This window comes from Malus sylvestris, chromosome 5 (genome assembly GCF_916048215.2).
Source record: "Malus sylvestris chromosome 5, drMalSylv7.2, whole genome shotgun sequence".
NCBI lineage: Eukaryota > Viridiplantae > Streptophyta > Magnoliopsida > Rosales > Rosaceae > Malus > Malus sylvestris.
Window position 1 is genome coordinate 37,911,891 of NC_062264.1, and position 52,488 is coordinate 37,964,378.

Consider the following 52,488-nt stretch of genomic DNA (forward strand, 5'->3'; position numbering starts at 1 on the left):
CTCCACACAATTTTTTTCTCACAACGAATAGCATGTACGTTCGGTTCACCCTAGTTTTTATTGACATCTCACTAAAAAAATTTAGTTTTAATTTTTTTTAAAGAACACCACTTTTGTTACCAAATTACCCATAAACATCACATTCGGTTCACCCCAATGAAAAGATACTTTGTTTTTAAAGCTCAAAACAAATTAAATAATATGTCTATTATTTTTAAAAATAATAAAATATGTATTAAAATATTATTAAGTCAAAATTGAAACTAAAAACTGCAAGTCTCGAGTTTGAAACCCGCTGCTGGTGTGGAAGCCAGATTTGTGGTCAGGTGGAGGCTTAAATGACTTTGTGAATTTTCTTGGCGCCCAGAACAGGTGGATAACCATGACTTGCCATCAGTTGTCCTTCTTTAAAAAAAAATTGAAAATTGATTATATAGGGTATTTAGTATCCTAATGAGTACAAAGTCTTATCCTAGAATTTTTGCCAACTGAGAAAATGGCGTACTTTCATGGGGTAAATTACCAAGTTTGACCTCTTTCTTGGTGAGTATTTGTTGCAGGGTGTATGGAAATAGTATGCTAGAGATTTTCCCGTGTATTGGAAACAAATTTCGATACATCTAGTGTAATAATACAACTGATTAGAAATTTAAAAAAAAAATTCAACTAATTATATTATAACACTTGGTGTACTGAAATGTATTTTCAGCATACTGGAAAAATTTCTCAATAGTATGCACACTTTTGTCTCTTTCCCTGCACTGCACACCATTGTACACCCCACGGGTCCATGTGTCAATGGATGCATGGTGTAAATAATGTCTCACTCGTTGGTTGCCTCTTCTCCTCTACAAGTTTACGAACATCACCATCTTCCAATCTCAAACCCGAGAACGATGATGCTCACAGTTTGATGAAATATAGATAATGTGTTTGGATATTGGCTTTTGCAATTTTTTCCATTAATCTAGTCATTCGTTCAGTCTACAATTCGGTTGGACTTGCCGAGGAGGTGTGATCAAATGAATGTTCAGGATGAACTTTAGTCTTTATCAGCTTCGACCGATGAACTGCCCCTATCATATCTTGGTTTACAAAAGGAAGCCTCACTCATATCATGAATTTCCTATTCGAATTGCTGAGTTGGGAGCCGTATATAGATACGAATTATCTGGAAGCTTGCATGGTCTTTTTCGTGTAAGAGGTTTTACTCAGGTATGGTGTTAGTATTTGCAAACTGTTAGTCTAATCCTAGGTGTATGAAGTGTTTTTTTTTTTTTTTTTTTTTTAACTTTGGGACCTGTTGCAGGATGATGCCCACATATTTTGTAACTGTGAGGTCAATCTCTCTACGAGGCCAGAGAAAGCTGTTGGAGATGATGATATATGGGTGAAACCGTGAAAGCAACATCTGCCCTTAGAGATGCTTTGGATGATAAAGGTTGGAGCTATCAAATTGATGAAGGTGGTGGTGCCTTTTATGGTCCAAAGATTGATCTTAAGTTGAGGATGCCCTTGGAAGGAAGTGGCAGCGCTCAACTATACAGGTTAATCCTGAACTCATGACGGGATAATTCTAATGTGTGCTTTGTTTTTTAATTGGTAGTCTCTCCGTCTAATTCTGTGTCACTTTGTAAAATGTTCATTGGAGATTTGAGCATCTTTTTTGAATTGAGCGAATTACATGGATTTGTTTGATAGACTAAAGCCACTTATTATTGTTATTTTAAATTGTTTGATCTTTTGGATTTGTTTGAAGAAATTTCATGACTATTGTCTGTTGCTAAAAGACAGGAAAGGTAAAAGGTAATGGAATAAATCTATTCTCAAAATCTAAAACTAATATTCCCAATGTGTTTGAATTCTCTTCTTTTCATTGTCATTATTTGGCTTCCTTCTTTCATTGTTTGTTCATTATACAACTGTTTTACTTACCATTAAAATCCAACTGATATAGTTTGATATTACAGATATGAATTCCAGGAATCAGTTAAACAGTTTATAATCTAATCAAATTAACGAGAAAAACATATGTTCCCATGCATGTAGAAACTCTGTGGAGATAAAATGACATTTGCAAATGAGGCAGAGCACCAACGAAGTGATTATGGTGCATGTGTTGTGTGGTCTAATATAGGAAGTACATTAGTTGTACGAGTGATAATTGTATGGCACAGAATGTTGGGCGGTGAAGTATCAACACGTACACAAAATGAGTGTAGCGGAGATGAGGATGCTTCGTTGGATATGTGGGCACACGAGAAAGGATAAGATTAGGAATGAGGATATCCGAGGTAAAGTAGGAGTAGCCGAAATTGAAGGAAAGATGAGAGAAAATCGGTTACGGTGGTTTGGACATGTGCAAAGAAGGCCTACTGACACTCCGATTAGAAGATGCGACTATGGGACAGAGGTTCAGGGCCGAAGGGGTAGAGGAAGACCTAGGAAAACTTTGGAAGAGACTCTAAGAAAAGACTTAGAGTACTTGGATCTAACGAAGGACATGACACAGGACCGAGCACAATGGCGTTCTAAGATTCATATAGCCGATCCCACTCAGTGACTTGGATTTTCCAAGTCTCCAACCGAGAAGTTTTCCTCACTCAGGAAATTAAGGGAACACTACCTCAACCTACATGTTCCACTTACAAAGCTTCAACAAAAGAAAATTCAAAGAATTTAGCGAAGAAGGTTTTGGTGTATTTAACACAATACGTTGAAATGAAGGAAAACTTATTTATTGATATCCCCGATAAGCTACAAATATGTACATATACATGAGTCAAAATAAACAAACAAGAGGGAGCCTTCACAAAGGTTGCTTAGGAGAAGTCTCAGCAGTCGGTAGAGCCCCAGAAAGAGAAGGCACCGGAAGGGGATCATTCGGAGCCTCAGTACTGGACAGAACCCTAGAAGGAGGAGGCATCAGAGGTTGATCATTTGGAGCTTCATTACGCGGTACAGCCCAAGAAGACGAAGGCAATAAATGCCTTTGGAACAAACCCACAAATCTCCGATGATCAAGTAAAACCTGACCATCAGATTCCTTCATCTGGTCAAGCTTCCTCTTCATGTTTGTAGCATAGTCATGTGCGAGCCGGTGCAACTGTTTATTCTCATGCTTGAGCCCTCTAATCTCCTGTTTGAGACTCATCACTTCAGCCGCCAATGATTCAACTTGGCGGGTTCGAGCAAATAAGCGTTTGGCCATATTAGACACAGAACCTGCACACTGAACACTGAGAGCCAGAGAATCCTTAACAGCTAACTCATCAGACCGTTTGGAAAGTAGTCTGTTATCTTTGGGAGTGAGAAGGTTCCTGGCCACCACCGCAGCGGTCATATCATTCTTCATCACGGAATCCCCAACGGTAAGAGGACTAGTAGGGGAGACGAATGATGGGCGCCATATGTTGTCTGGAGAAGGCGGGGCTGCCTCTTCAACAAGGTTCAAGTCAAAACGACGGTCGGAGGGGCCAGACATTTTCAAAGGTGTTGAAGAGAGAAGAGGTCGGACAAATCAATATCTTAGAAGTGTAAGAATGGAGCTTCTTCTGGTGGAGATTCAAGTGTGCTTTGGAACTTAATGCCAGCCCCTATAAAAATCGGCACTCGATGAAGCTTCAGAAATCGAAGAGGCGCCTGCTCAGAAATCGAAGAGGCGTTTGCTTTCTCAAAAGTTGGGCTGCTCAGAGACCACGAGGGTCGATCTCAGAAATCGAAGAGGCATCTGCTTTCTCAAAAGCTAGGCTGCTCAGAGACCACGAGGGCCGATCTCAGAAATCGAAGAGGCACCTACTTTTCCAACCTTGTCAGCACTTGTCACACGCACACTCAGCTTTGCGGAAATTATGGGCATTCTGTCGAAGACTTCTGGTGAAGTAGAAAGCACATGATTCTTACTGTTCAATCACCCACTTCCCACACGCAACAGTAGCTCATGGGTACCACAGATAACTTTGCTAAAGTTCTCTGCCAAAGTTGAGCACGTGAAGCTTGCAGCTCCCACTACATCGCTCTGACCAAGAAGGGTAAAAGAATAGCAAAGAAACAGCACTAACAAAGTTTAGACACATAAATTTTGAAGGTCTAGCTACCATATTATTACCCACAAGGGTAAAGGAACAGTACCACTGCTGGATAATTGAAAAGTTCTTGTGTGTCAACCTCTGTGTTTCGTGGCAAGGTAGACTAGCAAACATGCCCAACCTTTACTCACATTCGAGAAAACACTCCCAACAAGATTGTTTGCTCCAAAATCGAAGAGGCACCGTCCTCCGAATCTCGAGAGCCAGACTCCCAACATGACTACTTTCTCAAAAATCAAAGAGAGGGTAAAGGAACAGTACCATTGCGGGATAATTGGAAAGTCCCTGTGTGTCAACCTCTGTGCTTCGTGGCAAGGTAGACTAGCAAACATGCCCAACCTTTACTCACATTCGAGAAAACACTCCCAACAAGATTGCTTGCTCCAAAATCGAAGAGGCACCGTCCTCCGAATCTCGAGAGCCAGACTCCCAACATGATTACTTTCTTAAAAATCGAAGAGACACCGCTCTCCGAATCTCGAGAGCCAGACCCCCAACATGATTGCTTTCTCAAAAATCGAAGAGGCATGCAACACTTTCCCAACTGCAAGAGCCGGATCTCTTTGGATAAAGCTGTCTGTAATCTTCACACGCAACATCAGCTTTCCAGATACCACAGACCACTTTTTCAAAGTGCTCTGACATAGTTAAAACATGTGAAGCTGGCAGCTCCTACTACCGTGCTATGACCAAGCAGGGTAAAGGAATAACATTACTACTTGTTGTTAAGGAGACTCCTATATATGTCGACCTCCATCCCCAACGGACAGACAGACCTGCAAAAATGCTCAACCCTTCCTCATATCTGAGAGGGCACTCCCAACGAAGCCTTTCGAAATATTCAGCTTTCTTTCCCCCCGATAATACCTCTGCAAACAAGCTATACTAGAGCAAGAATATCTCATATCATCAGGGTTAAAAGCAAGAGTATCCCATATCATGCTTTTTCCCTGTCTTTTCCTTTGGCCTTGTTCTTACCTGCAAGACAAGGAGAAAGAGAGCAATCAGTCAGCACTTGGAATCAAAAGTATCCCATAGCACACGTGCCGATACATCCATTACTCTGTCAAAGCAAAAGTATCCCATATCAGCAGGGTCGAACGTACTCTAGATTTGATGGACTTGTTTTGACCCTCAAATTCTTCAGTCGGCCTTATACTCTGGAGGAAACCAGAAAACCCTCCAGCTCAGTTCAAGAATAAGCCTGTGGAAAGTTACTTCTTCAAAAGCAAAAGTATCCCATATCATCTCTTCTCATTTTTCTTCTCTTTATCCTTCATGCTGCCTGCAAGATAGGGAGAATGTGAACAATCAGCCGGAGCTCTGATTGCTTACCTTGTCTGTCACCTCTTTCAGCAGATCCCCTAGCTCGGCGACTTGGGGGACTCCTACTACATGGTTTGTATCGCGCTTGACCAAGTTTGAAACTACAAGTAAGCTTCAAGTGAAATTGATACATTACCTTGTGCATCTCCACCAGTTAAAGATACCACCCCTGGATAGAGGAAGAGTACTTCCAAAGAAGATGCCACATCTACCTATGAAACAGATAAGGCAAGTCAAGACGATACCACACTCCGATACTTAGAAGTTTCGTGATTACGAGATCATTCTCCCACAATATTTCCTAATGTCATTTGTACTAAATCATTCACCTGTACTCACTAAAGGAGAGATTGAACCTATGTACTCGTGTAAACCTTTCACAATTAATGAGAACTCCTCTATTCCGTGGATGTAGCCAATCTGGGTGAACCACGTACATCTTGTGTTTGCTTTCCTATCTCTATCCATTTATATACTTATCCACACTAATGACCGGAGCAATCTAGCGAAGATCACAAAAAGCGACCGTTTTCGCTATCTAGGATCTATCGTGCAAGAGAACGGAGAATTAGATGGAGATCTCAACCATAGAATACAAGTTGGATGGATGAAGTGTAAGAGTGCATCGTGTTGTGTGACCGTCGTAGGCTACTGAAACTCAAGGGAAAATTTTATAGGACGGCAATAAGGCCAGCGATGTTGTATGGCACAGAATGTTGGGCGGTGAAGCATCAACACGTACACAAAATGGGTGTGGCGGAGATGAGGATGTTTCGTGGGATGTGTGGGCACATGAGAAAGGATAAGATGGGGAATGAGGATATCCGAGGTAAAGTAGGAGTAGCCGAAATTGAAGGAAAGATGAGAGAAAATCGGTTCCGGTGATTTGGACATGTGCAAAGAAGGCCTACTGACGCTCCGGTTCGAAGATGTGACTACGGGACAGAGGTTCCGGGCCGAAGGGGTAGAGGAAGACCTAGGAAAACTTTGGAAGAGACTCTAAGAAAAGACTTAGAGAACTTGGATCTAACGGAGGACATGACACAAAACCGAGCGCAATGGCGTTCTAGGATTCATATAGCCGACCCCACTTAGTGGGAAAAGGCTTTGTTGTTGTTGTTGTTGTAAATAGTTGGTCTGCTTCTCTATATTTTCTCATTGCCTCCAAGCAAAAGGTCAGTTTTCATTTTTGTCATTAAAATGTTCTTAGATTCTGGTTATATGTGTTTGGTTTTTTGCTATTGTATCTTTTGAAGTTTGCTTATTTGTATATTTGTTTGCATCTGGTTTTGCTTGGTTGGTCTATAGGTGGCTTGGTTGTATCTTCCCCCTTCCTTTTTATCAATTTATTGCTTGGCAATGTTAATTTGTAACTGCAATACGCAAAAAAACTAGGACTAGCAAGAGAGTGGATGATACAAGAAAGACATAATATCCTGCTTTAACTGGTGCACAATTGTGTAATGACAATATTTATCATGCTAACAATGTGGAAATCAACCTGCCTTATTAGCTTTTACTGCCCTCATGTAAATTTGTAATCAGTGATTGATTTCTGTTCTTTTATGCACAGTTTTGAGTTTGTCGTATTGTGTTGATTGATGCTATTGGGGCTGGAGAATGTTAAAATCCCATGTCAGAAGCTTAACTAAATGAAATACAAAAAGAAATGAATGTTGGCAATGTTAATTAGTAGTGAGCCGCTAGACCGCCTCTAGAATGACGGCTGGCTAGCGCCACCAATTTTCTCTTTTGTGTTTCCATCTAATTTGGTGTATATCTTTGGCACATGGATCCGGGAGATGCCGATTGCTAGCAGATGGAACAATTGCTTCTTGGGCTCTTCTAACCAACCGACATTCAGTACCATGTAAGGAATTATGATGGTTTCGATTCTTCTGTACTTTTCCTTTTAAGTTTAGTGTTGTAGTACTAAGTTTTCTGGATGTCACATTGAGTCATGTGACCATCGTATTCTCTCTCGCAGCTCACAACGACGAAATCGCTCAGGGCTTCGTTGATTTCTGTCAACTCCGACCTCGACCAGCATCGGGTAAGCTATCGACCACCCCCTCTCCATCTTCTTTTTCTTCTTCCGCTTCTCCCTGTGCATTCCAGTTTGACTGTCTGTGATCGAAAGGGTCAGTTTATCTAAATTCAGCAATTGACTCTCAAACTCTGAATCTGATTTCATCTCCTTCTGCTGTTCCCCTCCATTCCCCTCTTCTCTCTCTTTCTTCTGTAAATTTAATCAACTAATTCGATTATTCATTTTTTTGATAGAACATCTGCGGCTCCACGAAAGATTCGGTTTTTGCCTGATCATTGTCAAACGCTGTAGCAACTGTAAGTTTGTCAAAATTTATAATCATGGTTATTGATTGCTGGAATTTTGATCGTAGTGGTCCAGATTTACTTGCTCATGATCTTTTTATTGCTTTACTGTGAAAAATGGATAATTTACTGCAAAATATGCTTAATTTAATGGAGATTTGCTAGGTTTTTAATACAATTAGGTTAATTGGATAATGGATTTGGAGATTTTCTCTAAAGGATTATAATTTATATAGAATTTATAAGTTTTATCTCTTTCGGGTTACTTTATGTTTGGAATTAGTTGGATTTAGCATTCTTCACAAGTTCTGATAATTGTTTAGTTTCTAAGTTTTGTTCCTTGCATGGTTGATTTTCTTTGATAATTGTTGAGTCGCTTCTATATTTGCTTGGTACTTAGGATCTAAAGAATTTTGCCTTTTGAAAAGCAGCTGCAGGGAAAGTATGAGGTACCCTTTTCTTCTTTATGTTTTTTTTTTTTTTTTTTTTTTTTGTAATTTCTAATTTTTATGCATGACATGAAATATTGTGGGAATCAAATGTATGATTGTCACCAAATATATATATCTTTTGTGGAATATTATTGGTGATAAAGGTAAGTCTATGCATAGGTAGTTATCCTTATTCTGTTCAAATTTCTCTCTAATTTTCTTTACTCTTCCTTATCTGTTATGTTGTATGTGAAAATCTGAAATGATAGCATTTGTTAATCTGTGTTTTGGGTTGCGATTTCCATATTTTACTTCCAAGTTCTAAGTCATTTATCTGACCTGAAAAAAATATTCGGTCCTACTCCTAGGCTAACATTTATTGGTTTTATTTTTATTCCTTATAGAAATTCACCCATGAGCGGTAGGTCTCGGGTTCGAGACTTGGGAACAGCCTCTCCATAAAATGGGGGTTAGGCTAGCCGACATTCACCTCTCCCAGACCCTGCATAAAGCGGGAGCCTTGTGCACTGGGTACGACCTTTTTTTTTTTATAGAAATTCAAACATCATCCTCCAATCAAAACACCGCTGGAAGGTGGGACTGTTCCCTATAAGTATGCTGTCAGCACTGAATGAAATGTTTATTGAAGAGTTAATGTATGAGGCTTTAAGAACAGGGTTTCTCATAGCTCGAGTTCTCGTTGTTGTCAATCATATGATTTCATGTAAGATGTAGTTAAAGCACACTACAAGCAGAAATAGACAATCTGTTGCTTATTGAACTACCCTAGTTATAAGTTTTGACTCAAAAAAATATTTGATGATGACATGCTGAATTGAATATTGGCTAAAATTATATTGAAATTTGCAGGCTGAAGCAGATATCGTTAAAAGAGCTCTAAGTCACCCTCTGAAATTAATTGCCAAAAGTGATGTTGTAAATGGAAGCATTGTCAGTGAGAAGGCAATTGAAAGATACGAGGATAAACAAAAATACCTACCAATTGAAAGGATAAATTCAATTGAAAATATTTGGTTCATCAATTATTATAGTTTTTCATTAAATTTTTCATGATTTTATACAGTTTTTCGTTTAAATTTGTGGATTCTGAAACACTTTTATGAGTGTTAAAATCTTATTGTATGTATAAAATTTGTTTGGAATTTGGCGGTTTCTTCAATTTCATCACCACCCATTCTCACAACTTCATCTAAAGTGTTTTGCATGTATAAGATTCATGTTCATGGAGGTCATTTCAAACAGATTTCAAGCTGAGCTGCAGAAATTTGATTCAAATTGGTGGATTTGGGTAAGAAACTAAGAAACCATAATCTTTTCTTTCGGTTTTAAGAATTGAATTTGATGGTTAAGTTTATGTTTCAAGATTATCTTCCTTTCTCCTAAATACTGATTTTTATGAGATTACATTTGGCAAGTCTGAAAACGAATTAGAAATACTGAGTTTTATGAGATCTATTTGGCAAGATTATCTTCCGTTCTCCTAAATACTGAGTTTTATGAGATCTATTTGGCAAGTCTGAAAGCGGATTGCGTATGTTTATATCTTCCTTTCTCCTAAATACTGAGTTTTATGAGATCACACCGTCTTACGTTTATTGTATAATCTTATGCAGTTAGAAGAATTATCATCTTTTTCCTTTCAGATTTCAACATATTTGGAAATACTTCAAATTTTTTGTAGTGCAGTTTGTAGTTAACATGATTACGTAAGTTCTGTTTCTTTAGTAAATTTTTATGCAGGAAAGAAAGTCATTTCTCAGTTTGTAGTTAACATGATTACATAAGTTCTGCTTATCTTATCGAACTCATTCACTCATGTGATCCTCTGTTCATTCATGATTGTGTTAAATTTATTCAGGTTAAATGTGTCTTATTCTTGCAGTTACGCATGAAACAGTTGTTCCCGCCGCAATGCGCGGGCATATTTTCTAGTTGATACTATTAGTCAAGACTCAAAAGTTGGATCTTAATTCGTTGACTGGTATGCAATCTACGAATTTTTCTAGATGCTAGCAATCTACGAATTTTTCTAGAAGTTGTTTACGTACATGCAAAATTATTTCAATCGTCCCGATTCAGACGTTACTAGCAAATATATAGACTGAGAGAAAGCAAGTCAAATTACCTCAGTCGTCCTAATTAAGACGTTACTAGCAAATATATAGACTGAGAGAAAGCAAGTCAAAATTATCTCAGTTGTCCCGATTAAGACGTTACTAGCAAATATATAGACCGAGAGAAAGCAAGTCAAATTACCTCAGTCGTCCTAATTAAGATGATACTAGCAAATATATAGACCAAGAGAAAGCAAGTCAAAATTATCTCAGTCGTTTCGATTAAGACGTTACTAGCAAATATATAGACTGACAGAAAGCAAGTCAAAATTACCTCAGTCGTCCTAATTAAGACTTGCAAATATATAGACTGAAAGAAAGCAAGTTGTCTACATCCATATAAAAGTATGTCAATCCCAATTAAGACGTTACCATTGAATATAAGGAAAACTAATGAAAAGGGCTTGAAAACTTTGAGTTTTAATGATAAGGACAAAATAAAGGGTAAAGTGAATAGTACCAGGATTGACTTTTTAGTGTAAAAATGTGGTTTTTCGTTAAAGTGAACAGTACCAGGAGCTTTTCGTTAAAGTTCCCTTGAATATATTAACTGAGAGAAATCGAGTTGTTTACCTACAAGCAAAAGTATCTCATTCCAATTAAGATGTTACTGGCAAATATATGGACCAAGAGAAAGCAAGTTTATATACATACAAAAGTACTTTAGTCGTCCCAATTAAGACGTTAGTAGCAAATATATGGACCGAGAGAAAGCATGTTGTTTACATATTTACAAAATTATCTTAGTCCCAATTAAGACGTAAGAAATTTCATAACAACTGGCTATATAGATGAGAAAATTATGTAGTACGCTACTAATAATTACTTATTTCAATGTACCTTTCCATGTTCTTGTTAAAGAAAGAAGAAAGTGACTATTAATTTTAAAACAATAGAATATTATATTGGCATTCTAAATTTTTTATTTTGCACTCTAAATTCTCATTCTGTTAGATGCCATGGCTGATCTGCCATAGCTAATCCATATCCATGGACCCCAGCCACCCCATATCCTCCTTCCACCAGATCCCCCCACACCCCCGCTTCAGAGGATTTTTGTGTGAAGCTTGTGACACCAAAAAACACAATTCATTGAGCCCTTGGCTTTATATATAAAGATTATATATGTATACGTTGTCAATACATGCAATGCATGATTCAGCCAGTCGAAATATAATTGTTGGTCGTTTAAGTTCCCGCCGTCGAGGAGAGCAAGTTCTGCACATGTACAATATGAAGATGAAGTTGATGATGAGGATACTATTACTCTGCTTCCTCTGCTGCTTCTGGTTTCAGCTGTCCTTTGCTCAAATTGCTACCACTGATCCATCTGAAGGTTCTCTCTCTCTCTCTCTCTCTCTCTCTCTCTCTCTCTCCCCCCTCCCCCTACACACACACACTTTGCCACATTTAAGTGTTTTTGACCAGGAACTGGGCTTTTTTCCCTCAACAAAATGACATTTTAAGTGTTTTTTGACTATGAAATGAAGTTTCAAGGAACTTATTTGTAAAGCCCCTTTTCTTCCCATATACAAAACATCCAAAAATTAATGGTAATTTTCCTTTGTAATAATCAATTTGATCCAAAAATTAATGGTAAGTGGTAACACAAGTCAAATTATGGTGTGATATAATCTAATACACCCAAGGACTGAATTAACTGAGAGTGCAGTGAGGGCGTTAAACTCAATATTTGAACAATGGGACACACAAGCAGTGGCGGGGCTGTGGAATATCAGTGGAGAACCCTGCAGTGGATCTGCCATCAACGGCACCGACTTTGAGAGCCAAAATAACAACCCAGCCATCGTTTGCGACTGTTCTTACGACAACAATGCTACATGCCACATCACCAAACTGTATGTTAAACTACTCCCTCTTGATGAACAAGATTTCCATGTCACTGCTGATTTTTCGCTTGCTACCTATATATGTTAACGTCATAATTTGACTGTGTCGCTCCATTTTATGTAGTTCTAAATGTTCAATCTTTTTGCTTTCCAGGAGAGTGAATGCTCTTAACAAACGAGGGGTATTTCCAGAAGAATTTGTGGCTCTCAGATATCTCACATATTTGTATGAATTTTTTTCAACTCCCTTCTCTGTTTTTGGTTCATCAAAATCATATATTGGATTTTAAAAATTGTAGAATTATCAGAGAGACGGGCCAAAAGCTCACTTCCAACAACACCGATACTGTCTCCAACTTGGTAATTATCACCTGCACAATCCGTCAGGTGTGGGGTTTATCTCAAAAGGCCTTGGAATTAGTTAGAGTGGGATTTGGATATTTAAACTCTTCTTTCTTTATTTCTCTAGCCGATGTGGGATTTCAACAAAAATATGGTGATGCTGTAAGATTAAGAGTTAACGATTACACTTCCTTTCAATTTTTGTAGGAGTATCGATCAGAATTATTTCACCGGTTCCTTACCGGCATTCATTGGCAATATGTCTGCATTGACTTCCTTGTAAGTAGTGAGAGAACATTTCTTTAAGTACTCATACTTCTGATGAGACCCGTAGCAATATGTATACTTCATTTTGAATATCATAATCTACAGTTATGTTCTTTGCACCTTTTCGCTACTATTTATGCCGTAATCTACAAAAAAATCATTATGCTTTTATTGAATAATGCAGTATTAGTTTCCTGTTATGTAATGTAATTAAGTTTAATGGTGCTTATCTTTCACTAACTGATATCTCCATTCAGGACAATTAGCAGAAATTCATTCTCTGGGCCCATCCCCAAGGAGCTTGGAAACCTTGCGGAGCTAACTATGCTGTAAGCCATGAAAAAATAGAGAGCGTAAAATAAAATTTTGTGTCATAAACATTAGATACAGAACCTTCTATCACTCTTCAATATTTGCTTTCAAGTAAGGAGTTTGCCTGTTCAACATGACTTGCAGGAGCATCGCATCAAATAATTTCTCCGGAACACTCCCTCCAGAACTTGGTAATTTAGTCAAGCTCGAACTACTGTAAGCGCTTCGTTAAATAATCAAATTTGAATTACGTGTTAGTTCCTTATGCATAAGCAAAAATTGCACCTTATCGTATAAAATGGGTAATAATCAGTTGCCTTATGATTTTCACAGTTACATGGACAGCTGTGGACTCAGTGGTGAAATTCCTTCAACATTTGCCAACCTCACCAACATGCAACTCTTGTAAGAACGGCTCTTAAATCGTATTTTAGATTTGTTCGTTTATCCAGTACTTTGAGATTGCTTTTCTTGGATGAGCTTAGTATAAGTCAACTTTGAATTTTAGCTGGGCATCGGACAATCCTTTCTCAGGAAAGATACCTGATTTCATAGGGAATTGGATACAACTCACTGATTTGTAAGTAGAGAAACCTTTGATCTTTTGCAATTTATGAAAGCAGACCTGAGATGGATAATTTGTTCACAAGCTTTTTATATGCGTCTGTAGGCAAATTCAAGGGAGCTCTTTCGAAGGCCCAATACCAACCAGCTTTTCTCAACTGACCTCATTGAACATTCTGTAAGTACAAATGTTTCATAAATTGTAATGGGGTGTGATATCCACACACCCTATTTTACTTCTCATACACCTTTTTAATTTTCGACCGTCGGATCGGATGAATTGAAGAAGATCAACGGACAGAAATTATCAAGGGGTGTGTGAGAAGTAAAATGATGTGTGTAGACAGCACACCCCATTGTAATTCTGTCTCTCTTTCTCCGAAGACAGGATTTCAGTTTATTTTGCATATAATGATGTAGTCGAATCACTGATATATACAATGGGAGCTCCTCTCTTGATTTCATAAAAAATATGACAAGCTTGACTGATTTGTAAGTGAAGATTCTTGTCGATCCAGATACTTTCATCTAACTTCTTTTTCCTTTTGAAATTTGATATCTTTCTCCATCTTCTTTTTATCAAATTTTATGTTTTTGGAATACAGAAAACTACGAAACGCATTAATCACTGGTACCATCCCATCTGATATTGGAGAATATCAAAGTCTACAGACACTCTACGTACCAGCAAATATAAGCTTGAGTCCCAACGAGACCAATTTGTCTTCTTTCATTCTGATTGCTCCTCTCAACTTATCGTTGGTGTGCAGGGATCTGAGTTTCAACAATTTGACAGGCCAACTCCCAAGTTTTTTGTTCAACATGCTTTCTCTTAAATCCTTGTAATCCCCGTCCATATTATTATCTTTTTCTTGCCTTATCATACATAACTTATCAAATCTTTAACATTCCCTACTTTGATTGAAGATCTGGACTAATCCTTCTAGATTTTGTGCACATTTGACCTTTTTCTTGCTCATCTATTTTTCTTTTCTGGGTGCCTTATACTATAATCAAAATGGCCAGGTTTCTTGGAAACAATAGTCTCTCCGGACCTCTTCCGAGCCAAACGAGCGATCAACTTCAGACTATGTAAGTCCTCGTTTCTTAAAGTAGTCATACAGAATGCACGGTGCATGTATGTGTTTGTATATAATTGTAAGCATTCTAATCCTATCTTACACAAGTTCTTAATAACTTTCATGCATTTTGTGTCTTTTGATTCTATTTTGTTATTTGCAGAGATTTGTCTTACAATTTTTTATCAGGAAGCTTTCCCCTGTGGGTGACCACAATATTGCAAGTGTACGTGTCCTTTTATCTTTCACCTTCATTGTACAGTTTAAATCGCCAGAATATGTTCGGACAAAAAATTATTGCTGAGATTTGTTTTCACAGTGCTACTTTCCTACTAAGTTTTGATTTTGTACATGGAGTTTTCATTTGATAAAGATATAGTTCTTCATATGTTGATTGATTAATGATTTTATGCAGGAACTTAGTGGTCAACAACTTCCCATTTGACAGTTCAAACATAACGTGAGTTCAAGTTTTTCCTACTCATTTTAAACAAGCAATACTATCGCTACTCTTCCACTACATGATTCTATTTGGATAACTAATAATTGTTCTCTGTGTATTTGATATCTACATTCAGGTCTATTTGGATAACTAATAATTGTTCTCTGTGTATGAAAGTCGCACTTCGCAAACTTGGCAAAGTCTAGGACGGCGTGTATTTGATATCTACATTCAGGTTTATAGAATAAAAATTCTAACTTATTTAAAGTAAACACCTCATTGGACAGGTTTTCGATGTTTTAAGCTACATTAACTAAAGACGATGATTTAAAGCAGACTAGAATTGTCACCTACCTCTTCATTTGGTTGCTAGGGTACCCGCAAGACAAAGGACTTTGACATATCGAAGGAGGCAGGTGGTGTTAACCGAGGAGTTGTGAGAAAATTTAATGTTAGCGTGTCAGAGAATTATCTTGAAATTCATCTGTTCTGGGCTGGTAAAGGAACTTGTTGCTTACCCAATCAAGGTGATTACGCCCCACTAATAGCAGCGGTCCATGCTGCTTTAGGTATAATTTATGTTAACTAGTAGAGATTTCATGTGACTGGTTTAAATGTATTTTTCTGCTGTTAATTGACACAAAAGAATTCGTCTGTTTTATCACTCATATTTTACACCAACAGTTTCCGGGCTTCCACCAACTACTCCACGAAAGAAGAGCATGACTGGGTTGATAGTCGGTATTGCAGTTACCGTTGGAGTTGTGAGCTTGCTATTAATATTTGCCATTCTATATATGAGGAGGAAAAAATCAGAAAAAGAGGACGACGAAGGTAAACGACCATATTATTAGTGGTATCCAATTTAGGTTTCTTTGCTCTGACATTAACACACAGAAGTAAGAATACTTTCACGAAACTAAAACTTATGTCATACTGTTTCGTGAATGTGCAGATATTCTAGGATTAGGCCCCCGACTAGATACTTTCAGTTATGCTGAATTGAGAGCTGCAACCGAAGATTTTAATCCTTCAAATAAGCTAGGAGAGGGAGGATATGGCCCCGTTTATAAGGTGAAATCCGTATTACATCAATATCAAGTAATGATAAGAGAAAGGAGAGAGAGAAGAAAATATAGCTTCTTTTTTCTTTCCTTTCACGTTACTAAATTGTGTTTCTATGTACATTGTAGGGTACACTTTCTGATGGTAGAGTAGTGGCTGTGAAGCAACTTTCAGTAGCATCTCACCAAGGGAAGAGTCAATTTGTATCTGAAATTGCTACCATATATGCTGTGCAACATCAGAATCTAGTGAAATTGTATGGATGCTGCATCGAAGGCAGCCACCGCATTTTGGTTTATGAGTATCTTGAAAACAAGAGCCTTGATCAGGCACTATTTGGTACAAACCTATCTACCTTTAGGTTGCATAGAAACAACATTGTCTGCAGTTTCAAGCACTCTAAAATTGTTAAGAAATGTTTTTGATTGGATGTGTTCACTAATATTTCAGGAACAAGTAACTTGCACCTTGACTGGCCTACTCGATTCAATATATTGTTGGGAACAACAAGAGGACTTACTTACCTTCATGAAGAGTCAAGGCCAAGGATTGTACATCGAGATGTCAAAGTGAGTAATATTTTGCTCGATGCAAAACTCTCCCCAAAAATATCAGATTTTGGACTGGCAAAGCTTTATGAAGACGAGAAAACCCACATCAGCACCCAGGTTGCAGGGACAATGTAAGCCACCCTTTATTGTTTTTCCAGAGGATACATACATTATGGCCACACACATTTATACTTGCATGAAATTTTAAAGCACATGTTAATAATGCCTCTAATGCCTCTAATGATCTCAAGCAACATTGGGCAACCATTTGATTATCTTGCATTGCAGAGGCTATTTGGCACCAGAATATGCATTGTTTGGACATTTGACAGAGAAGGCCGATGTATTTGGTTTTGGAGTCGTTGTTTTAGAGATCCTCAGCGGGAGACCAAACTCTTACTATAACTTGGATCCAAAAAAGATTTATCTTCTTGAATGGGTAGGAATTGCATTCGCCTAGCTTCATTTAGGCATTGTTGTGAATAACTTATTTATACTTTCCTTTGATTGTGGCATAATGTTTTTCAGGTCTGGACTCTACATGAAAATGACCAAACTCTGGGGCTGGTGGATTCGAGATTGACAGAGTTTGATGAAACTGAAGCAACTAGATTGATAAGAGCAGCTCTCTTGTGCACGCAGGGATCACCGATGGCGAGGCCATCTATGTCACGTGTGGTTGCAATGCTCTCTGGAGACATTGACATAGGCACTGTCATGTCGAAGCCAAGCTATTTGACAGATTATGATTTTAAAGATGTAACAACATCGTCAACAGGTAGATTTTTGGTGGAAGATGATACCCCATCAACTTCATCCAAGGATGGTAATGTTCGCCTCAACTATCAGCCAGGAGGCAGTAATGCAAGTGGTGCTAACACTCCCTGGATTGACCATGTGCCTTCTGTAAACGTCACTCAATCACTGCTCGCTGGCATTAGAGGAGAATGAAGGTGATAAATATCGGGTTATGATTTCCGCAAGCTCTTTTTACCCCTTTGTGCACCCTTGTACTTGTTTTGGACCCTTTCTTTTTATATAATACACATTTTAATAATTAATTGTAATTGTTCTTTAGCTTTGGCTTTTGGTAGTGGGCACGGGACTGGCATGCCAGATTTGAATATACCTTAGTAGATGGATGTATATTCTACTTATTCACACACAATGTTTATAGATATGTTCATGAACCACCACCACTGGATGCAGATCCCACCACTAAAATTTAAGAATGTGTTCAAGGAATTTAGATAATTTAATAAGGCCTTTTTGGGTCTATAAATTGAGCCTTGATGTTGATGGTCCAGTTGCAGAATAGAGAAGAAAAGGCCTTTTTGGGTCTATAAATTGAGCCTTGATTTTGATTGGATGTGTTCACTAATATTTCAGGGGCAAGTAACTTGCACCTTGGCTGGCTTACTCGACTCAATATATTGTTGGGAACAACAAGAGGACTTGCTTACCTCCATGAGGAGTCAAGGCCAGGGATTGTACATCGAGATGTCAAAGCCAGTAATATTTTGCTCGATGCAGAACTCTCCCCAAAAATATTAGATTTTGGATTGGCAAAGCTTTATGATGACGTGAAAACCCACATCAGCACCTTGGTTGCAGGGATAGGTTACATATATTATAGCCACACACATCTATACTTGCATGAAATTTTAATACACATCATGTTAATAATGCCACTAATGATCTGCAGAAACATTGTACAACCATTTGATTATCTTGCATTGCAGAGGCTATTTGGCACCGGAGTATGCAATGCGTGGACATTTGACAGAAAAGGCTGATGTGTTTGGTTTTGGAGTCGTTGCTTTTGATCAAAGTCTACATATATTCGGCCCTCGAATTAAGATCTTCGCCTTGTATCGAATGCAACTGAGGGTTTTTGCTTTAGGTGACCACATTTCCCTTCCATGGCTCGTCACTCAATTGAGGCAACAAAAGCCCTAAAGCCAAACCCGCCGACAAGGTGTTGTCGACATCACACAGCCAACCAATTTTTCAGTGTAACATCCCACATCGCCCAGGGGAGTGATCCTTAAATGTATATTCCCATCCCTACCTAACACGAGGCCTTTTGGGAGCTCAATGGCTTCGGGTTCTCTAGGAACTCCGAAGTTAAGCGAGAAAGATGCCAGAGCACTCCCAGGATGGATGACCTACTGGGAAGTTGCTCGTGAATTCCCAAAAACAAAATCGTGAGGGAATGGTAAGCCCAAAGTGGACAATATCGTGCTACGGTGGTGGAGCGGGCTCGGGAAATGATTCGTCCCGGGCCGGGATGTGACAATTTGCTATCAGAGCCTAACCCTGGTCGTGGTGTGCCGACGAAGACGTCGAGCCCCTAAGGGGGGTGGATTGTAACATCCCACATCGCCCAGGGGAGTGATCCTTAAATGTATATTCTCATCCCTACCTAGCACAAGGCCTTATGGGAGCTCATTGGCTTCGAGTTCTGTAGGAACTCCGAAGTTAAGCGAGAATGATGTCAGAGCACTCCCAGGATGGGTGACCTACTAGGAAGTTGCTCGTGAGTTCCCAAGTTGCTCGTGAGTTCCCAAAAACAAAACTGTGAGGAAATGGTAAGCCCAAAGCGAACAATATTGTGCTACGGTGGTGGAGCGGGCCCGGAAAATGATCAGTCTCGGGCCGGGATGTGACATTCAGCTTCCCCTGCTTTGAGCAGACCTCCACCATTTTCTTCCACTTAACATTAGCCTCTTGCTCAAGCTCAGGATACTTGATATACATAAGGTCGTGGTAATAATATTGTGAGATTTTGTGTCTGCATAAATCCAGTAGTGGTTTTGATAATCAGAAAGTAATCTCTTAACTTCTTTGTGATTATGGTTGCTTTGATACTGTCATAGGGACTTTTATCATACTTACAAATTGATTTTGATATATTCATTCGTAGGTTTAAATTTTTTGTCAAACCCAAAAGTTACCTGGCTGGGTATATTTAAAAAGTAGTTTAATTAATCAATATTACTATGGTAGTTTTCAAGTATTTGTTAATTGGAATTAATCCTTTTGGTTTTATTTTTAAAACTACATATCTGTGATAAGGATAGATACCTATTGAAGTTTTGAATTTCCAGTAAATCTGATCATCAGGTGCTTAAAGATTTGAATTTTTAAAGTGGTTCCACAAAACCTGCAAAGTAGTTCCACAAAACCTGCAAAGTCGTTCCACAAAACCTGCAAAGTGGTTCCACAAAAATCTGTAAAGTGGACGTTATGTTGCTTTCAGCAGTGGATTGTTTAGGGTTTAGTTGAAAAAGATATACAAAAAAAACTAGGTAATGAGGCACTAAATTGGGTTTGGGAGTTTTGATATTATGAGAGAGGTAGGGAGTATATAGGGAGAGAGGGAGGCGGGTGATTTGCAAAAATGGAGGGTGAGAGAAAAACGGGAGAAAATGGGTAGTAAATTATATTTTGATTTTCTAATTTTGGGGGTTTTGTGTTTAAACCTTTTTAGTACTTTTTTTGTAGATATAGCCTACAAATGTTGACCCAAAGGTTGAACATAATCATTACTTCCTATTACAATTATTAAAATTAATTATATTAACTGAAGTTGATTTGAATGCGATGATCATGGCAACCACTAACAACAAAACAACAATCTCCTTAGATTAAGGAGAAAGAACCGAAGGGTGAGGAAGAAAAGAAAGGAGGAAAGAGAGCTCTGCACATGCAAATGTCAGTGTACATGTAAAGCAGAAGTTTTACTCTTTCGTGTTGTTTATCTCGGTCTAGCTCTGGTATTTTGAGGGTCTCCGAGAATACAATATACTGTGACTCGGGTCTCATAGCTTTCTTGCTATATGATATCATATAAGTAAATGCTAGAATGCTAAATTTTAACCAAGAACATACTCACAAGCAAAATACAATTACAAAAGTTCATTTTAAAATGAAGGTTGTGATTTATCGAAAGATGCTCCGTAAACATAGGAATTATGGATATGTAGCCATATGTATTTTAGCATTATGTCATGAATAGGTATTTTAGCATTGTGTGATGAATAGGTTTATTTTTTCTTAAATTATTTTTCTTTGGGTATTGCATGTTGTGACCACAACAGTGATGTTTGATGTTCTTCTTCAGGTGCTTCTTGGGGATGTTGGAGCTGGTGTTGCGCTTTGTAAAAGAACAATTCGTTGAATTTCAGGTTTGTTCTATATGTTTCAAAGGACGCATTTTCTTTTTTATCCATACCTTTACTTTTATACTATGTTATTACAAGAATCAATTGCCACCCTAAGTTGGTGGTATTAACTTTACAACACATTTAAAGCAGCGAATCGCACTTGCTATTTGTTCTGTCAACTGGACTACTAGAGTAGAACTATAGAAATATCTGGTCAAAGCAATGAAGAAATCACTGTGATTGATCTGCAAAGAAGCTCTAATAAGTTACAAGAGAGTAGCAATGTAAATTGAACTGCTGATCAATTCACCTATCTCTTGCTTTTTCTTTCATTTGGAGATAATTGTGTAAATGTGTGGTTTTGTGAGCGTTACTTATGTAAAATGTGTGGTCTGAATTGCTACATTTAAGAATGCGATTGTATTCTTGTAGCATTTTCAGTTAATTTTTCAATGAATACTATTCATGGTTTGAAAATCCGCATCAAAACGCGGGCATTCATGCTAGTGATTATCGATTCTAGAAGCATGCCGAACCAAGGTCGTTTGGCCGCAATTCACAAGAATTGTTCTGCCTCCGCCCCCTCCATGCCGCCCGAGCAGTTCAAATTCAAACAACCCCAATTAGGCTTCCACAACATCAATAACCCCTTCGTTGATCTGTACTTCCACTGCGCCAAGGGACAGGACGCCATGTCGACTGTGGAATTCCATGAAACTCTAATGAACCAAGTGCTTCCCTCGGCCTGGTCACACAATCCTCTAACAACCATCAAACTCATCTGCAACTTCATAGATAGACGCGACGACGGTGGAAAACACAACCAAGACGAAGCTTTCTTCACGGCGGCGGTTTGGCTCCACCAGAACCACCCTAAAAACCCTTGCCTACAATCTCGTGCCAATTTCCGGCTCCTTCGGACATCCTAGACCTTCCCTGCATTCTCTCGCAGGTTTTACGGGGCGAAGCTCACTTGAAATTTACTGGGAAGACGAGGGAGGAGGTGGATTCAAACAGAATGGTGAAGGTAAAGGAAAAACATGCCAAGTCAAAGGCAAGTGAATTATTGTTGAGGAGGAAGGCGATCCACACGGCCAACAAAGCGGCTCAGAGGTGCGACACTGATTACCCCTTCTTGCACGACTGTGTTTCAGATATTTTTGCCCAATGCCTCAAGTCTAAAAAGGTCGTACCCAGTGACCATCATGATGATTATTGTTTGGAGATTACTCAAGCGGCTACCTCTTTGCCTACCATCGCTGATCATCATATGTTGTTCGAAAACATTGCAAGGAAGGTTTTCCTGCTAGAATCATGCATTCGAGAAGGGGATGGTAGTGTTTGTTGTATTGACCGATCGAGGAATGAGGTTTTGTCGCCTTTGAGAAAAACTATGGCGCCAGAGGGCTGGGAACCTGCCAATCCGTGGGGTTATAGAGCAGAGTGCAAGCGAGAGCAATTGGCTGCAGCCAATGAGATTGATCCTAGCGATGCCGCGTTGCTTCCGCATAATAGGAACAACACTATAATCATCTGCCTACCAGAAATTAACTCTTCTACAGCAGAGCAAGTTTAACAACCAACCAAACTTTGAACAAAGAACACACGGACAGAAAGAAGCAGGATACATAAGGGGCAAAACAATTTTCTTACTTCTACATCAAAGCAAAAGAACAACCATTATATAGGTATGCCATTATCATCTGGGGAACAAATCCAATTGGCAGCTTTTACGTACCTTAATTATAAGCAAAGTTTGGAATTCACAAAAAATACTGGGCAAATACTAAGGCTACCATTTGAAAAAGCTAAACAATAACAAACTTTGACAAATTAACTACAATTAAATTCAGATAACATTCGATATATGAAGACAATCTGAGAAATCAAATGCTCTAAAATCAATACCATAATTCATGTGCCTTTTATTGATAGTGAACCCAACAGTAGAACCAGTATAAAAATTTGATTTAGAACCTTGCTATCTTTGTCCTTGTAAATATGATATTTTGGCATCAGCAATATATCACAAAAAAAAAAACAAATATATCTGAACTCAAAGAAAATATAGAACGAAAATAAAAAAGCAAATTATGAATGTTTAGAAGCTAATTTCATTAGCAATTAAAGCAACCAAGCTCTCTCAACATCAAGATTCAGAACCCCCCAGGAACCCAGAAATTTGATGAAATGTTTTCTAATCACTCAATTGGATTAGACAAAATCAAGAATTTTTTTTCTTTCTAAAGCCCAATTATATTAAATCACAAATTTGAAACAGATTTTGACATGCAATAAGTCAATAAGATAGGAATCGCTTCAGACTAACCTCGATGGCAGGGCCTTTGGAATTGCCCGATCCGAACCAACCAAAAAAAAATTCTATTAACATGATCTTCAACCTAACTATAAAATGGAGCTTTATAACATCAACATGCCAAAACAACCAAGCCCAACAAATTAACAAACTAATTTTTATTAATCAATAATAGCATACATATTATCAAATTATCAATCAATAATTCACGTATCGTTAAGGGTTAAACAAATATAGACTGAAAATTTACTCACACATCTAATATATCCTTGCATTTCTATTTGAATTCAGAGTACGTGGAAATCACATCAACAAATCAAAGCCCTAAATTTTTATCATCCTGAACTGGAAAAATCTGTAAAATCTAAAATTTTTGACTAAAAATGCTAACTTAGGAATATGAGGAAATTTGCAAATTAGCTAAACAATGCTATTATTTATCCAATCAAAGGCAAATTGGAATGGTGCAAAACTAACACTACAAAATTCGTTAAACTAAACAATGGGTAGAATGTTTATAAGATTTATATTTTATACAAATATAAATCTTCTCAAAAAGTAAAAAACACAATTTTTTTGTTAAGCAATCGCATGGATTATAAATGCCAAAGATTAGATGATGGTAGGCGTCAGATTACCTCTTTCGCTGAAGATGCGAAACCCCTCTTTGCCGATGTGGCGGGGCGGATCCTCTGCCCCAAAATCTGAACCAATACAAAGATTAGGCAGTAAATCACATAATAATAAATTAATCAAGTGTTTTATAAATGAAAGTTCATAAATTGCAGAAGTAGAGGAATTCAATTTTCATTAACTAAAACCCCCAATTGTAAAATTTTCTAATAAAAACCCAATGACTAGGCTCCAACTAAGCAATATCCATAATTAAGTATGACTTGGCAAAATTGGTATTTTTAGATGTCTAAATTACCCCTAATATTATTGACTTTGGGTTTATTACTTGTTATCTACATTTATTTTATATTATTTAATTCAATTAAACGTTTTGAAATGTTTATGCACATTTGGAAAAGAAAATTTTGAGTGTCATGATTTCAATGCATATTAATAACAAAAATTACATGACATTAGAGTTTTGTTTCCTTATATAGTTGTTTTCACATTTATGTAAAAATGAGCATTTTTTTCCTTTTCAAATAATTGTAACAAGTAAATTAGCATTTTTTCACAAATATACAAATGTTATTTTATTCAAAATTACCAATATTTTACATACATAAAATAACAATATAAGTTCCATGTAAAATAATACATGCAAAATAATTTACCTACGTAATAAATAAATAAATATTGTTTGATTCAAAAGTTATTTAAGCTATTTGCATACACATATATATAATAATATCAAAACGTGCCTAACATATGTAATAATACATGCAAAATAATTTACCTACAAAATAAAAGGACGTTTTTAGCCAATTGATTCAAAGTTAATTAATTACCTATATTCTACTTAAAAATATAGGTAATTTATTTCACACAGATATAATAATAACAAAATGTGCCTAATGTATGCATGCAAAATAATTTACCTACAATGATTGTCAAACAAATATAAGAAATGGAACAGATGATGGTGAAACAAGTATAAAGTGGATACTTTTGTAATTTACCTACTTAATAAATGAATGTTGATTGATTGCAAACAACACATATAATAACAAATGTGCCTAGTATATGTAATAAATTAATACATGCAAAATTATTTACCTACAAAATAAAAGGATGTTTTTAGCCAATTGATTCACAGTTAATTAATAACATTTTTTCTACTTAAAAATATAGGTAATTTATTTCACACAGATATAATAACAACAAAATGTGTCTAATGTATACATGCAAAATAATTTACCTACAATGATTGTCAAACAAATAAAAGAAATGGAACAAACAGATGATGGTAAGACAAGTATAAAGTAGATGCTTTTGTAATAATAAAGCACTTATTTGCTATAATTATGGTGGTAATTAAATTCATCAACATAATTAGGGTGTTGTGGCACAATTGTAAATATTTTGAAAATAATAGGTATTTATTTGTTTACATGGCAATTTATTTCAAATTTAGGTTTTATTTGGATGTTTAAAACGAGATAGGTTTTTGTCAAAGAAATAAGTGTTGCATGGGCTTATATCTAAATAACCCTTGATTCTTTCACACAAAATCACACTGAACGCAAACAAAAATCATATACAAAATACGATCTAAGAACTGAAAATTTCAGTGAAAGCACTGCTAGAGATGAGGAAGAATAACAAATGATTTACTTGAAATATGAAAAAAAAAATCAGATCAAAATTCGGACAAAAATAAACAATACGAATTAGGGATTTGGGACGGGGGACGAACCTGTTTGGCGGATTGGAGCGGGGATCGGATCGACGATGCGATGTGTAAAAAATGAGCGTTGAGGGAGCGGAGCAGCAGCAGCCAACACTTTCATGCAGAACTTACTTGGAAAACCCAGATCAAACCATCTTTAAGTTTCACGGTTTTTACCCTGGAATCCAGACAAAACCCAAATCAGATTCTAAATGGGTTTATCAAAAATAATAATTTAATCAGAAATGCTTATTCTTGTAGTGTCTATGGCGTGTTTACTAAAGAGGAATGGAGGGGCCAGTAATGGAATTGCACGCTCTTCGATGGATTCATGTGTTTACTAGTTGGGTAGGAATCAGCTTACGTGTGGGGCCCGCACCCAATTCCGGAATTGGACTCTTGAAATTGGCGGAGTGGGATTCTCTAAATTTAGCTAGTATTTGAGTTCCGGATATTGGAGGCCATCTGGAATACAACTTTTCTTCCAAGATTGCCCTCCTATAATTTTGCTTATTACAAAATAATCTACAACTTCACTACCAGCAGACCCTATTGACGAAAACAATAATTGATTGAGGAAGATAGGAGGCGTCGTGAAGGTTTGTGCATCTGGACAAGTGGGAGGGCTGTTGGAAAAGAAAAGACGAGAAAGAGAAGTGATCATAATGAAAGGGGAAGGCGTGGGGTCTATGCATCTGAACAAGTGAGAGGGTAGTTGGGAAAGGAAAGGTTAAGGATGCATTTGGGCAAAGGGGTGGAATGAGGATGATGAAGATTGGGAAGAAGAAAGAGTTTTTTTTTATCAAATAACAAAGGGGTGGGAATGGATGAGGATGCATCTGGGTAAAGGGTGGGATGAGGATTGTATAATATTTTTATTTTTTATTAAATAACTATACTTTTTAGTTTTTATTAACACAAAATCTTCAGTGATGAAATTTATTAATATGATATAAAATTAAATTTCATTAACTAGCATGAAAAAAATTATGTTATACAAGGGTAGTTTAGTAATCAAGCTAGTTTTAATTCTGATTCCAGTAAATTAGTAAACAAGTTATATGAAATCAATATCATTTTTACTCTGATTCCAGCTAGTATAGTAAACAACTTTAACAAGAATCTAATTTTGTTTCATTCTCAATCCGATTCCTCCTCAATTCAATTCACTTCAATCTGATTACGGATTAGTAAACGCCCCCCTAGTATTGCTTATTCTTGTAAATTGTCGTTGCAATAATACAATAATACTCAAAATGATGGAGTGGGTGTACGGATTAAAGAAGGTTTTAGGTGAATGTGATCAGCCTACCCATGTGTCTAATGGATTAAAATAATAAAATGGTATGTGATGTGATATGTTTTAGGTCAACATAATAATAAAATATTAAAGGTTAAATTACATTTTACCCTCTCAGTATTTGGGTCGATTTCAATTCCTTACAACATATTTAAAACATTTCACTTTCATACCTCAAGTACTATTTTATTTCAATTTTATACATTTGTTACATTTTTCATCCATTGATCCGTTAAGAGCTGATGTGGCTGCCACATTTGTGCCACGTAGTCGCCAAGTTTGTGCCACATGGTGAAAAAAATAATTTTTTATGCATTTAAAATATTATAATAATTTATCATATTAAAAAAATGCATTTAAAATATTATAATAATTTATCCTATTAAAAAAAAAACTGAAACCCAGAAACCATTCCCCCGATTCACCTCCATCTCCCACATTCTCTTCACCTCCCCTTCCTTATCTCCACCCAGAAACCCAACCCTCCCTCTTCACATCTCACACTCGGAATCCAAACCGTCTCAAGAATTCGATTGAAGCTACGGTGCGTCTATACAAAAACCCTAATCTCACTCAACTTAAGGTAAATTGCACTCTTCAAATCCCTAATTTCGAGCCCTTTTCTTTCTCAGACTCGAAGCTCCGGGAAACTGTCTATGAGATCTTAATCAGAGCATGCCGGATCTCCGAGCCCAAACCTCTCACCTACATCCCAAAGTCCGAGAAGACCGACATGAGTGCTCTGACTTTGCTCATGTCGTTGCTTCAGATGTCAAGGTCGTCGTCTGGCAGGAGACTTGGTGGCAGTGACACAGTGAGCCAGGGAAGGAGTAAGCGGACGAGGACAATTTGGGAGCTCGTGAGAGTTCAGATGAAGGTTTCGGAGCAAATTGATACGAGAGTCCGAAGAGCATTTTTGAGGGTTGTTGCAGGTGAATTTTGATTTGAAAGACTTTTTTATTTTATTTTATATGTATTTGGGATTCTGGGTTGTGTTTGGTTGTTGAGAAAATGATAGTGGGTGAGGGGAAAATTTTGGATATTTTAGTTTTTTGGTTTTTTAGTTTTGCTGGGTTTTTGTGGATTTGAAATTGAATGGGTAGGCTTTGCATATTCTTTCGAAAGATAACAGGGTGTGTTTGGTTAGAGGGAAATTGAGAGAAAATGGGTACGAAATGTTTGGATTTCTTTGTGTTCTTTTGAGTGTGGGAAAATTTGGAACTTTTCCAGTTTTTGGCTTCTGGGATAAAGATTGACGGATCTGGAGCAAGATGGAGATTGAAGGTTGCGGGGAGGCTCAGGTGATGACGAATTGGAGAAGGGGATGGGGATGGGGATAGGGGATAGGAGAAGGGGCTGGGTGTTGGGGGATGGGCTCCTATGGGGGGAAGGGGTGGGGAAGACAAAGAAGACTTTTGGTTTTTTTTTTTCTTTTTTTTTTTAATTTTTAATTTTTCTTTAATTAATTATTCTAATATTTTAATTTTTTTATTAAGTGTTTATCCATGTGGCAGTCGCGTCAGGACAAATAAGGACCTCATATTTGCCACATCATCACTTAACGATTAACTTAACAGATCTTTTTAACGATTGTATGAAATTGAAATAAAATAGTACTTGAGGTATGAAAGTGAAATGTTTTAAAGATGTTGTAAGGAATTGAAATCGACCCCAAACCTAAGGGGGTAAAATGTAATTTAACTAATATTAAACAATGAACTGTAAAGAAGATACAGATGCTCTTATCTTCTTCGTGAGTTTTTCCAGACAGTGAGATAGTGGGTGTATATTACACTCTGTATTTGTACCCTGCCATGAATGATTAAAGTTTCACTCTAACATTTAAATAATGAATGTAGTGGTCAGGAATTATTAAAGATGCAATAATAAAATATTAAATAATCAGTGATAATTTGGAGAAGATGGAGTCCTTATCTTCTCCGATGGATTTCTCCAAACAGTGGAGATGACAGCGGCGGTACAGGGCCTGCTCTCGGTGAGCTTCTCAGCACCGGCACCACTCGGGTTGAGTGAGAATTTGATAGTCCAAGTCTACAAGTTCCATTGGTGGCGATGATTCCTCTCGAGCATCGTTTCCTGAAAGCAAAAACCGAATCAAATTAGACAACCACACGCAAAATCGTAGCACAGAGACATAACCCCCAAAATCACAGAAGAAGAAAAAATTCAAACATCCACCTGCAAATCGAAAACCACAAAAAAAAAAAGAAATTAAATTAGGCACATTGAAAAAGACCTTAAAATCACCAGAAGATGCTAGATCACGCGAGGAAAAAAATGAATTTCGATGAAATTGAAAATGACAAAAACTTGTAACCAACTAAGGGTTTCGAACCAAAGACATTAGTAGGAGCAGAAGACTATTTCAGCAACAAAAACAGCAGCAGATGATCGCCGACACAAAGACGGAAACAATAGACAGAAAAATAAAGGCAGTGTGAAAGGAGTTCATCGAAATGATGAGTGAAGAGAGAAAGATGAGGGGCGGTTAGGGTTGAGAGAAACTTGAGTAGCTAGGGTTTTTATTTTTTTGTTTTGGAAAGAAGATGAAATGAAAAGAGAGAGAGCTGATGAGAGAGGAAGAAATCCATTCAGGAAAGCAGCATCCTGGTAAAATCGTAAATATTTTGAAATCTATTCAGAGACAAAATTCCCCTCCTAACTTTTAAGAATTACCTTCCCAACCCAGCTCAAATCTGATGGGTTTCTTGTAAATAAGGTGAAGTCAAGGACCAATCCGTCCCATACCCTACGAACAAAATTACCTTTCTAAGTTCTAATAATTACCCTTCCAACCCAGCCCAAATCTGATGGATTTCTTGTAAATAAGGTGAAATCGATGGGCAAAAATTTAACTGTAGTTGAATGAACAGTAAATCCTTCCTCAATTTTGGAGTAGACTAGAATATACGCCCGCACGTTGTTGCGGGAACTAGTATTTCAGGCGTAATCAGATGAATAAAACACATTTAAGTTGAATAAATTTAACAAAACTATGAACAAACAAACGGATGATACATGAGTAAATGAAGTCGATAAAATAAGCAACTTAGCTTTTATATACATTCAACTGAGCCAACATGTAAAGACATTGTACAATTAGTAGAACGAAACTTAACGTTTTTTATCACAAACACGTGGTTGCCAAAAATCTTTTGTTTGCATAAAAAACAGAAGAAACCAAAGCAACATGCAGTTCACACATATTTTGCCCTTATAGTTAAGATGGCAAAATATATGTCATGTACGGCAGACACCTATTTTAGCAGTTAACAAAAAAACATAGAAAGTGGATACTACCTAAAGCATCCTTTGAACAAATTAAGAAATTCAAATAAAATTAAACACCAATGAAATAATAAACACAGAAAAGATATGCTTGACCTGTTAAGCAAATCAAGATACTAACATAAATAAAGATATGCTTGTACCGTTAATCAAATCAACAAAATTAATAAACAATTAACAATGTGAGAAACGACAGCAAGCATACCAACAGCAGGCACAACCTTCTCCGATGAAGCCATTGGAGCAACTGAATCGGCAATGAAGAAACAGAGAAATCAATCTCCAATCACCAAACAAAGATTCAAACCCAAAACTTCATAATTTATCATAAAATTCACACAATCAATTCAAGTGCTTCCATTGAACTCTTAAGAGATCACAACATCTTTTCAGTAATCAGGATAAAATAAATTCAAAATACAAACACATTTGCAACGAATGAAGACAAAACAAATGTAGGATCGAAAGCGAGAAAAGAAAAAGTAGAAGAAGAAGGGGATGCCCCTTCTCTTCTGAGACCGTCAATAACATCTGAAGTACTTAACACCCATACACTATATTTACACACATACGCTAATCAGCACTCATAACATATCCATGGTCCAACAATTATGGAGCTCGAAATTTATATAAGAAAGGGCCAATCAAATCATAAATTAAAATGAAAACACGTAAGTAATTAAGAATTATTAGTTGCTTAGTCAGTTCCTTCTTGTCACTTCAAGGATTATTCAATTCAAACTGATTCGATCAAACTACATCACCCAACAAAACAAAAAATAAAGACCGTAAGATGACAATGGCACATCCTCTACACGTTTTGAAATGTAAGCTTTATAGTTTGGGAAAAGATTCTTGCTTGAACATGTATTACAGATCGTGCAGACACTGTTTTTTCCTTAGGGTACTGTGATTTGCAGACATGGGATTGGCACCCAATGCTTAACTCATTTTAACTAATATGCGTTAAAAACAATCATCCACTAAATCCCTATTTCAATGAAAAAACCAAAAATTACTCATGACGAAGACGAATAAGTTGCAGGTTTATTAGATTAGCACATAATATTGCAGTATCAGACCCAACCTAAGGTCAGTGGCTCAAAGACGCATCAGAAAACAGCGTAAGAAGAGTTGAGAACTACAGATTATAATTTCTTGAAAGGTGAAACAATAACTTGATGGCTAATGCTCTGTCGAAGCTTTGAATGGCACTATCAAGCTCCCCAAAGTTTAACTATGCTCTACCAAGGGTAACCCAATCCTGAACACATCATAACAGCATCAGCCACAATTATCACCGCATGCATAGCAAGTGAAAGTACCCATCGACACGGATCTGAGTTTCAGGGACCATTAAGGATAATGGCTAAACCTTTATCTTCTTTCATTAGCAACACACATAGATTACAACAGAGTTTATCAGAAAGAACTGCAGGGCTGTTAATGCATGAAATATGTCTAGCTAGCAGTGGACTTGCATTCTGCAAGATTATTGTCGTATCTCCTAATTGCCTTAATGCCTTGGGGGAATGTTTTATGTAGACTGTCTGTGGAATGAATACCTTTTATTTTCTTTTGCGATATATATAAAGTTTGTACGTGTAGTAACCTTTGTATGACTTTTATTTCGTAAACCCAATTAAAAGTCGTGATTTATATTGTTCACATTTTTTATAAAAAATGAGAGTATTTTTTGCCTGCGCATTAAGGTATACTTGTAAGCCATCCACCAAGTGGACTTACCATTTGTTAAGTCAAGTGTTTCTTAATAAACTTTAAGCTGGGAAACATAAAATCAATAAGAAAATATCGGCGGACTAGAATGGAACATGCATTTTGTGGAAGTAGGGACACCCTTAATATAGTGAATAGGGTTCCTCCTATCCCACCCATTATAGTAATTGGAGGAATACACCAAATCACCATGTAATCTTAATGTTGTCCAACCAAGGCAAGTACAAATGTCTTACATAATTAGGGTTTCAATTAGCCAGCTAACTATATCTTGGTTCCATGATATCTTGCTAACCAATATTGAATCACGTTAAAAGTCAAAATCCAAAGGGCTACCCTTTAATTTTATGGTTGCCTATTAATCTTTGGTAACAGAGTCCCTGCCTCTTCCGTGATCTATTAGAATAAGAATTATAATCGGTGCTGCAAAGGGCCTTGCCTTTCTTCATGAAGAAGTTCAAAACCCGGTCATATACCGTGACTTCAAAACATCTAATATCCTATTAGATGCAGTGAATGACAATAACTGAGCATCAACTACATTTCTTTCCCTACTCCTATTCTCTTCTGAAAATGGAATGTGTTATTTTAGGATTACAATGCCAAGCTTTCGGATTTTTAACTTGCGAAAGATGGTCCTGAGGGTGATAAAACTCATGTTTCGACGGCAATCATGGGAACCTATGGTTATGCAGCCCCAAAGTATGTGATGACTGGTGAGTGCATGCGTGTGTGGTCTGTAACCATCAGTTCATCATATATCAATATAGCACGCTCCAATTCAAAGTAGCACATATCTAACTCAACATATCCAATTCAAATTAGCACATATCCAAATTCCAATTCAATAAACCACTATCACACATCATGATATTAAAGTTCTAATCATGTTAGACCTATGCCATGTAGCATGTGCATTCAACTCAATACCCTAACATTACAGCCAAAATTAATTGATATTATAAAGACGTTGAGACTTTACCAAAGCAGCAAGGCAGTTGTTGAAAAATTCACAGTCAAAAGCTTTCACTTTGTTTCGATCTGCAAAACACCAAAAAGACATTCACGATCGAGGAAAGAAACACATTTCATTAAAGAATGCACTTCAGCCATTATCAAATTGTGAACCGAGCGAAACGTATAAAACTATACACATTTACACAGCCAAACTCTACTTTTTATCAACGAAAATAATAGCAATTTACCTAACAATAAACATAAAATTACATATTCAAATTGATTCAACAGTTTTTAAAGATTCAAAAACTGAACTAACAGACTTTTTTTTAATATCAAACCCATTGTGTCATCTGAATTCACTTGTATACATAAGCTACTAACACAATCACTCTGCTGCCACATGTGGTAAGCTATTAATACAACAACAACAACAACAAAGCCTTTTCCCACTAAGTGGGGTCGGCTATATGAATCCTAGAACGCCATTGCGCTCGGTTTTGTGTCATGTCCTCCGTTAGATCCAAGTACTCTAAGTCTTTTCTTAGAGTCTCTTCCAAAGTTTTCCTAGGTCTTCCTTTACCTCTTCGGCCCTCAACCTCTGTCCCGTAGTCACATCTTCGAACCGGAGCGTCAGTCGGCCTTCTTTGCCCATGTCCAAATCACCGGAACCGATTTTCTCTCATCTTTCCTTCAATTTCGGCTACTCCTACTTTACCTCGGGTATCCGCATGCCCAATCTTATCCTTTCTCGTGTGCCCACACATCCCGCGAAGCATCCTCATCTCCGCTACACCCATTTTGTGTACGTGTTGATGCTTCACCGTCCAACATTCTGTGCCATACAACATCGTTGGCCTTATTGTCGTCCTATAAAATTTTCCCTTGAGCTTCAGTGGCCTACGACGGTCACATAACACGCCGGATGCACTCTTACACTTCATCTATCCAGCTCGTAGATCTCCATCTAATTCTCCGTTCTCTTGCAAGATAGATCCTAGGTAGCAAAAACGGTCGCTTTTTGTGATCTTCGCTAGATTGCTCCGGTCATTAGTGTGGATAAGTATATAAATGAATAGAGATAGGAAAGCAAACACAAGATGTACGTGGTTCACCCAGATTGGCTACGTCCACGGAATAGAAGAGTTCTCATTAATTGTGAAGGGTTTACACAAGTACATAGGTTCAAGCTCTCCTTTAGTGAGTACAAGTGAATGATTTAGTACAAATGACATTAGGAAATATTGTGAGAGAATGATCTCGTAATCACGAAACTTCTAAGTATCGGAGTGTGGTATCGTCTTGACTTGCCTTATCTGTCTCATAGGTAGATGTGGCATCTTCTCTGGAAGTACTCTTCCTCCATCCAGGGGTGGTATCTTTAACTGGTGGAGATGCACAAGGTAATGTATCAATTTCACTTGAAGCTTACTTGTAGTTTCAGGCTTGGTCAAGCGCGATACAAACCATGTAGTAGGAGTCCCCCAAGTCGCCGAGCTAGGGGATCTGCTGAAAGAGGTGACAGACAGGGTAAGCAATCAGAGCTCCGGCTGATTGTTCACCTTCTCCCCATCTTGCAGCAGCATGAAGGATAAAGAGAAGAAAAATGAGAAGAGATGATATGGGATACTTTTGCTTTTGAAGAAGTAACTTTCCACAGGCTTATTCTTGAACTGAGCTGGAGGGTTTTCTGGTTTCCTCCAGAGCCGACTGAAGAATTTGAGGGTCAAAACAAGTCCATCAAATCTAGAGTACGTTTGACCCTGCTGATATGGGATACTTTTGCTTTTGACAGAGTAATGGATGTATCGGCACGTGTGCTGTTACTCTTGTCTCCACATGCTTCCTTGTATCCTTCGCACTTGCCCTATCTGTTCCTCAAGCAGATGCGGTATCTTCCCTGGAAACATAAGATGTTGAAGATGAGTACTCGAGAGCAATGCCAGGTAAGTAATCAAGTAAGGGGTTCCAGGCAGTCAGTTCCTGGCTGGAAGCTTGATTCCAAGTGCTGACTGATTGCTCTCTTTCTCCTTGTCTTGCAGGTAAAAACAAGGCCAAAGGAAAAGACAGGGAAAAAGCATGATATGGGATACTCTTGCTTTTAACCCTGATGATATGAGATATTCTTGCTCTAGTATAGCTTGTTTGCAGAGGTATTATCGGGGGGAAAGAAAGCTGAATATTTTGAAAGGCTTCGTTGGGAGTGCCCTCTCAGATATGAGGAAGGGTTGAGCATTTTTGCAGGTTTGCCTGTTCGTTGGGGATGGAGGTCGACATATATAGAAGTCTCCCTAACAACAAGTAGTAATGTTATTCCATTACCCTGCTTGGTCATAGCACGGTAGTGGGAGCTGCCAGCTTCACATGTTTTAACTCTGTCAGAGCACTTTGAAAAAGTGGTCTATGGTATCTGGCTCTCGAGAAGTCTTCGACAGAATGCCCATAATTTCCGCAAAGCTGAGTGTGCGTGTGACAGGTGCTGACAAGGCTAGAAAAGTAGGTGCCTCTTCGATTTCTGAGATCGGCCCTCGTGGTCTCTGAGAGCCCAGCTTTTGAGAAAGCGAGCGTCTCTTCGATTGATTCGGAGAACGATGCATCTTCGATTTTTAAGAAAGCAATCATGTTGGGAGTCTGGCTCTCGAGATTCGGAGGGCGGTGCCTCTTCGATTTTGGAGCAAGCAATCTTGTTGGGAGTGTTTTCTCGAATGTGAGTAAAGGTTGGACATGTTTGCTAGTCTACCTTGCCACGAAGCACAGAGGTTGACACACAGGGATTTTCCAATTATCCAGCAATGGTACTGTTCCTTTACCCTCTCTTCGATTTTTGAGAAAGTAGTCATGTTGGGAGTCTGGCTCTCGAGATTCGGAGGACGGTGCCTCTTCGATTTTGGAGCAAGCAATCTTATTGGGAGTGTTTTCTCGAGTGTGAGTAAAGGTTGGGCATGTTTGCTAGTCTACCTTGCCACGAAGCACAGAGGTTGACATACAGGTACTTTACTGTTCCTTTACCCTTGTGGGTAATAATATGGTAGCTAGACCTTCAAAATTTATGGGTCTAAACTTTGTTAGTGCTGTTTCTTTGCTATTCTTTTACCTTTCTTGGTCAGAGCGATGTAGTGGGAGCTGCAAGCTTTACGTGCTCAATTTTGGCAGAGAACTTTGGCAAAGTTATCTGTGGTACCCATGAGCTATTGTTGCGTGTGGGAAGTGGGTGATTGAACAGTAAGATTCATGTGTTTTCTACTTCCTCAGAAGTCTTCGACAGAATGCCCATAATTTTCGCAAAGCTGAGTGTCCGTGTGACAGGTGCTGACAAAGCTGGAAAAGTAGGTGCCTCTTCGATTTCTGAGATCGGCCCTCGTGGTCTCTGAGGAGCCCAGCTTTTGAGAAAGCGAGCGCCTCTTCGATTTCTGAGATCGGCCTTCGTGGTCTTTGAGCAGCCTAACTTTTGAGAAAGCAAACGCCTCTTCGATTTCTGAGATCAACCCTCGTGGTCTCTAAGCAGCCCAGCTTTTGAGAAAGCAAACGCCTCTTCGATTTCTGAGCAGACGCCTCTTCGATTTCTGAAGCTCCGTCGAGTGCAGATTTTTATAGGGGCTGGCATTAAGTTTCAAAGCACACTTGAATCTCCACCAGTAGAAGCTCCATTCTCGCACTTCTAAGATCTTGATTTGTCCAACCTCTTCTCTCTTCAACACCTTTGAAAATGTCTGGCCCCTCCGACCGTCGTTTTGACTTGAACCTTGTTGAAGAGGCAGCCCCGCCTTCTCCAGACAACATATGGCGCCCATCCTTCATCTCCCCTACTGGTCCTCTTACCGTTGGGGATTCCGTGATGAAGAATGATATGACTGCTGCGGTGGTGGCTAGGAACCTTCTCACTCCTAAAGATAACAGACTACTTTCCAAACGGTCTGATGAGTTAGCTGTTAAGGATTCGCTGGCTCTCAGTGTTCAGTGTACAGGTTCTGTGTCTAATATGGCCCAACGCCTATTTGCTCGAACCCGCCAAGTTGAATCATTGGCGGCTGAGGTGATGAGTCTCAAACAGGAGATTAGAGGGCTCAAGCATGAGAATAAACAGTTGCACCGGCTCGCACATGACTATGCTACAAACATGAAGAGGAAGCTTGACCAGATGAAGGAAACTGATGGTCAGGTTTTACTTGATCATCAGAGATTTGTGGGTTTGTTCCAAAAGCATTTATTGCCTTCGTCTTCTGGGGCTGTACCGCGTAATGAAGCTCCAAATGATCAACCTCTGATGCCTCCTCCTTCTAGGGTTCTGTCCAGTACTGAGGCTCCAAATGATCCCCCTCCGGTGCCTTCTCTTTCTGGGGCTCTACCGACTGCTGAGACTTCTCCTAAGCAACCCTTGTGAAGGCTCCCTCTTGTTTGTTTATTTTGACTCATGTATATGTACATATTTGTAGCTTATCGGGGATATCAATAAATAAGTTTTCCTTCATTTCAACGTATTGTGTTAAATACACCAAAACCTTCTTCGCTAAGTTCTTTGAATTTTCTTTTGTTGAAGCTTGTATGTTGAAGCTTTCTGAGTGGAGCATGTAGGTTGGGGTAGTGTTCCCTTAATTTCCCGAGTGAGGAAAACTTCTCGGTTGGAGACTTGGAAAATCCAAGTCACTGAGTGGGATCGGCTATATGAATCTTAGAACGCCATTGTGCATGTCCTTCGTTAGATCCAAGTACTCTAAATCTTTTCTTAGAGTCTCTTCCAAAGTTTTCCTAGGTCTTCCTCTACCCCTTCGGCCCTGAACCTCTGTCCCATAGTCGCATCTTCTAATCGGAGCGTCAGTAGGCCTTCGTTGCACATGTCCAAACCACCGTAACCGATTTTCTCTCATCTTGCCTTCAATTTCGGCTACTCCTACTTTACCCCGGATAACCTCATTCTTAATCTTATCCTTTCTCGTGTGCCCACACATCCAACGAAGCATCCTCATCTCCGCTACACCCATTTTGTGTATGTGTTGATGCTTCACCGCCCAACATTCTGTGCCATACAGCATCGCTGGCCTTATCGCCGTCCTATAAAATTTTCCCTTGAGCTTCAGTGACATACGGCGGTCACACAACATGCCGGATGCACTCTTCCACTTCATCCATCCAGCTTGTATTCTATGGTTAAGATCTCCATCTAATTCTCCGTTCTTTTGCAAGATAGATCCTAGGTAACGAAAACGGTCGCTCTTTGGTATTTCTTGATCTCCGATCCTCACCCCTAACTCGTTTTGGCCTCCATTTGCACTGAACTTGCACTCCATATATTCTGTCTTTGATCGGCTGGCAACCAAAATGAGTTACGGTCTGAAATAAGAGCCTAACGATCAAACTATCTGATAAGAAACGATGAATCAAAGCGATTTTCTATCAAACAACTAAAGACCTAAATTGTAACGTTTATAGGGTAACCTGCACTTAAAAGAATTAACCATGCCAATACACAATATTAGAGCTGCAAAAAATGACGATAGACACAAAAATATAAAATTTGATTGTGCAAAAGCCCCAAAGGGAGAAGCTGAAACCACTCAACTTCAACACATCTGGCTTCTCTACTTACTAAAAGTTTTGCTTTGTTCTAAATAAAAAGGTCGTACCCAGTGCACAAGGCTCCCGCTTTGTTCTAAATATACCAAAAAAATTATCTTTTTTTTTTCGGTCAATAACTATACAAAACTTATTCAACTATAGACATCACAATGATGTAACTGAAAGATGGAATCAAGAACAAACGACGTGCATGCAAACTGATCCACAGAACGTGTGTCCACTGACCAGTGATGGAAACAACACCTCACCTTTAGATCGGAACTGAACTGGTCTATTAGAATGAGAATTGCACTCGGTGCTGCAAAGGGTCTTGCCTTTCTTCATGAAGAAGTTCAAAACCCAGTCATATGTGACTTCAAAACATCTAATATCCTATTAGATGCAGTGAGTGACAATAACTGAGCATCAACTACATTTCTTTCCCTACTCGTATCCTCTTTTGAAAATGGAATGCAATGCCAAGCTTTCGGATTTCGAACTTGCGAAAGATGGTACTGAGGGTGATAAAACTCATGTTTCGACGCGAGTCATGGGAACCTATGGTTATGCAGCCCCAAAGTATGTGATGACTGGTGAATGTGTGCGTGTGTGTTCTGTAACCATCAGTTCATCATTTATCAATATAGCACACTCCAATTCAACCTATCCAATTCAAAGTAGCACATCTCTAACTCAACATATCCAATTCAAATTAGCACATATCCATATTCCAATTCAATAAACCACATATCCAAATCAATTCAAACTAAATACCTAATATTTAATCACATATCCAATTCAAACTACATGGCTAATATTCAATAACATGTCCAATCTTTAAACACATTTACAAAACAGATTTAGAACACTATAAAGTCTACTTAGCAGCAAAACATAAACATCAAAATCCAACACAAAGACAAAGCAGCGTACCAGTTCTCTATCTTGTATGCTTTTTTCAACTGGATCTTCTTAACTCGTTTGAAAACTTCTCCTATATGCTCTGTTGCATGCTGCGAATTTGTTAACTCAACTTAATAAGTAACACTCTAATTCTTTTTTATCCAAAACTAAGCCAAAAATTGTCACTCCCAACAAAAGTTTGCATTTTTTCACTGTATTTTTTCAGACTTTAATCACAGAGAATCAGTGAAAGCAAGGGAGATTATGTTGATGTTTTATCTAATGGCCAAATACTGAATAATGTTCTTCATATTTTGTCATGTTCTTCAAATTAGCACATATCCAAATTCCAATGAAATAAACCACATATCCAAATCAATTCAAACTAAATACCTAACATTCAATCACATATCCAATTCAAACTACATGGCTAATATTCAATAACATGTCAAATCTTTAAGCACATTTGCCATAAAAAAAGTTGCATCTTTTTCACTGTATTTTTCAGACTTTAATCACATGAATTTGCAAAATAACTTTGTATATACTCCAAAAATAAATAAATGTTAATTGAGATGTCATACATTCTCCAATCCAAGACCTTGTGTGAATGGCGCTCTTCCAATTGCAATTATTACTGCATCTACCTAGGAGAAGATAAAGAGTACAATGGTCTATCACAAATGCCTTGAAAAACCTTTCATAATTATGAACTGTAACAGTTATGCCTATAGTAATTTTAAGGCAAGCACTCAAGCTACTAAGTCATCAATTTGGAAGTCTAAACATATGCCTGACTTCAAGAACAGAATCACAGCAGGTTATAATCTATAAATTAGCAACAGATCCAGTTATTTACCTCAAGAGTTTCTTTTGGTTCCTTGGTCTTTGCATCAATTAGTTCAATGGTGACTGGTTTCCCATCCTTGGCTGGTGTGATCTATAAGAGACCAAAGAAGGTGAAAAACTGAAACAGAAATCCTGAAAACACTTAATAGAAACGTTAATCATCAGCTTACCTTGGATGCGAATACCCGAGTTTGATAATCAATCTTCCGTGGATTAATCAGAACCCTATGGGCTAACTTTCCAATCTCAGGATCAAAACCAGGCATAAGCTGATCTAAAGCTTCAATGAAAGTAACCTACAAAATACTTAGGATTAATCTAGGATGCCTTGTGAGATAAGAACTCCTAGATAGTAAAAACACAGTATTGAAAAATTAAAATAAATAAAACGTGAGAGAAGTTATTGATTGACCCATAAAATTAGCAAATTTCACATAGAATTATTGTAAAAACTCATAAGATAAATGAAAATAGAAAGAAAGGAAATACCTCACTCCCAAGTGCTGTATATACGTCACTGAACTCAAGACCCATGTAACCACTGCCGACAATGGCAATCCACTCTGGAACAAACTCCAATTTGAGTGCATGGTCACTTGTAATTACAAGCTGAGCTGAAATGGAGGTGGGGTGGCCAGTTGTGGAGGTGTCTGGGTGTGTGTGTGTTGAGTAGAACTGCTTTTGTGCTTTATGGCCGGGGGATATAGTAGACGAAACAGAGAAATAAAGGAAGGAAACAGAGAAATCAAACTCTCCCGTACCTCCCTTAGTAACCCCTTCCTGACCGGCCAACCCCACGAACTGCACACAACCATGCCTTCCCCATTAATTGTTGCGGAAATGGCTTCCAGCTTGATTCGCTCATCCTACCCCTCCCGTCTTTCCTTCCATCCCGTTTGCAACGCACGACTCTTCCCACTCTCCTCTTCTCTCACCCACGACTCTTTCATCTCTCCTCTTCTCTCTGCCTGCAAGCTGCAGAGGCTCTGTGGACGAGTCACCGCATCCACCTCACTCCATACCTACCGGAAAGAAACTGTCATTTAACCCCCCTAAACTATCAACTATCACGTGAGTATCAATTTCCCCTTAAACTATTTTTTCAGCCAATTGATCCTGAACTATGTTTAAGTGGTCAATTTGACCCTACTGTTAAGTTTTTCGAGTTCCACCCAAATTGCCTTCAAAATTTAGGGCAAATATGTCATTTCAAAGGGTAAGATAACTATGAAAAAATAAGTAAAATAGAATTAAAAGAAGTTAGTTAAAGACCAAATCTAGTCTATTTTAAAATAGAATTTACCCGACACCCCAGCTTATTTTAAAATAGAATTTAAAATAAGTAAAATATGTCATCATCAAATCTCAAGCGCCGTCATGAATAGGGAAAAAGAGAGAGAGAGAACTAAGCTGGGTGGGGTGTCGGGCAAAATGGGAAGGGAAAGGTTGCTAGCAGGGAATGGGATTTGGGGGTTGGGTTTTCTACTTTACTTTTTGGGCAAAAAATTGTTTACTACTCTTATGTTTTGTGGTTTTCAACATTTAGTACATCAAGTTTTTTTCGTTTCAGAGTCGTACCTAAAGTGTAAATTTTGGGACAGTCTCATACATCCGTGAGTCAAACTGTTAAGTCTCCCGTTAACTGTAACGTGGCGTCCATGTGGATAATGATTGGGCGCCACGTGTCATTCACATGGAAATAAAATATATATATATATATATATTTATTTATTTATTTAGAAAAAAAAAAAGACCTTCACCTTCCCCAAATCCCACCCGTGCCCACCCTCCCATCACCCACCTCTTCATCTTCAACAAATCCCACCCTCCCATCACCATCTTCGACTCCACGCTCAAGAAGAAGAAGAAGGAGGAAGAACAAAAAAAAACAAAAAGAAAACCCAGAAGAAGAAGAAGAAGGAAAAAAAAACAAAAAAAAAAACCCGAAAGAAGAAGAAGAAGAAGAAGGAAGAAGAAAAAAAGGAACCTAGTTCGTCCCCCCGAGGAAGAAGAAGAAGAAGAAGGAGGAGGAGGAGGAGGAGGAGGAAGAAGAAGAAAAAAAAAAATAAGAAGCCGAACCCAGTTCGTCCACCCCCCAAAACCCAACCCCTGCAATCCAGAAGAAGAAGGAGGAGGAGGAGGAGGAAGAAAAAAAAAAAAAACCGAACCCAGTTCGTCCACCCCCCAAAACCCAACCCCCTGCAACCAAGAAGAAAGAAGAAGAAGAAGAAGAAGGAGGAGGAGGAAGAAAAAAAAAAAAAAAACCGAACCCAGTTCGTCCACCCCCCAAAACCCAACCCCCTGCAACCAAGAAGAAGAAACCGAACCCAGTTCGTCCACCCCCCAAAACCCAACCCCTGCAAAGAAAAAAAAAAAAAAGGGGAACCCAGTTCGTCCTCCCGAGGAAGAAGAAGAAGGAAGGAAAAGTTTTTTCAAAAAATTGTAAGTACATGGTTGTGGGAAAAAAATTTTGGGCGGGAAATATTTTTTTTTTCACTGAAATCCCTTCTCTAAAAAAAAAATCCACGTGGACCCACGTGGCACCCAGTCATTGTCCACATGGGCGCCACGTCACAGTTAACAGAAGACTTAACAGTTTGACTAACGGATGTATGAGACTGTCCCAAAATTTACACTTTAGGTATGACTCTGGGACGAAAAAAACTTGATGTACTAAATGTTGAAAACCACAAAACTTCAGGGTAGTAAACAGAGTTTAACCCTTACTTTTTTTATTATTTTGAATGATTAAGTTTAGGGTTTGTATTTTTTTTTTTAATATTTGTTTTACATTACATGTTTTCTTTGTAGAGATTTAGACAGAAAATGTAAAAAGGTAGTCATGTGCCAAGCACATGACACTTTCTAACAGAAAATTAGGTAGGGGTGAATTGGCCACTTCAACATAGTTTAGGGGGTCAATTGGCTAAAAAAATAGTTTAAGGGGGAAATTGACACTCACGTGATATTTTAGGGGGTTAAATGACAGTTTACCCCCTACCGAAACCAACCAAAACAAACCCAGCCACATCCCAAACCCACAAAAGCCCATCTGCCCAAACCCAAAAAAATAAACCCGAACCCGAACCTTCCACAATGCCCACTCATTAAAGCAATGGCATGGTTGTAATAAAACTGAAATCCGGGTACAAACACTGTTCATTGTGCCAATTGCAATGCTTTCTTTAAACTAAAGTAATAACTAGAAAGTGTAGCCCACGCGTTGTTGCGGGAAATGTGATTCACGCGTTATTGCGGGATTGGAAATTGTATGACATATTTTGATGAACTAAGTTAGAAAACGACTACATGTGCGAATAATGCAAACAACTAAATTAGACGCAAGCCAACTAATTTCGAATTTAACCAAATCAGAAAAACAATCACAATCGAACTAATCTTTACTTCTCATATGAAGTAGGAGATGTTCCCTGTTTTGCATCTGTGAACGGTGCGGTTTTCACCCTCTACGGACAAAAAGATGAAAGTAAAAATGTTTAGCAACATTATAAAAATCATACATACAGGATTATATATGTATTTGCACATAAAGTATAAAGATTTACTAACATATTCGAGGTTAAATTTAACAAAATAAGTAATTATGAATTGAAATCAAAACTATATCATAGTTGTTAAAAAATACTTTTGGCTAAATCTTACAAATAGAATGAAAATGTCGCTTTCTTATCAACTAATCAATTGTCTCAGCTGCGGAAAAAATTGATTTCAAAGTGTCCTTTACCAACTGAATGATGCATAAAATCTTTAATTTCAAAATAAACCAACTTTCAAAAATCCTAACACGATATGACTGTAGACATCGAAATTTCGGTAAATAAATGTTGACCGATAAATTAAAGTTTCAACGTGAAGGAAAAATTTTGTCCTAGCTAAGAACAAGTATGAACATTTGAATACATATGAAAGCTATCAACACTTTAAAGTAGGCATGCATCCAAAAACAATTCATAAAACCCATGACTTTCAAAGCCTAGTATATGGTGAACCAAAATAAACTCTTTAACAAAATTAAAGAGAAGTAAAGATTTAGTGATTCTTTACCCTTGAAGCTCATCCTTGTTTACACAAGGGATTCACCCAAGTGGAGGGCCTTCAAGTCACCTCCAAGCTCCTTGAATCCTCCTTGTGTTTTCCTCCCTTTAGTGCTCCTTTGATGATTAGAGGAAAAAGGATTTGTTCTCCAAAAACATCAAAAGCTTGATGTCTCTAAGTCTCTTCACCAAGGTTGTATCTTGTGAAGATGGAATGGATGACTAAAGGAAGAAGAGATTGCTAGATGTCCCCTCCTTTAGTGGCCGGCCTCCTTAGAAGAAAATGGAGAAAATGTTTCACCCAATTTCAACAAGAAAAACCCTAATTTGAAAATAGCTATAAAGTGGCTTTTATAACCTTTTCTTTGGTGAGTGGCAAACTTGCAATTAAGCAAACTTTGCCCATTCACCTTAATGGCCGGCCCTCCTTGGTGTTATTGGGCTATTTGCCCATTTTGTTTTAGTTGTCATACAACTTGAACATAATGGGCCTTTTGGACCAAAACGCTTTTGGGCCCCGAAACCCAAAACCAACAAATATGCCCAATACGAACCTTTCGTAAAATTAATTAACTAATTAACTAATCTTGACCATTCTTCAATTAAACCATTTAATGGCTTATCCATTTCATATAATTTCTTCACATACATCCTTACTCGGTGTACGATCCATTAGGTTCCAATTAGCGAGGCAGTGGGCGATGTTACTCTTAACTATCGATTTGTGAATTGAAACTTCATTTCAATTCTCCCTTTAATGATTAGTGTTACCTAATCATTTGGGCTTCCACAAACCATGAGTGACACCTAGCAGTATGTCATGGTTACCCAAGCTAAGTAGAATTGGTTGGAGAACCTATCCAGTTACAACTACAATGCAATACAGTCCTTCTCTAATACAATACTCTTAATCACATTGTTTAAGTGATAGTTTGTTTCATGTCTACTATCCAATGTGATACTTTCCTATATGATTCCCTTGAATATGAGTTGGAACAAACTTCCTAAGTCATATTCATTTGCTTTGGCCAAAGACTTTAGAATCATATCTTAGAGTATTCTCCCTCCACCATGGAAGGTTAGAGATCCCTTGTTGTGCATTCATATGCCTACATGACTAGATAGCTTGACCCCAACAATGCCGTGGACACTCCTATGGAATGTCGTTTGACATGATCAAAGATCAAGGACCTAACCATTAGACATCTATGATGCCTCAGGTCAAAGGACTACTTTGCATATTGTAACTTTAGAGTTCATACATGACATGTATGTTCGAACTCTCTTTTGATCGTAGTTCAGTGTACTCGATTACTCTTTCGAGCACCTATGTGTTTGTCTTAGTGTCCAACACCAAATGACTTGAGACTAGTCATACTCACGCTTGAGTCAACACAACACATACTAACCTTAGCGGATTGTCAATGCCCAATTGGCAATCCTATGGCTAGGAACGTTTTAGGAATGAACATAAGAGAAAGGTCTCGATAATCTAACTCACTTAGATCACTTATCTCTTAGAACATATACATTCCTTGGATTCTCTTATTGCTTAAACACATGATACAATAAATAGTGATTAACAATAAGATTTGCCCTTCATTAAACATATAAAAGTTTAATACATTAAGTATTCCAAAAAGCTATTACATCAAATGAGTGGCTTTGTGGGCATACTTCCAACAATCTCCCACTTGCACTCAAAGCCATCCTCCCATGTATCTAATACCCATCTTATCCATATGACGGTCAAGCTGGATTTGAGACATTGGCTTTGTCAGTGGATCTGCTACGTTATCGGCTGAAGCAACTTTGAGAATGTTGACTTTCCCTTCGGCAGCATATCTTCTAATGATATTAAAGCGTCTGTCAAAATGCTTGTTCTTTTGATGTGCCCTGGGTTCCTTGGCTTGAGCTATCGCCCCACTATTATCACAGTACAAAGTTACTGGTGATGTAATGGTTGGAACCACCCCAAGTTCAGTGATGAACTTCTTCATCCAGAACGCTTCTTTGCCGGCTTCAGCTGCAGCGACATATTCAGCCTCTGTTGTGGAATCAGCAATTACACTTTGTTTCTTGCTCTTCCAACTGACAGTCCCACCATTCAGAGTGAATACATATCCGGAGTTGGAACTTCTATCATCGACGTCAGATTGGAAATCTGCGTCTGTATAGCCTTCCACTCGCAACTCTGCCGCTCCTCCATATACGAGGAACATGTCCTTAGTTCTTCTTAAGTACTTAAGGACTGTCTTGACAGCTGCCCAGTGTTCTGATCCTTGGTTAGATTGATATCGACTAGTAATGCTCACAGCATATGCGATATCGGGCCTTGTGCATATCATGGCATACATGAGACTTCCTATGGCAGAAACATAAGGAATACAACTCATTTGCCGTATCTCTTCAGGAGTCTTAGGTTCCATGGCCTTAGAAAGGTGAATTCCATGTCTCACAGGAAGAAAACCTTTCTTAGAATGTTCCATTTCGAACCTACTTAGCACCTTATCAATGTACATAGATTGGGATAATCCAATTAATCTTCTGGATCTATCACGATAGAGCTTTATCCCAAGTACATAAGATGCATCTCCTAAATCTTTCATGTGGAAGGTTTTGGACAACCACACTTTTACAGAAGAAAGTATTGCAATGTCATTCCCGAATAGTAATATGTCATCTACATATAACACTAGGAATACTACTGCTTCCCCAACGACCTTTTGATAAACACAATTGTCGTCTTCGTTTTGAGTAAAACCAAACGTTTTGATTTCAGTGTCGAAACGAATGTTCCAGCTCCTTGAGGCTTGCTTAAGTCCATAAATGGACCTTTGAAGCTTGCATACCTTAGTCTTTTCAGACTTGGACATGAAACCTTCGGGTTGAGTCATATAGAGCTCTTCCTCTAGGTAGCCGTTCAGAAAGGCCGTCTTCACGTCCATTTGCCATATCTCATAATCATGGTATGCAGCTATAGCAAGCAAAATCCGAATGGACTTAATCATGGCTACAGGAGAGAAAGTTTCTTCATAGTCAATCCCTTCTCTTTGCCTGTAACCCTTGGCTACTAGTCTAGCCTTATAAGTCTCCACGTTCCCATCAACGCCTATCTTCCTCTTGAAGACCCATTTGTTTCCAACAGGTACAATACCTTCTGGAGGGTCTACAAGAGTCCAGACCTGATTTTGATACATGGAATCCATCTCGGATTTCATGGCCTCTTGCCATCTCTTTGAATCAATGTCGGACATTGCTTCAGTGTAGTCTCTAGGGTCCTTCTTTGTTTCATTGTCACCTAGAAGGTACAATTCATCAAAGTCATTGTCTAAGCCATACCTCTTAGGTGGCTTACTAACCCGTTCAGATCTACGTGGAGCTAGGGGTTCAGGAACAGGGTTGTCATCTTGTTGAGTGCTTGTTTGTGGTTCATCATTAATCTCATTAATTTCTTTCAATTCTATCGTTTTCTCACTACTTCCATTGAGAACGAATTCATCTTCAAGGAATATAGCAGTTCTGGCGACAAAGACTTTCTTGTCGTCAGGGTTATAGAATTCGTATCCCAAAGTCTGTTTGGAATACCCCACAAAATAGCACTTAACAGATCTTGCTTCAAGCTTGTCAGCTTCAAGCCTTTTAACGTAAGCCGGACAACCCCAAATCCTAATATGATTAAGATTTGTGCTTTTGCCATGCCATATCTCATATGGCGTTTGTGAAACTGACTTGGAAGGTACTCTATTAAGCAAGTAAGCTGCTGTATATAGAGCGTATCCCCAGAATGATACTGGTAGATTAGCAGAACTCATCATAGAACGAACCATGTTCATCAAGGTTCGATTTCTCCGTTCAGAAACTCCGTTATGCTGAGGAGTTCCTGGTGGAGTCCACTGTGATACTATTCCACACTCTTTGAGATAATCTAGGAACTCGTTACTCAGATATTCACCTCCTCGATCCGATCTTAGGATCTTTATCTGTTTCCCAGTTTGCTTCTCAACTTCATTCTTGAATTCTTTGAACCTTTCAAAGGATTCTGACTTGTACTTCATAAGATACACATAGCCAAACCGAGAGTGATCGTCGGTGAATGTGATATAGTAGGAGAAGCCTCCTCTCGACGTAGTAGACATAGGTCCACAAACGTCAGTGTGGATTAACCTTAGAATTTCTGTGGTACGCTCTCCTTTTCCAGTAAATGGAGATTTGGTCATCTTCCCTTTTAAGCAACATTCACAAGTACCCATCCGGTCATTACCTAATGGGCGGATATATCCGTCTTTCGACATCTTGCGAATCTTATCAAGGTTCACGTGTCCAAGTTTAAGATGCCACATCTTTTCTTGGTTAACTTCTTCTCTAGCCCTTTTGGGTTTTGAGGTATTCCCGCTTTCAATACAGTGCGTCCCACTATTCGTCTCTAGGTGAAAAAGTCCCTCTATCATATTACCATGAGAGATAATACGACCGTTCAAGTATAAAGTGCAACTCATTTTGTCAAACAATACTGAGTGCCCATCTCGTAAAAGCTTAGAGATAGAAATCAAATTCTTTATACATGAAGGAAAATATAAACAATTTTTAAGTTCCAGGACTTCCCCAGAGGGTAGGTTAAGCATGTAGGTGCCTATTGCTTTTGCAGAGATTTTAGTGCCGTTCCCAACTCGCACAACCATCTCCCCATTGCGCAGTGACCTGCTCCCAGCTAGTCCCTGCAACGTATTGCAAATATGTTGACTAGCGCCTGAATCAAATATCCAGGAATTGGAGCTCACTGTAAAAGCACTCTCTATGACAGAAATAGTCTCTTCAAAAGTTCGTGTCATAAGGCTCGCAATGCGCACCCTGTATTTCTTCTTCCAACGTTCATCCTTTCCACAATGAAAGCATGTTCCTTTGGATTTCTTTGCCTTCTTCTTATGCAACCTTTTCCTTATGTTTGCAATCTCACTCCCACTGTCCATTTTGAAACCTTTTTCAAATCTACAGCACATGTCAATCATCTCTTTCAAAGAATGATCGAATCTATTCACTTTATAGTTTACAATAAATTTAGTGAAATCATCCGAGAGAGATGCAAGGAAAAAGTCTTGGGCCATTTTCCTATCGATGGAAGTTCCTAAACTTTTAAGATCTTTAAATATCTTTTCCATCTTTTGTCCATGTTTATGGACCGATGTCCCCATTGCCATTTTGGCATTCATTAGACTACAAACATTTGAGAATCGTACATTACTAGTCTCAATGTCATGCATCTTATGCAAACTTTCAACCATGGCACAAGAAGTGTCCATGTGCTTATGTAGCTTCATAAGCTCCGCACTAAGTGAAGTAAGGATCAAGCATTTGGCTTGTAAGTCATTCTCATAGTGTCTAACATAGTTTTGACACTCCTCCTTTGAAGCTAATTTCGTAGGAGGTACATGAGGAGGGGATTGCTTAAGCACATACAATATGCCTTTCACCTTTGAGACATTCTCAATGTGGCGATACCAAGCAAGGAAACGTTGGCCCTTAAGGCCCCTTTTGTCAAGTATAATGGTGGGTATAATTTTAGGCATGTCGTTCACTACATAACATAACAGAAATCGTATTAGATTGTTTGTTTAAAACTATTTGATTGGGTCTTTGAATCAAATAGTACCACCCACTATTTTTGGCAAATTCCATATCCCTCAATAGAATTCGAGAGTTATATTGAACTCTTAGCGGGTTATGGGAGACTCACCATTACCAAGCCCACCTCAGAAGAACTCCATATTGGCTAGCAACAATAATGATGAGAGAGTACGCTTACTCATTTGCAACAACCTCTTGCAATTACCCATCTAGTTTGGCCTCTAGAGAATGATGCCTCAGAAGAACTCCATATTGGCACCATTGCACTTAGTTAAGTCATTCCCACCATGCTAGTTCAAGTAGGGGTTCAAGAATGGCCTCAGAAGAACTCCATATTGGCCACACTCGTTGCCTACTTTCACTTCATCATATGTTTATGGGCTTCTCCTGAATGTAAGCACATACTTTGCATACCCCAGAACTGGACGAATACGGTGTATGAGTCACAAACGATTGAAGCCCACCACGGTGGAAGGCCTATGAAGAGATGTTCAAAGCATATCTCGCTTATCAACTTAATATTCGGTTTTGAGGGAGTAGTTTTGGGCTACATCAAAACATTTTAATCACATTAAAAGAACTTGGGCCTATCACAACTATTGGTCCAAGTCAATATGATTTAGTAGCATATAATACTCCCACTGTTTCGTTGAAACAAGCGAGACTATATGGAACTACTAACGAATGCATTGCATCCTCATATGGACTATATAGTCATATTAGGTTTTAGGATGATTATGAACCGTTTGATTTGATCCAACACGAGCCTTGTGTTGGACCTTGGGTTTAAGGTAGATAGTTGTTGATTTTAGTTACACGTTTAATCCAATTAAACCGTTATTTCCTATTGGGCGTTGGACCCAACTATTCCATTTGCATACATAAACAAAAGGAATACATGAAATAATAATAAGGGCTTATGCCCTTTTACAACACAAATCAAATGATGGACTTATGTCCATTTACAACAAATTGAATTAATCAAATTACATTCAAATCTATACTACTAAAACCCAAACATTCATAATGTATATCGGCCAATCACATAGCTCAATTATCGTGGCCTTTGGTTCATAATCACCCTTTTCTTAATCAACCGCATTAACTAAGAAAACAACTTTAAACAATTGGTTTTTGGATCCATAGAATTGATTTAAATGGAACTAAATAGAATGAAAATCCAATTCTCATTAAAGAGACAAAACAATTTTTGTTCTCATTTTATTTGGGCCAAAAGGAAACTATGACCACAACAATTGGGCCATAATGTAAATACAAAAACTTTTGGGGTCACTTTGTATAAACACAATAGTCCACAACTTCATGTAAATACAACTAGATCCCAAAATTTTATTAATGTAAAAACATCATTAAAGGATCAAAACAATTTGTCCTTTAGCGTTTTAGGACCTTAACGTAAAAACGTAAACTTTTGGGCCAAAATGCAAAAACACAAAATTATCAAAACTTTATGTAATTGCACAAAAGACCCCAAAAGTACCCCACTTGAGGGGTGGCCGGCCAAGGGAGTGTGTGAATGAGTGTGAAAGGGTTTTATGCAAGTTGAGCATGCATGTGCAATATGCAAGTGGATTTTGGTGGGTGAGGTGAAATTGATGGTTTGTAAGAAAATGTTTTGTAAAAACATTAATGAGTTTAGACAAACATTAAAGCCAATTTTAATGCTTCACCAATATCTATCACCCATCAAAATTAAACCAAAACTTTATGAAAAACATAAAACTTTTGAATCAAAACTTCAAACCTTTTTGTTCTTGGCAAGAACTTCAAGAACATTTGAAGAACACCATGAAAACTCATAATAGCCCCATGGATGTTTTCATTCACCAAAACTCAATTTTTCACCTCTCAAAAGAGGGCAAATATCCTAGGGTACTTAGGGGTTCCAAAAGTCACCTTAAAACCATTTTAACAAGACAAACAAGAACCCAAAAAATCACCATAAGGATTTGGCCGAATTTCCCAAAACACATGGCACCAAATTTTAGTTCCAATATTCATGCTTAAATGAAATACATCTACAACATTTGAGATGCTAAATTTTCTAGCAAAATTTATATATTCAAAAGCAAGAACAAAGCTTGTAACATTTACAACATTTAAATCACAAAATATGAACATCACAAAACCCAAAAGGATTCACCATACACTAGGCCTAGGCTCTGATACCACTTGAAGGAAAAATTTTGTCCTAGCTAAGAACAAGTATGAACATTTGAATACATATGCAAGCTATCAACACTTTAAAGTAGGCATGCATCCAAAAACAATTCATAAAACCCATGACTTTCAAAGCCTAGTATATGGTGAACCAAAATAAACTCTTTAACAAAATTAAAGAGAAGTAAAGATTTAGTGATTCTTTACCCTTGAAGCTCATCCTTGTTTACACAAGGGATTCACCCAAGTGGAGGGCCTTCAAGTCACCTCCAAGCTCCTTGAATCCTCCTTGTGTTTTCCTCCCTTTAGTGCTCCTTTGATGATTAGAGGAAAAAGGATTTGTTCTCCAAAAACATCAAAAGCTTGATGTCTCTAAGTCTCTTCACCAAGGTTGTATCTTGTG

At 38.1% G+C, this 52,488-nt stretch overlaps 3 protein-coding genes, 2 long non-coding RNA genes and 1 pseudogene across 7 annotated transcripts; 3 read left to right on the plus strand and 3 right to left on the minus strand.

Moving 5' to 3' along the window:
• The first annotated feature begins 1,018 nt into the window (after positions 1-1,018).
• Positions 1,019-8,142, plus strand: LOC126620831 (uncharacterized). Its single transcript, XM_050289160.1, has 5 exons — positions 1,019-1,215; positions 1,310-1,547; positions 7,217-7,284; positions 7,402-7,467; positions 7,698-8,142. The coding sequence occupies exons 2-5, from the start codon at positions 1,387-1,389 to the stop codon at positions 7,793-7,795; spliced, it is 393 nt and encodes a 130-aa protein (XP_050145117.1). The 5' UTR covers positions 1,019-1,215; positions 1,310-1,386; the 3' UTR covers positions 7,796-8,142.
• Positions 8,143-11,480: 3,338 nt separating this feature from the next.
• On the plus strand, positions 11,481-17,866 carry LOC126622867 (probable LRR receptor-like serine/threonine-protein kinase At1g56140). The gene is made up of 23 exons (XM_050291563.1): positions 11,481-11,650; positions 11,987-12,173; positions 12,319-12,390; positions 12,714-12,785; positions 13,031-13,102; positions 13,230-13,301; positions 13,419-13,490; positions 13,594-13,665; positions 13,756-13,827; positions 14,070-14,141; positions 14,255-14,326; positions 14,420-14,491; positions 14,676-14,741; positions 14,892-14,954; positions 15,144-15,188; positions 15,330-15,405; positions 15,544-15,739; positions 15,855-16,004; positions 16,126-16,244; positions 16,364-16,574; positions 16,686-16,917; positions 17,075-17,225; positions 17,315-17,866. The coding sequence occupies exons 1-23, from the start codon at positions 11,539-11,541 to the stop codon at positions 17,735-17,737; spliced, it is 2,751 nt and encodes a 916-aa protein (XP_050147520.1). The 5' UTR covers positions 11,481-11,538; the 3' UTR covers positions 17,738-17,866.
• Positions 17,867-19,899: 2,033 nt separating this feature from the next.
• Positions 19,900-20,248, minus strand: LOC126620858 (uncharacterized). Its single transcript, XR_007622696.1, has 2 exons — positions 19,997-20,248; positions 19,900-19,952 (listed from the first exon to the last, which is right to left on the minus strand). It is a non-coding gene; the product is annotated as an uncharacterized LOC126620858 (long non-coding RNA).
• Positions 20,249-21,471: 1,223 nt separating this feature from the next.
• LOC126622868 (uncharacterized) lies at positions 21,472-22,506 on the plus strand (annotated as a pseudogene).
• Positions 22,507-25,439: 2,933 nt separating this feature from the next.
• On the minus strand, positions 25,440-27,002 carry LOC126620859 (uncharacterized). Its single transcript, XR_007622697.1, has 3 exons — positions 26,801-27,002; positions 25,644-25,870; positions 25,440-25,463 (listed from the first exon to the last, which is right to left on the minus strand). It is a non-coding gene; the product is annotated as an uncharacterized LOC126620859 (long non-coding RNA).
• A 1,640-nt stretch (positions 27,003-28,642) lies between these two features.
• On the minus strand, positions 28,643-41,074 carry LOC126620828 (dihydrolipoyl dehydrogenase 2, chloroplastic-like). 3 transcript variants are annotated; one of them, XM_050289155.1, is made up of 7 exons: positions 40,986-41,074; positions 40,395-40,520; positions 40,235-40,315; positions 39,960-40,022; positions 39,406-39,485; positions 32,945-33,003; positions 28,643-29,013 (listed from the first exon to the last, which is right to left on the minus strand). In XM_050289155.1, coding segments are annotated over exons 1-6 (405 nt in total). In that variant the 5' UTR covers positions 41,040-41,074; the 3' UTR covers positions 28,643-29,013; positions 32,945-33,002. The 3 variants fall into 3 exon arrangements, with proteins under 3 accessions (XP_050145112.1, XP_050145111.1, XP_050145110.1); XM_050289154.1 differs by lacking the exon at positions 28,643-29,013 and adding an exon at positions 31,337-31,489; XM_050289153.1 differs by lacking the exons at positions 28,643-29,013; positions 32,945-33,003 and having other exon boundaries at positions 38,953-39,485.
• Positions 41,075-52,488: the final 11,414 nt, after the last annotated feature.

Bases quoted from the DNA above. Each gene is read 5' to 3' on its own strand.
- LOC126620831 (XM_050289160.1), top strand. From the start codon at position 1,387: ATGGGTGAAACCGTGAAAGCAACATCTGCCCTTAGAGATGCTTTGGAT. The intron at 7,285-7,401 runs GTAAGGAATTAT...TCTCTCTCGCAG, and splicing joins CAACCGACATTCAGTACCAT to CTCACAACGACGAAATCGCT. The intron at 7,468-7,697 runs GTAAGCTATCGA...TTTTTTTGATAG, and splicing joins CCGACCTCGACCAGCATCGG to AACATCTGCGGCTCCACGAA.
- LOC126622867 (XM_050291563.1), top strand. From the start codon at position 11,539: ATGTACAATATGAAGATGAAGTTGATGATGAGGATACTATTACTCTGC. The intron at 14,492-14,675 runs GTAATCCCCGTC...CAAAATGGCCAG, and splicing joins ATGCTTTCTCTTAAATCCTT to GTTTCTTGGAAACAATAGTC. The intron at 15,740-15,854 runs GTATAATTTATG...TTACACCAACAG, and splicing joins AGCGGTCCATGCTGCTTTAG to TTTCCGGGCTTCCACCAACT.
- LOC126620828 (XM_050289153.1), bottom strand. From the start codon at position 41,039: ATGGTTGTGTGCAGTTCGTGGGGTTGGCCGGTCAGGAAGGGGTTACTA. The intron at 40,521-40,985 runs GTACGGGAGAGT...AGTATTTTGTAG, and splicing joins GGAAGGGGTTACTAAGGGAG to GTTACTTTCATTGAAGCTTT. The intron at 40,023-40,234 runs GTAAATAACTGG...ATCTTCTCCTAG, and splicing joins AACCAAAAGAAACTCTTGAG to GTAGATGCAGTAATAATTGC.